This window comes from Cryptomeria japonica, chromosome 9 (genome assembly GCF_030272615.1).
Source record: "Cryptomeria japonica chromosome 9, Sugi_1.0, whole genome shotgun sequence".
In the NCBI taxonomy this organism is placed as follows: domain Eukaryota; kingdom Viridiplantae; phylum Streptophyta; class Pinopsida; order Cupressales; family Cupressaceae; genus Cryptomeria; species Cryptomeria japonica.
In genome coordinates, this window is record NC_081413.1 from 575,032,573 (window position 1) to 575,104,661 (window position 72,089).

Consider the following 72,089-nt stretch of genomic DNA (forward strand, 5'->3'; position numbering starts at 1 on the left):
AATCAGTATGATGAAAAGAATGCCACATGGGAAGATACTAGGGAAATGCAACAGTTGTTTCCTTTTTTATTTTAAACTAATCATGAACTATAGACTCTATTTGGATACATTCAATAAGTGCATCGGGATGATGCACAATTTAAGGGGGGGAGGATGTCACAACCATCTTTTATCACTTTTGATTTGATACAATTTCTATAATATCTTTTTTGGTTGAGCTATTCAAAATGGTTGAATAAATATTATAAAAGGATAGATAATGGACACACATACACACTTGGAGAATATAATTCAAAAGGCATTATTTATTTTTATTTTTATTTTTCCCATTCCCAATTATGGCACATGTTGTAGGAGAAATTAGAAGCTTCTAGAAGAATCTTCATTCTTTAATTCCCTTGCATGTAACTCCCGCATTAGGATATTAATCAATCTTGTATGGGTCCAATATTGGAAAAAGAATCTCATTCTCAATTAATTTCTCTAGATAGTGGAATTAAGGGGTTTTTCCTATATATTGTATACAAGGTTTCAAAAGAAGGAGTTGGTATTTCTTTGAAGAAAAGTTTTCTCAAATAGTTTGTTTTTAGTAGTCATATTTTTGATTTGGAGAATAGTTAAGTTTGTTTTGAAGAAATTTTTCCAAGCTTGCAAGGAAGGATCAAGGAAGGCTAGGCTTGAATATTTGGAGAGGATTCAACATCAAAAGGCTTCTCCAAGTTCCCTCCCTTTTTGTATTTGTTAATTCCTTATGTAAATTTTTATATTTTCAAAAGAAATATCTCCTCTTAGATTCTTTAGTTGATTATAACTTTCTGAAGGAAATCATTTCTTAATTATTAGATAGATTAATTAGAAAGGAAAATCTATTTTTCATTGAAGAAATACATTGATAAAAGTTTCTTTTCTTTTTAAAATGCAAATACAGATTTCTCTTTTATTTGTTAATCTATTTATTTAATCTATTTAAAAGGAAGAAATCAGATTCTAGTTTTTCTGTTTTTTTTGAAATCTAGAGAAAATCTGAATCTGACAAAAAAAAATCAAAAAAATCATGCTTTTCAACATCTCTATTTCTTTTTTTTTGAAAAACTCAAATTCTTTTATCTCTGTAAATAATTTCTCTCTCTATGCATAAAATCACTTGTATTGAGAAATCTCGCTATGTGAAATAATATATATCAAATATGAATTCTTTTCATTATTGTTCTGTTATTTATTTATTTTCAGAAATCTCTCTCTATGTGAATATTAATTTCCTGAAAATCTCTTCAAAAAATTTATGTTTATCTTAACATAAGGCAAATTTGTTGAATATGATCACTTTGAAATCAAAATTTACACATCTATCTATCTCAGAGGTAATTTAGCTCTCTGTTGTATTGTTGCCTCAAATTCAAGCATAGTGTATTTCCTTTGGTCCCCTGTGAGATCATTTGAAATAATTTTTCTCTATTATCTTCCATGCCTGTGAATAGATTCTTATTTTTTTATATAATAACATTGTTATATATATATCCCTCTTAGATTATTAAATAAACTGGAATAAGGCCACACACACACACACACACACACACACACACACATATATATATTATGCAATATTAAACTTACGCAAAAAAAATACATATAAATTAATACACAGTGGGTTCGAAGAAAAAATTATATTTTTGCATAAATATCAGTCAACGCAGGGGGGTGGAGTTATTACAACCACCGGGGAGTGGTTCCCTCCACTACTCCTACGGTCACTGTTACGGCAGTGACTATAGAGGGAGTGGAGGGGACCATGACTGTCCCCTCATCACTGCGGGCTTGTACCCGCAGGTCCACAGTGGTGATGGGACCCTTGGCCCCCACTCCCACTTGGCTATAAAAGCCACAACATAAATTTAAATTCTTGGCAAATGGGATTTTCTTAATTTTTTTTAATTTAAATTTAAATTTAATAAAATTGAACCTAGGTAAATTTATAATTAAATTATCTTTAGTAAATTTATAATTAATTTATCCTTCGTAAATTTATAATTGTAAATTAAATTATATCCAATTTTATAATTAGAATCTTTCTATCTATTTAAGATTTATTGGGTCACTTAGTTGGCATTTTAGATTCATTAAAAACAATTAATTCATATTATTATGATTTGAACTAAAAATTGTCAAATATCTAAACTAATTGCTATTTTGAACTAGTGACTCTATAATTATTCTCGTGGTAGAAATAAAACATTGCTTAATCTTGCATGTAAACTACATTATTTTTACATCATGCGAATTACTTATACATTATTTGCATTTATTGATGAGCGAGTTACACCTTCATCATCTTCATGCAAGTTACCTGTTTTAATTATCAATATGTGAGTTTCATAATTGTCATTATTATGCAAGTTATATTTCAAGTTTGCCATATTAAATAGTTTAGTTGTAGAAGGGTGGTATTTTTATCAAGTGGTACATGAATGCCATCGAGGTAGTTATTTCAATTAATTAAACTTTGCAATGTCTAATTATGTATGTTCATTTCATAATTGTTTCAAGCATGATGTTTTTCATAGCTTCTTAGTTAAGAAAACTAAATAAAAGAAGTCGGAAAACCAAAACCTAGCAGCATTCGGTATTTACGGTGCCTCTAGGTCACACTTACGGGTAATGTCGCCATGTTGAACTACTGCACTTAATGCCTAATAAAGCTGCATCAATGACGTTTGTGGCATCATCCTTATAAATCATTGGGGAGTAATAAGGGACACTTGGAAGTTAAAATCCAAGGGGCGGGTAATCCGCCTTGGATTGATAATCTAATAAGATAATCCTTAAATGATTTTAGATCCACTGAGTTAAACCATATTAAACCCCCTTTAGGGTTGATTGAGTGAAATGCTTTTATGAAATTGATTTAATCTCGAAGAGTTGTTGACAATTGGCAATTGGCTCAAAGGTGACGCTTATGATAGGTATTATGATCTAGCTGTTTTAGGCCACAAACAATAGGTCATCTTGAGCCTTTGTTTAAGTGCTACCACTGTGGGTAGCAACTGCAGAGAAACTGTCTGGGACATTGACCCTAGAAAGGGTTGCGTACCCACCAACCAGTTTACATGAAACCATAGATTATAAAATAGAACTACATACTTTACGCCTTGATCCCGTGCCGAAATGGGTATGTAGGCAGTCTAGGGACGAAGTTGTCCCTAATACTTAGGCGTTCGTGGATGGGGTCTAGGTTTTGGTAAGAAGAAGGATTGCGAAGAATCCTAATTCGAAAGATAAGTGTAATAAAAGAAAAAGTAATTCAATGCATACTCGGAAGGAATCCCGTATGGATTCGCTTGACTTCCCGAGGCTTTAAGCCAAATTCTGAGGCAAAATTCAAGCTTGCATTATGTTATTTTGATTTCTCCTAAGGACGACAACCTCGGTGCACTCCTATTAGAGGAGTGTAGTACTTAGTGAGTGACTCAGGACTCGGATGGTCCCGATGAGTTTAAGTCTCTAGCCAGAGCACCTCCTATCCCAATTGGATAGATGCCTACCTCGTATGGGTAGATGCCTATCCCATATTGGATAGATGAAACCTTTTGTTCTGTATGGATAGATGCCTAACCCATATGGTTAGATGCTCATCCTGGATGGATGAATGCCTAATCCAAATGGATGGATGCCCAAAGTATGTGATTGAATCAAATACAATGATTAAATTAAACCAAAAAAAAAAAAGTGTTCAAATTTTGTTGGGTTAAGTAAAGTGTGTTATTATACAAAAGAGGATTTATATTTTTTAATTTTGGTTACTCACTACCATACTAATATTGTTTAGAAGATTATTTAGTTTATGCATCCACCGGAAGTGGTTTGTTAAATGTTTTTAATATGTGGTAGCTACCCTTAACCAACATGACAAAGAATGGATCTTCTACAAGGAATATAACATAAGAATACTTAAATAAACTTAAGAAGATAATCATCTCATGTTATGAATTTTTTATTTTAATTTTCTCACAAATATTTGTTATAGTATGTGATGCTTTAGGCAAGGGAGTTGAACTAGATACAATGAAAAGGAGTAACTGTATATAAGTTAAGAGCATAAAGTTTAAAGATGTAGAATATAGTCAGTTGAACTAGATACAATGAAAAGGAGTAACTGTATATAAGTTAAGAGCATAAAGTTTAAAGATGTAGAATATAGTCAGTTGAACTAGATACAATGAAAATGAGTAACTGTATATAAGTTAAGAGCATAAAGTTTAAAGATGTAGAATATAGTCTCTCTGTATGGCAAGGAAGTATTTTCCATCATGTATGATTTGAAAATAAAAATCATTTGGTTTGTGGTAAATGTGTGGTGGAGAGAAATCACAAGGGATCAAAGTTATTTTTGAATCAACATGATTTGAGTGATGAACAACAAAAATGGGTAAGAAAAGCCTAAGATTATGTCTTGGATATAGAAGGGAAAAGAGATTTAGTTTTTGATGTTTTTTTACATAATGCATACTCTTGGTTCTATTTATGTCTTTTTGGTCATAGGAAGATTGTTATCATTGTAGAAAATTCTAAGTATACATATGTTGCCGACAAATTGGATGGATATGTGAGGGATCACATGTATGTGCTATCAGATAATCTCATTTGACTAGTACAAGGATAATACCTTGTAGTGCTTGATTCTAAAGTGAAAGAAAACTACTTTGGAATCTTTTCATGAAACAATCTAAACAAGAGATATTTTCATGTAGGAGGTTTTAGACACAGTAGGAAGTACATCATCTTACAAATGAGGTAACAATTTTTTTTCTTGTAATTTTATTACATCCATTACTTACTCGTTATCAATATTGGGAAAGTGTGTAAAATGACATTATCTTAAGTACTTTAAAGGTACATGATAAAGGTAGTATATATGTTGTGGATATGATCAATGAGTATGCCTTTTTACCATCTATTTTGATTCAAAACATATCATGTGGTTGATATATTCTTTAGGAAGGTATATAGTTTATGAGGATTGCCTAAATTTGTTATCAATGAAAGAAATACCATATTTGATGGTAGCTTTTAGAAAAAATAATCTCAATTGATAGGAACAATTGGTATAATTATTCTCAAGCATCATAGTTTGTAACTACTTGAGAACAATTTTTTTTGGGAAGGATGGATTTCAATTAATATTTTTTTTGGCTAAAGGAGTTTATAAAATAATTTATTTAATATTTGAGACGTGCGATTAATTAAGAGTTTAAAGCTATCTAATTGGATATGATTAAATAATAACAATTTTAATATTTTATTCTATGAATTGGCAATCCAAAAATAAGGTGTAGAGTTTCTTATGATGCAATTAGTAATTTCCAAGATCACGTTGAACCTAATTCTACAATATTTTATGATGGCTATAACAAATTTTATGACAAGTTGTCATAGTGGGAGTTACAATATGTTTGTAACCATTAATCTAATGGTGGTTATGCCAACTTTTTATGGGGGCTTGTTTTGGGGAGAAATGGTTAAAAATAGTATTATTTTATATATTTTTCCAAGATGGGGTTATTTGGATTTGGTCCTCTATTTATTTGCAATAAATTTCACAATTTAGGCATCTATTTAAATTATCTTATCAAAACTCCACCAAAATTTATCTAGACACTTGTGTTTAATAATTAATCTTCTACAGACAAAACTCCTTTGGTTGTAAGTATCAAAGGATGAAACTCCTTTGGTACATGAGAGTGATCTCATTCAAAGGTTGTATTAGAGCTTTAGGTGGTTGTAGATTCAATTTCTTTGATTATGTGTAATTGCATATTTTTCAAGTGAATTTGTGTGTAGTTTGTTTTTAGTTTTGGTGTGGCATTTTGGATTTTTGTGTGTTTGTATTTTTTTAATCATTTTTATACCATATAATATCACTTTGTTATTGTTTTTAGGGTATTTTGATCACCCCAAGTTGTTGAGGAACTTCATCCTTTAGTTTCGAATCAATTCATGGCAGTAGTGTAGTGTGAGTTGCAGTTCAGGTGTTTATTTCATTTGAATTATTTCCATATTTATTGCTATTGTTTATGTTAAATGTGTTTTCTATTGTAACAACATTTTTTTCATGTATTAAAATAATATATAATTTCCAAGAGTTTTATGCAAAAATTTGTCAAATCAAGTGCATAGATTTGTGAAGGAATTGTCAAATCTTTGTGGGTATTTCAGATTATTTTGGAAAATGATTTTATGAGGGATTGCAATATATCATTTTGACTCAAATTTGTTGTTTTTTCTTTATTTAAATAAATTAATGCTTGGGACATTACAAGTTGGATGTGAATAAAAATATCTAAAATTGGAGCTAAAAAATGTATTAGATCTATGCATTCAAACTAGTTACCCCCCTTCACAACCATTTTAAATCTATCAAAGACCACATGGAACCCACCCTTAGTTCTGGGGTCTCTAAGATCATGTACTCTTATGTTCTCACATTCAGTGGAGAGACTAGTTTCTCTTTCAAAACTAGACTCAAGGAATATTATGCTCATATTAAGCACTATTGGGTATTGAAGCTAGCTCTTACTAAGCACTACTTCAAATTTAAACATCATTTTTTATTAGAAAATTATTAAATCTTAACTAATGAATCAAAATTTTTCAAAAATAAACTCTTGAAAGCCATGGAAATTATCACCCACCCTTCCAACCTCAACAATGATGATTGGTCTCTGAGTCTCTCTTGAAAACCCTTGCTTGCCCATCTCAAGAACATAGTCATCTCTCCTCCCATTGATCTCTTCACATATTATCTATTGGACATTGTTGTTGCTAGGATATGTTGTTGTCATTGATTTGAACATATTCCTGTGTTTTGGTATTCCGGTATTGCGAAAGTTGAGTTGGTATTTGATCTCTTGTGCTTTTGTATGATCATATCTTTGGTTGCGGATTTGGGAGAGTGTTTGGGAAGTTTGTGTGTATCTTCAATTTAGGTGGTTCATGATTTGATGCTCCACAAGCTATCTTTCTAATCCCAGTTACTATTGTTAAGTGTTCTTGAGTATCAACGTGTTGATCAATGGAGATTTGATTAAGTGGTGTTGGTGCAACTATTGTGGATGGTTTTAATGTTCTTGTTGGTGTTTCCTAATCGTGTCCTATTTTTCTTGGTGGTCCACATTGATTCTTGTGCATGTTACTAAATATATTATGGGTCTAGTGATATTCTTCGTGTTATGTAACATTTTCGGTGTTGTAGTGTGTTGCAGTTGATCTTGGCAAGATTTCTAGTACTTTTGTGTGTTCGAGGATTTGATTTGGGTCAGTGCTATGTCCTCTTTGACATTGTATTGGTCCGATGTTCGATTTATGTATTGTCTGATGTAATTTTGTAATTAGGTGTTACTAAGCACTATTGGGTATTGAAGCCAACTCTTAATAAGCACTCCTTCAAATTTAAACACCATTTTTTATTAAAAAATTATTAAATCTTCACTAATGAATCAAACTTACTCAAAAGGAAACTCTTGAAAGCCATGGAAATTATCAACCACCCTTCCAACCTCAACAATGATAATTGGTCTCTGAGTCTCTCTTGAAAACACTTGCTTCCCCATCTCAAGAACATAGTCATCTCTCCTCCCATTGATCTCTTCACATACTATCCACTTTGTTGTTTCATTCCTCCACGTTTTACTCTTTATCATTCCTTGTATCACCATTCACTCCCCCTCATTGTTTTCTTTCTTAATTTATTTATTCTTCATATAGTTTATTCCCACTCCTTGACCTAGTCCTTCTATCTACTTTCATTTAACCATTTTTTCTTATCTTCTAGACTCCCTTATGTTATTTTTTTTCCTTTATAATATATTTTGTTAGTAGCAACAAAGAAGGAAGATTGAGAGGGGGGGGGAAGGTGAATTAGTCTTCATTGGATCAACAAACTTAATCACCAAAAATAAATATGATAAACTGCAGTAACAACAGAGATAAGCACAAAACACAACACCAATATTTTGACGTGGAAAATCCAGTTAAGGGAAAAATGACGGTGGGAACCTACCCACAGTAAGATGATACTCTATAGTAGTATGTGAAAATGTTACAATGGGGAATGCACATGCATTCAGGCACACTGCCTAGAGATCACTACTCAAAAGATAATGGCCCAGAAGGCTACAACCCTCAGTGAAGTCTCACTAACTTACAATAAGATTCAGGCTACAATCTAGAACAAATGAACTGAAAGAATAACATCTCCAAATACCTAATTATAGTTCCAGTTAAGCACAATTGTCTTCTCTTCAACACCAATCTCTCCTTAATCACAACACCAAAGTATAAATCAATTGTCTGCACATAAACCTTGTTAGACACAATATGCCATTGAGAGGGGGGCGAATAAGTGGTTTCCAATTTCTTCCCTTTTAACACTAAGAATGATTACCGGTTAACACTTTACAACTAAGTTAACCTACAAATAAGATAAAGAGATATTACATAATGAAATCAAACACATGGGCACATCTCATAACACCAGTATATATGAGGAAAACCTAATATGGGAAAAACCTTGGTGAGAAATGTTGCTGGAGTCTACTACTCCAATCTAGCCAAACAATGAGAATCTGATTACAATGTTTAGGGCACCAACCTAAGGAGCACCAACCCCTGATTTAGGGCACTAACCCAAGGAGCACCAACCCCTACTTTAGGGCACCAACCCAAGGAGCACCAACCCCTGCACCGAGCTCCAACTCAGTGATCTTCAATGAACATAATCAATTACAAAAGTAATAACCTTGTTGCAAATGAACTTTGTAACTCTTGTGCAAATCTCATCACCGGATCCTCTATCCAATTCACTATCGGTTCTCTGCTCACCTTCTTACTGCAACAACCTTATCTCCTGTTGCAACCCACTCTCTATTATACCTTTCTTTTTGTGACACCCTTGTCGGTTCTCCCTCTTCTCCTTCTCCGTCAGTTCTCCTCTCTATCGGTTCTTTGTTCTCACTATCACACTACTTCTTTCCACCACCGGTCTTGATGACTTAGTTAGATGTCTACCATCCGATTCTTGTTGGTTCTCAACTTGCCTTCTTTGCAATCTTCTATGACTCATCTCTGCTAGTTATGTCACCATCGGTTTACTCCTCTCTCAGACTCAATGGAAGACTACTGGTTGCCACACTGTTGTCGGTTGAACTCTTCAACCCTATTCTCTCTCACACTCAGTTTCTCCTCTGATACTCATTGAGGAATTGACTGATTTCTTCTCTCACATGCAGCAACACTTTCTCATTCAACAAAAACTTCAATGATTTAGACTTGCATATTTATAAACAAGTCTTCCTGCCAAAAACCAATTCAAACTTTAGGCAGTTAGGGTTTCTTCATAGACCTCGAGACAAGCCAAATCCAATTAGATCTTCATCCAGAGACCGACCGCCTGCAACAGATCAATTAGACCCCACCAAAAGCGCATCTTCCAATACACATTTGCGAAGTTTAGCAAAGACAACTCCTTCTTTAGTCTGCACTTGTCAAACACCTATGAAGTGATCATGCAAATAACTTCACCTACCCTGATCAGCACTTGGACACTTGGCCTCAATCATGAAGTTATCAAATCTAATTTTTTGTCCTCTGATCAGTCTTGAGCCGCACTCTTCTGTTCTTCGACCTATGAAACAAGCTATCGACATTGATGTAGACTAGTCACCACCTACCTCACTGACAACACTTTCACCGACTTGGGCATGCATGCCACTTCATATCGACATGGCCTCTTTTTTGGCATCTTCCTTTGCTGAGTTGGTTATGTCAGTATGGATAGAATCACTGACCAACCACACAACCAGGTTCATCTACTAGTTCATAGACTCTAGTGGTTATACCCTAACAGGTTTGCCTTCACCTTGGCACTCTGCTTCTCTTCTCATGGAGCACCTAAACTGGTCAGCACACATGCCAACCTGCCTCATGCACATCTTCATCAGATGGGAGGCTTCTACATCTACACTCTAACAACCTTACCAATGGATATACTTACTGATAAACACCTTGATGAAATCATGTCATCAATCTTCAACATGCTCCATCTGTCTGCTTCTTCTTAACCTTTCCTTAATAATCCAATAGACCAGTTCTCCTATCAATTGGTTTTTCAAAATGACAAACATATCCTTCAATCTTTGTACCAACAAATCATCATGTCTTCCTGACTGATCCGATGCACATCCTTGATCTCATGCACGTGAGGCAGCTTAGTGTTTCACCCGTTCATCTGGTGTGAGCCTTCAATCACCTGCCTTGTACTCTTTTGTCTTATCTCAGAGGACTATGATGCATTCCATGCATAATTGGAGATAAGCTCCACTTATCGGTGGGAGTGGATCCTTGTCATCTGCATCCTTCATTGCACCAATGTGACTTCCCTGTTGAGCATGCATACCTTCAAAAAGGCACATGTGAATCGGTTGGGCACATTCACTGTCAGTCATCTCTGCAAGTGGTGACTGCATCTTTATCTGGTGGGAGTCCTCCTATTTGACATCCACACAACATACTGATGGCCTGCACATACTTCACCTCTGGTGTTGATGTAATTTAGGTAACATTCCCCCTCTTCATTATAATCAACCAACCAACATCATTCTCTCTTGTTGGTTGGCCACAATGCATTTCTAACATGTCACTTACCAGTCTACAGTGCTTATGTCTTCAACACAAGTCAACACTAACTTGTGTACCGGTGACTCCAATGGCCATTATGCTAGATAACCTTCTCTTCCTTATCGGTAACACACCATTTTTGGTATTCATCAATACCAGTATTGCCCATCAATCTCCCATATCGATTGCCATCCTATACCGGTTGACATCAATGACAACTCAATGCCAACAAATCTCTTTGTGATAATGCACACATGACCATGACACCTAAATACATGAATATATCACCTCTATATATACAATTCATCAACCTTGATAACAAGGTCGACTAAATCCTCAACCCTTAATTATAAAATTACATCACACAATATAAAGATCGACCACCAGACCAATATAATGATTTACATAGCATAACATGGACATAATTCAAATTCACAAATGCTTAACTCTACCGGAAATCACACCAAGATCAACTGCAACACGCTACACCATCAGGAAAACTGCATAATACAAAAAATCGCACAAGGAAGAATACGGATCACAAAAAAAAAAAAGGATACGACTAGGAAATACCATCAAGCATGTTAGAGTCATTAGAAATAGCTACACCAACACCACTTATCAAATCTTCATATGTGAACGTCTAAAGGCTCAAGAACACAACCAATCAGCAACTGTAGCGAAGAAAGATAAATTTCAAAGCACCAAATCATGATCCATCTGAAATGAAGATACACAAGACCATTGCAAACAATATCCCAAAATCTCAGCACAAGATCTGATCACGTTGGAATATACCGGAGGATATATGGAACTCTGCAAAATAGTGATCAGCCAAAACAAAAATGCAAAACCAGATCAAAAGATCTTCCCAATCTGCATACACGGGAATATGTTGACATCAATGACAACAACATATCCTAATAGCAACAATGACCAGCAATCTCCAACATATTTATCATTTCTCTTTTATTATTTTTAAATCTTTTTTCTCTTATTATTTAGTTTAATTTATATCTAATTCTCTTTTCTTTTCATTATTGGTTTTATTAATTTTGTTACCATTATTTATTTATTTATTATTTATCCATCTTCACTAATTTATATCTTACTATTTTATATTTTATTTACTCATAATTTTGTTATTTCACTTTTATTAACCTTTTCGTTATTACTTTATTTCCTTGTGTTGTGCTTCTCGTCTCATGTGTTATACTTTAATTTGTTTGATTTTTTTAATATATTTTCTATCTTTTATTGTGTTCTAGGTTTTTATTGTTGGATTTTTCTCTTGCCTATTTGTTGGATCTTATGACCTTTTCTTACTTTTATTAAAGCTTTGTATACTTATTATTTCTAAATCTTGCAAAAATTGCAAGATAATTCATTTATTCTCTTGATAATGCATGATGTGGCAATGATCTAAAATATCAATGCAAAAATATTTAACATGTAACTTTATGTAAAAAATATTCACAAAAATAATTATGAGGTGTGGAAACATCTTTTAATATAAGATGATGCCCTATAAGAGATTATGTGACATTATAAGATGAGTATGTGATTCTATCATGTACAAGAACATGTAGTTACATGTAATATGGAGTTTCAAAGTTGATTAGAAAGTCATGGAGGAATTTTGACCAAATTATAAAATAAAAGAATGACATGTAAGAGCATGTTTTTGAGCTAATTATAAGACCAAAATGGAGTGCTCCCTTTGGTAGATGGAGTTATTATACAGGGTTTAGATTTTAATCTTGGACCCAAAGGTAAAGTTGGAGGTAGAGTGCAATCAAAGAGACTAAATTAAAGTGTGAGGGATTTATGTTATGATATGAATTAAAGAGTATGCATAGAACGATTGGACAACAAAGGGAAGAAAGTAGAAAACCAAATTAGAAATGTAACAAAAAAAATTACATTATGATAGTTATGTATATTATTTAAAAAAAAATATGTGTGGTGTCTATCTCCCCATGCAACCATTATCCTACAACTATTTTTATATAGATTATTGTATAAAGAAGGAGTAAAATCAAACACTACCTAGTATGTGTTAGTTTTCATTCCTATTGAAACTACCATAATTTATCACAACCATTGAAAACAAGATAAGTTATGTGATAATTGTAGAGATATGACTTGCATTTTATAATAAGGTGCTAACTAGTATTAAGATCCAAGTACAATAATTGTGAACAATATGAGGGAATACTTGATATTTTTGGTATGTTTAGGTGATCTAGATCAATCACCCATCCTTAAATAGAAATGATCCCCATAGTAGAAATGTGTAACAAAATATGTGGGAACACATTTGACACGTATACTCTTATGAACTAATTTCCAAAGGAATAAAATTGACCTACTTTAATGATCTACAATAGATGCATCTCTTGTTTCCTAGTCCATCTAACCTTGGAATTAATGCCTTTATTAAATTATACTAAATTTTCTCATTCTATATTGGTCTTATTCTATTGAAGTATCTCTTTTTAGCAAAGGTGGTTACAAAATGGTGTGAGAAGCCAAGTTTCAGATAAGTGAGTTCTTTTTGAAACTTTATTTTTTCCTAAATTAAACACCATTAAGTGTAATAGTTATGAGAATCTTGCTTTTGAGAAATAAAAGATTCATATTGTAGGCTTTTAGGATATTTTTTCCTTTCCTACCCCTTTGGTGTATGAATTTTGGGTACCATATCATTAAAAAAATCCCATCATCCTCATTGTACAACCCAAAATATTATTGATGGTCTCAAATGAACAATGATTAGATATATCAACAGTTTAAAATGCCTCTCAATACCTATAGCACCCCATTGACATGTTTTTTTAACAAAAAATACTACTAAAAGGGTTACGGTTTCAAGTTTACAACCATGTGAAGGTAATGCAATAGGTATGAGAAAGCTAAAAAAAATTTGACCTTTCTCGTGTTCTCATCCAAGCATCAAGATTAAATGTAAATACTATATATTTATATTTGTAAGATGCAACGAGGGTAGGTCATGGAACCAGTTTCTTGTATTTATGTGTCTAAAAGGAATATAGGGCATGAAATGATGAACACTAGCTCTCTAAATGGTGAATCATGTTTGTAAATTAGAAGAAGGGGTGTTCTAGTAAGGCTTACAAGTATACAATTCTATATCTTCATGATAGGTTTTAGTATCTCAAGATGGGATTGAGACCTATTTGTTCTTTCCCATTCATCAAATTTCTACCATTGTTGTAATAATACTTTTAAATTAATGCATAACAAGAATTTTGAAGTATTGTAAATTATTCTAGAATAATATTCTTTTATTGTGTGCGGTGTATTATTAATCTTTTAGGGATAACTAAGAATTCCCATTTGTTATTTTCCCTATTTCATGAGCCCCATGTTTTATTATATTGAAGACAATCCCCTTCCCTTGAGATAATTCCTTTCCTTGAAGACAAGATATTACTCTAGGGTTATGGATCGATGATTTTGAGCACCAACAAGGTACATTCTTTAGAGTTATAAATTATAAATATAGTAAATAGGTAGAATGTGATATTTAAGTAGATCAAATATTCTTTTATGCCTTCACAACCTAATGTTAATAAAGAAGTGGTGTAGATGATGCCAAAGACAATGAGAGTACAGTTTTGATTGAACTAGAGGTTCAACAATGAGCTAATTGGAGGAGATTTGAGACAATGAGTCAGATTATTTAGAGGAAGAAGAACAAGCTAATACTTCATTTTGTGAGAAAGTTGCTTGGCCAAGAGAGAAACAAGGAAGGTATAGACCACTTGATTTTTTTTGTATTTTTTATTCGAGTGCTACTAATCATGAGCCTGGAACTATAAAAAAGCATTAAGTTTGTAAATACAAAGCCCTACAAAAGGGCTATGGTTGAGGAGATGATTGCACTTGAGATTAAAGATATATTAGACTTGGAGATCCTTCCTAAGGTAGGAATCTTGTTAGGTGTAAATAGATTTTTAAGAAGTATAAAGCAAGTTTAGTGGTTAAGGGCTATACACAAGTAGATGGAATTAATTTTTGTGAGATATTCTCTCTTATTACAAAGCTTAAGTTTATCATTCTTTTTTTATTTATTGTTATTGTGTTTGACTTCTAGACATTAAGCATATATGCATACTAAAGGAGAGTTTCTTGCATGGAGACATGGAGAAGGAGATCAATAGAACAAAACCATAACACCTTGCGGTCAATGATAAGGATTACCTAGTTTGCTAGTTGAAGAAATATATTTATGGTCTAAACTAATCCCCCTAAATGTTGTATCATAAATTTATTTTTTCTTGAAATTGTGCTTTATTAGAGCTAAATTGCCACAACCCAAAAGCTTGGTTATTAGATATTTATAGTTAAACATATTTATGATATGAGATTTGTACAAATAATCATAATTAAAGGAGAAAATAGATTTTTTAAATAGGGATGTCCACAAATTTTATAGTGCAGTTTAAGATCTAAAATTTATCAAAGTTGGTGGTCTCGTGAATTTTATTTTGCATATTCAGTTCAATAGAATTGTAAATATAAAATAAGAAAAAAAATTGATATATAGTATGCTGAAATATTTTGTGAGAGAGTTCAATTCAATGCCCAAATACCCACTATTTAAAGTGCACAAAACTCCAACTAATTGTTCCAAAATTTTGATTTGAATTTTCTTACTTTCAAACTTATAAAATACACAAGGAAACCCTCCAAAAACAAACCTCTATTCTGTAAGCTCTATGAAATAATTGTGAGAAAATATAAACCAAACAAATAAAATTTACTATTGAAATATATAAATTATCATTTAAAGTATATGTACTATTAACATTGTTCTTTGGTGTGTGCACTACTCTCTGATTGATTTGTAAACAAATAGATTAAAAAATATATAGAGATATTTTTTCTTAGATGTTTTTCCTAGATTAATTAGTAAGAATATAAAAACTTCAATGACAAATGATAAAAAAACCTTTAGTGAAAAAAATAGTCCCACTTTAAATATACATGCTCAAAACCTACAAAACAAAAAATAGACTTTTATTAACAAAAAAAAATTAACCCTATAACATTTTTTATGTTCCCCATAAAAATGGTTCTTAAAACTCTTATAGAACTTACCATGTGTTGATAGCTTTATTAGAATTTTCTTAAACTTTTGAAATTCTCCTAGAAGGATCAAACTACTACTGGTAAGGGACAAGCACTACAATATTTCAAGAATGAATCTACACTTTATATTTCATTTAATTGATCTCCCTTAGTTAAAGCCTTTCTTAACAACTTAAGCTTTAATGTAAAAAATTGAATAAGGGAATGCTTTTTTTTAATTGAAAACAATGCAAGTATGAAAATAATTACAATGAGAGGGCAACAAAGAAGCTTCCATCAATATCAAAATCCGTTGTCCACTAAAACAATAACAAGAACAATTAAATATCCCACAACTAGCAACAATAGCAATTGTTCGAACATTATATAGAGTACAAATTCAAACAAGGTAGAATAGTAGCACAACAAACCAAGTTTGCAACTCAAAATAGACCTCTTAACATAATCATAGACAACAACATAACATACAAGGCTTATATTCAAAATTTAATGCATCTTTGCACTATGCTAAATATAAAAAGTCTTCTTTGTTTATCCTAAGAATCTGAAGTTTAATTTTGTCCAATAGCAATCTGGTTTTAGCTAGCTCCTTGGAGACCCCCTATTTTTTATAACAAAGTGAGACAACTTGAAACAATAAGTCCGAGTAAAACTTAAGAATTTATGTCCCTTAGTGAACTAACTAATTAGAGAAAACTACCAAACACCTACATTTCCAAATATTAAGTAAAATAAATTATCCTATAGTATTTGCTTCCACATTATTATACATGCCAAGATCCAAAATAACTTTCTAGCCCAAACAATGCTCAAAGATAGCAGGGAAGTAGTTGAAGACATCCTTTCATTTCATTTTAGAAAACAAACACTCCCCAAAAATATGTTTTAAGATCTCCTTATATTGACAAAATGGACATTTGATTGGTTGAACGATCGTACATTTCAACCTATCCCCAACAAATAGTTTAAAATGTAGTGTAGTACCCCTTCTCGATCATACTCTTTTTGTACTTATGTTTGACTTTAGTTGACCGTTCAGTGGATAGATTACTGCTATACTTTATTAAGATTTTATGTGATGTTATTTCATGCTTTAACTAGATATGTGGTGTACGCTTTCATGCAGTATTTCAGTACTTTAGATTAATGTCATTTTTATGGATTATTGTCATGGACTGACACTTTTACTTTATATGTGCGATGTGTTATTTATATGTTGTGTGTTTACAAGTGTATGGGATGCGAGGGGATGATTTTCCTTCACTCACTCCGGTGAGACAGGGAACATCATGATTCTCCTTCATCGGTGTGCGTGTAGTGTCTGTTTATATATTTGTCTATATGCATGTGTGGTTCGTTGATATAGGACATTGCAGGTACAAGTACCAGGTAGGCACAGGGTATCGACTCCACCTGGTTTCACAAGTCTGAGCGTACCTTATTTTTCTGATGGGAGTGGAGGAGATAGTGGTTGGACCCTAACTTGACCCGTGGTCACACTCATGTGAGTGTTGTCAGTCGGTCATCTTTCCCGTTTGACCGATACGCAAGTCATGGTGCTTTAGTATTTTCATTTTGTGAGTCATCGTTTGATTATTCCTCGTTTTGCATGCTTCCAATTATATGAATAGTTATTAAAATTGAGTGAATGATATTATTTGTGTTGGCATAGTTAGTTATTTAAATATGCTCTTGAGTTTATCGATTTAATTAAATAAATGAGTTGCTAGATTTAAAAGGTTAAATTTGCTTAATATATTGTGTCATAGTTGTATTAAATATTGGGAAAAGAAATTAGTAAATGATTTGCTATTTAAATTTTAATGCTATGTTGAGTTAAAGTCTCATAGAAAATAGAAAATGTAAAATAAATAAAAGCATTTCCCTTTTTACCTTTCTATTTAACTTTTGGATTTTATTTGTTGAAAAAGAATTATTTCACGGAAAAGGGTAAATCAGAATTCTTTACTTTTTAAATAGCTTTATTCTGATTGGTTGGGAAAATTTTCCAACCTAAAAGTTTAGGTTGAAATATTTTTGGATATATGGCCTATGAGTTCATGGGAAGGGAAGGAATTATTTTTTAATGCAAATTTGAAAATCCATTGGGAAAAAGGAACCTGGATTGGGAAATTTGGTTGCAAGGTTGAAGCTCTTCCACAAATTACTTTCTGGATTGCTTTGCAGGTTGGATAGTTTCTTCTTTTGTTTTAATAAAAAAAATTTGAATGACGCTCTTTCTTCCTGTGTGTTTGTTTTGAGATTTTGAAATATTGTTGGAAGTTTGTTTGGTGTATGGAGTAGTTTGCTATGGGATTCAATGAAATTTCTTTTTAAATTTGTTTTATTGAAAGTTTCTCCAATCTCCTCTTTGGCTGTGTGTTTTCTATTTCATGCATAAAATTTAGTTTGTGATCATTTCCTCCATTTGTGTAGTATGGATGAAATTGATTTTCTGAGTTTTTTACAAGTTTTGATTTATGCAAATGTGGGGGTTATGCTGGCAAAATTTTGCCAATTTTGCCCTCTTTGTGTTATCCAAAGAAAATTCTTCCAGAGTGTTTGGAAAAAATGAAGAGATTGATCTAAATCTTTCCTCTATTTCTGTTAATTACCATTTATATTTTGCCCAAATTTTAATTTGGGATTTGTCATTCCTTTTGGTTTTTAGAGAATTTTGTTTGAGGAAAGAAAGATTTTTTTTAAAAAAATTTATTTGTTGCTCTCTGTTTTGTCACAGAGATTTAAAAAATAAAAATAAAAAATTTTACCAATAGATTTGTAGTCTTTTGTATAGTTTAAAAAAAAATTAAAAAAAAATTATATTGTTAAATTTGGGTTGCGTGGCGGGGAGCTGGGCTCGACCCAGCCACACACCCAACAGTCGTGCTGCTACCACATGGTAGCAGTTCAATGCTGCTACCGCATGTATGTGTATGTGGTAACAACGGTGGGCCATGGGCCCCACCGTAACTCTTGCCTTGGTTTATTATTATTATTATTTTATCATTTATTAAAGTTTTTTTTAATTATTTTTTTTAATATAAAAAGTAAAAATAAATTAATAATGATATTATAATATGGTGCTTTGTGTTATATTCGTGGTTAATGATTAATAATAATATAAATTTAGTATTTTATTAATTATTAATAGTTAATAATTATTATTATATATATTTTATATATATTAGTTTTTATTAATTTATTAATAGTTTAATAAAATGGTTTAATTTAAAAATTAATGATGCCTTTAGAATACATGTGTTATTCTTTTGGGGTGTTTGTTCATTGCAATTTTGTGGTTCAAGTTAAAAGAGGTAAATGAATTAATTATGATTAGTTAAATTTCTAGTCCTATCAGTGCAATGAAGACTTGAATTTCTCGTAATTTTCATGGTGATGTTTTATTTAATTTAAACGATGAAATTGCAATTATATATGATGTTATTTTCAAAGATTGACTATGTTGGGACTTAGTGAATTTAGTTTTTCTTGCAAGGGGTTTAATTGGTTGTTATCCCTCGTTCTTGTTAGTTGTCCTGTTGTGACGTATTTTGTATCTCTTGACCAAGTAATGTATTATGACCTCGTTGTCTTAACCATGCAGTGCTTATTCCTTATGGTTAACCAGGGGTTAGTATGCCTTTGCTTTTGGCCACTTGTTTTTGGATAGTGGTGTTATGGCCGTCTGTTCACCATAGGGTCCTCGTAGAGTGACCATGTTCATTTAGTGTCCTATGAGAGAGTGGTTTTCAAGTGGGGGCCGCACCCGAAGTGGTTGGCAGGATAACCCCTCGAAAGTCAGTTAATAAGTGATAACCTAATAATTGATTGGGGTTGGGTAGTTTTAATATTAATTAAGATATTGTACCCTACGCATGGTTGAGTGCTAGTATAGGCTCAAGATGTAGTGGGAAGGCTTGGAATGACAAACTGACCACCTTGTCTTCATGAAGGGTTGGTAGGGTCCGCATGAGACTTAGATGGAACTGGGGGTTCGGGAAAGGTTACCAAGATAACCTAGGATGGGGGTCGGGACCTATGGAGGCCTACCTAGGGTAACCATCATAAGCTATGTGATGACACTCTCTCTTTAGGGTCACTAGTGTATTGTGAGGTCGAGTCACATGGAGCATTGTGGAGTCATATTGTACTATCGTCCTTGTCTTGTTTATGCTTTCTTGAGGGTCCTCTGCTCTCTCCTATCATGGTGGGGTGATTCCATTTTGGGATCACATGATCGGGTGGTAGTGCCACTTCCCATCAGATATTCTTGTTCGTACCTCCATGCGAGGATTGGCTTCGCAGGTGTTCCTGTGGTTCGTGACTCATGCTCTATCTCATGTTGGAGATTATTATTCTTTGGAGACCTATGTGGTCAATTGTATCAATGAATTTATGTAACGTTGTATTTGATAAAGTTGTTAACTTTGAATGTATTATTGGAAGCCATGTATTTTTTGGTCAATGTAATCCTAAGTTTTGGATGTTATTTATCAGCTTTCTATATGATTTGTGTAAATGCTTAATTTAAGAGAAAATTATATTGTTACTCTTTCAATCTTTAAATGGTGTAATTTGTTATTGTATATGGTTTATTATGTTCATTGAGTAATGATGGATAATTGGATTAATCATAATTGTGGAATTTAACTTTTAGTTTAATTCTTTGTTGGTAACCCTTTAGGAATTTTGGTGTTAGTCTTCCGCTTGTGTCATTATTGTGCAATGTAGTAATTAATAAACTTAATGTGATTTATACTTTTAAAAAAGAAATTATTTCACCCTTAGTTGCCTAGATGTGTGGTTTTTTATTTGGGGTTCCTTGCGGGGCATTACATGTAGTAATTTCCAAGCCAACATTTGAGCATTAGCATCAACTCGAGACCTCCATATTTGGTTACTCAGCTTCATCCAAGTCTTTTCGTGAAGCCTACATCTCCATTTTCTATTCAATCTTGGCTTTAAAGCCATGTTTGGTATGATGTTTAAATAAATTTCCCTAAGAGGAAACCAATAGAAAGGGAACTTGGATAGCCACAACCAGTCCTTGCAGAAATTACATGGTAAAGGAATGCAAAGTTTCATAACAAGATCCACTAGAACCAAAGATATCACAAAAATAAAAAACCCTTTAAAGTTGTTGTTTAGCTATAAAAAGCTTTTAGACCTTGTTGGATATTGTTTGTCATTGCTTCTTCTAGGATATGATATTGTCATTGATGTAAACATATTCTTGTGTATTGCTTCGGTGTCTGCAGATTGGGAAGATCTTATGATCTAGTTTGCAGTGTTGTTTTGCTTATCAGAGTTCGGTATTTCCTCTGGTATATTTTGGTGTGATCAGATCTTGTGCTGTGATTTTGGGATATTTTTTAGGATGGTCTTGTGTATCTTCATTTCAGATGGGTCATGATTTGGTGATCCACAAGTTATCTTCCTTCGTGACAGTTGCTGATTGGTTATGTTCTTGAGCTTCAAGATGTTGACAGATGAAGATTTTATAAGTGGTGTTGGTGCAGCTATTTTTGATGATTTTAACATACTTGCTAGTGTTTCCTAGTCATTTCATATTTGTTTTGTCGATCCACATTGATTTTTGTGAGAGTTCTTGATGATTTCTATCAACCGGTAATGATTTTCATGTTATGCAGTTTTCCTAGTGGTGTAGCGTGTTGCGGTTGATCTTGGTGTGATTTCTGGTGGAGTTGTTCATTTGGGAATTTGAATTAGGTTCATGTTATGTCATGTAAATCATTTTATTGGTCTGATGGTCGATCTTTATATCATGTGATGTAATTTTGTAATTATGAGATGAGGGTTTAGCCAACCTTGTTATCAAGGTTGATGAATTGTATATATAAGTGATATATTCATGTAATTTAGGTGTCAATGTTGTGTCTGCATTATCAAAGAGTGGTGTATGTGCAAACAAGAGATTTATCCTTCGGTTTTGAGATTGAGGAGAGATTGGTGTTGCAGAGAAAACAATTGGGCTTAACCAAAACTATAATCAGGCATTTGGAGATGTTATTCTTTCAGTTCATTTCTTCTGGATTGTAGTTTGAATCTTGTTGTAAGTCAGTGAGACTTCTCTAAGGGTTGTAGCTTTTCAGGCCATATTTGAGCAGTGAGCCCTAGGCAGTGTGCCTGAATGCATGTGCATTTCCCATTGTAATATTTTCACATACTATTGCAGAGTATCATCTTATTGTGGGTAGGTTCCCACCATGGTTTTTCCCTTAACCAAGTTTTCCATGTCAAAATCTTGGTGTTGTGTGTTGTGCCTTCAATTTGCTTATCTGTCTTATTACTGCAGTTTATCAAATCTATTTTTGTAATTAAATTTGTTGACCCGGTGAAGACTGATTCACCCCCCCTCTCAGTCTTCCTTCTTGGTTGCTGCTAACATTTGGTATCAGAGCTAGATCCTCTAGTAGAAGCTTAATCACTTGAGGAGATTTGGGATGGCAACTCAATGTGTTATCTTAAAGAAGGACAATCTAAGATTCGATGGGAGTAATTATGCTATATGGAAGAATCAGATGGAAGTGCACTTGAAATGTCTTAGAGAAGATTATTGGAAGATTACAAAGAATTCCTATATTGTTCCTCTGAATGGATCGACTACTCCTGATGAAATCAAGGAAGCTGAACTTAATATTAGAGCGAAGGAAGCATTTCTTAGTGCCCTGACTGATTCTGAGATGATAAATGTAATGGGACTTCAGACCGCACATGAGATCTAGGAGAAGCTTGAGATTCTATATGAAGGTGATAAACAAGTGAAAGTTGCTAAGCTGTAGAGTTTGAAAGGAAAATATGAGATGTTGAATATGGGAGATTATGAGAACATACACTCTTTCATGGCTAAGGTGAATGACCTTGTCCTAGGTATCAGATGTGCTGGTGGAACCATTGAGGAAGATGAAATTATTGCTAAGGTCTTGAGCTCTTTGCCTCCTTCTTAGAAACATAAGGTTGCTTCTACTCATGAGATCTAGAGTGTGACTATAGTGGTAAGAGATATGCTAGTTGGAAAGTTTGCTGCATTTGAGATGAGATAATTTGGAGAGTCACATGGAAAGTCTAAGACAACATTCAGAGAATCATCATCTATATTTGGTTTAGAAGAAGTATGATCTTGATGAGTGCAGAATATCTAGATATGAAAGACAAAGGAGAGAGATGGAAGAGAAAGAAAGAGAGCTAGATGAGCTTGAAGCACTGATTTCCTGAAGATTGCCTAAAGGAGCTGGTAAGTATGATGGAAAGTTGCCTTTGAAATGTTTCTCTTGTAATAAGATAGGACATTTTTCTTCTAGATGTTCGAAGAGAATGGCTAAGTATGTCAGGCATGATAAGTTAGATAAGCATGATATGAATGATAGATATGAAAAAGCATGAGAAGTATGATAAACCCTACAAGCCTAACCAAAAGTATAGGAATCAAAAGAACTATTATTATGATGTTGATGAGGGTGTTACAGATGAAGAATCAAAAGGAGATGAAGTTGTGTTTATTGTAATTAAAGAAGATGGACCTGTACCTATTGATTCCAGAAGTTGTGCTATTGAGGAAAAAGATTTTGCTGCTAAAGTTGAAGAGAAAGATGAATGGATAATTGACAGCGGTTGTTCACATCATATGAATGGTGATAAAAGAAAATTTGTGAGTATGGAAAGGTATGATGGTGGAATAGTCATATTTGGAGATGACAAAGCCTGTGTAATCCATGGGAGAGATTCTATTTCTTTTGATGATAAGCATAACATTGACGATGTCTTGTATGTTGAAGGTTTGAAGCATAATCTTTTGAGTATTGGACATATGGTTAATAAGGGTTATGATCTACAATTCAAGGATGAAAAATGCAAGATCCTAAATGCCTCTAGTATAGAGATTGCATCTGGAACTAAGACTGAAGGTAACATTATTCATTTGAATGTCGGTGATAAAAGTTGTTTGATTTCTTAGATAGACGAGAGTTGGTTGTGGCATAGGAGAATATGTCATGTTAGTTTTGATTCAATGATTAAGATCTGTTCTACACAAGCTATTAGAGATCTGCCTAAGATTGTTAAGCCTGCTAATCCGGTATGTAAGGAATGTCAATTGGGTAAGCAAATAAGGATTTATTTCAAGATAAAACAATATACATCTGATGGATTGCTAGATCTAGTGCATACTGACCTATGTGGACCTACAAATGTTAGAAGTGTGTAGGGTGATAGATATTTTATGCTGCTAACTAATTATTATTCCAAGATGATGTGGGTTGTCTTTTTGAAGGAGAAATCAGAAGCATTGGACAAATTCAAGATATTCAAAGAAAAGGTTGAGACTGATTCTGGATTGAAGGTGAAGTGTCTGAAATCTGATAGAGGTGGAGAATTCTATTTCAGTGAGTTCAATTAATTCTGTGAGAAGAATGGGATTAGAAGACAAATATTTGCTCCTAGAACCCCTTAGCATAATGGATTTGTTGAAAGGAAGAACATAACTGTCTTGGATGCTGTAAGGACTATGCTTCTTGGAGGGAATGTTATGAAGATCTACTGGAGAGAAGCCATTAGCACTGATGTTTACACATTCAACAGAGTTCATATCAAAGGTGATACTAGTAAGACTCCTTATGAGCTTTGGTTTGGTCATGTTCCTACTGTGAGATATTTCAAAGTATTTGGTAGCAAATGTTATATCAAGAGAGATGATGATATAGGAAAGTTTGATTCTAGAAGTGATGAAGGAAATGTCTTGGGATATTCAACAAAGAGAGAATCCTATCAGTGCTATAATAAGAGACTGATAAAGATAGTAGAAAGTGCAAATGTGAAGGTGGATGAGAACCTTGGGAAAGAGGTTAGAACATGTGGTTATGATGATGAACAACATGTTGTTTTAGCTCCTATTTAGACTGAAGAGCATAAGCGGAATGATCCGGTAGAGACACTTAACTCGGATGTTGTTGTTTTCGGTGAAGAGGTATAAGAACCCTAGAATCAAAATAAATAGAAGACTCTCAGGTATGTAAGACTAAATCATTCTGAAAAATCAGATTATTGGTGATAAGAATAAAGGTGTGATTACAAGAAGAAGGTTAGCTACTAAAGAAGTATGTTTGATTTCTAAAGTTGAACCTAAAGATGTTGCTAAAGCCTGTAAAGATGAAAATTAGATGAGAGCTATGGAAGAAGAATTAGATCAGATTGAAAAGAATAACAAATGGGAGATTGTGCCTAGACCTAAGAATAAGAATGTTATTGGTACTTAATGGGTATTCAAGAACAAATTGAATGAAGCTAATGAAGTTGTTAGAAATAAAGCTAGATTTGTTTCCAAAGGATATTCTTGGAAAGAAGTAATTGATTATGAGGAGACTTTTGCTCTGGTGGCCAGACTTGAAGTTGTTAGACTGTTGCTTGCATATGCTGCTTATAAATATTTCAAGGTATATCATATGGATGTCAAATCTGCCTTTTTGAATGGTGAGCTAGAGGAAGAAGTCTACATTGAGCAACCTAATGGATTTTCATTATCAGATGATGGAGACATGGTATGCAAGTTGAAGAAATCTCTTTATGGATTGGAGCAAGCCCTTAGAGCCTGGTATGCTAGATTAGATAAGTATTTGTTGAAATTGGGATTTAGTAAAGGTGTTGCTGACAGTAATTTGTACTTTAAGATAGAAAATGATAGCATCCTAATTATTGAAGTCTTTGTTGATGATATTATCTTTGGAGGAGACAGTGACTTGAATATGAAGTTTGTCGGTGATATGCAGAAAGAATTTGAGATGTCTATGATTGGCGAGATGAAATTTTTCTTAGGTTTGTAGATTTCACAGACTGGAAAAGGTATATTTATATCTCAAACTAAGTATGTGAAGGAATTGCTAAAGATGTTTGGGTTAGATGAATCCAAACTGATTGGAACTCCTATGGTGATTGGTTGTAAATTGTCTAAGAATGATGAATCTCTGAAAGCTAATCAGAGTTTGTACAAATCTATCGTTAGTGGACTGCTATATCTTACTCAAACTAGGTTAGACATTATTCATGTTGTGTGTATGGTTGCTAGATATCAAGTTGATCTGAAAGAGAGTCATGTCATTGTTGTTAAGATGATATTCAGATACCTAAAGGAAACTGTGGATTATGATTTGTGGTATCCAAGGAATGATGATTTCATGCTATGTGACTAAACTGATGGAGATTGGGCTGGTGATGTTGATGACCGGAAGAGCACTACCAATGGAGCATTCTTTTTGGGAAAGAAATTGATTTCATGGTATAGTAAGAAACAAGATTCAGTGTCCTTATCTACCGCTGAAGCCGAGTAAATTGTTGCTACTAGTAATTGCACTCAGGTAGCTTGGATGAAGCAAATGTTGAAGGATATCATAGTTATTTATGATGAGCCTACTGTTATATACTATGATAATTCCAATGCTATTAACATATCAAATAATTCGGTGCAACATGTTGGTATTTTGGTTATGTTGATATGGTTTTTTCATTGATGTCAACACCTTTAACACTTATCAACTCTGGCACTTTGGAGAATTGGCAATGCTCACCGGCAAGCAAGTGACTTAATGCACTATAAAGCGGAAAAATCGAACCCTAGTCATTCTCCCCTCCCCAACTCCAAAGAGAGAGAAGGGAGAGTCACTAGGGTTGATGGTTTTCACTTAGGAGAGACTTTACATTCAAAAGAGGGGTTGAAACCCACAAGATCCAATCCCACACAATGCAGGATTGGATTCTAAATAAGTTTCAAGGGTTAAGACATCAAGGATACCCTCTTTTGTAAAGAATGTAGATAGGATGATTGAACTAGGAATGCATGTAAAATAGGAAAGATTCGCTTATAAATGGAGATAGGGATATGGGATGAAGCTACGGACCTGGAATTAGCAGTAAAATGTCGAGACGGTTCTGTTCTGCAAATTTGAACGAAAGCTGACGGGACGATGGCACCCGACGTGCACACGGTCCTCCGAAAAATCGACGAAATGAAGGTGGATCTGTTCGTCTCTGCACAAGGATTCCAGATCTTCAATTACAGCCGCGTACCTGCAACCTACACACAGAAAAGAGAGGATGATTGGGGGGTTAGGGATTAGGGGTTTGCCTTTAGCTCAAACCCCAGTTTTGGAATTAACCAAGAAATGAGAATGCTGTAAATGTAAATGTTTGTAATGTAAACAAGTACTGATACCTTGTTGTAAGAATGTTTGTATTCTTACATGCGAAGGTGTAATGTATGTTGTAAGTGATCTCCTCTTCAATGGTTGAATCCTTGTCTTGAATGCAACACCTAGCCTTGAATGGAGACTTAAAATGCTCAATTGCTTGAAGGAATGCTTGAATGCTTGAATGTTTGAATGTTGCTTCCACGTCTTGCTCTTGCTTATTTTCTTCCTCCCTTCCTTTCTAGGAGAGGAAAAGTAGTTTATATACTTGTCCATTAGGGCTGATAGACTGATTTTCCTGACCTTAGGCCAACCAGGAAACATTATTTCCCGAATTGCAAACTTAAAGACCCGATGCCCAAAAGAGACCAGGCCCAAAATAGGGCCAGGGACCAGGGCGCTAGGCACCATGGTCTTGGGGGACCAGGGCGCTGGGCGCCCTAGTCCTGAAGGACCAGGGCACTGGGCGCCATGGTCCCACCTCTAGGGATAGCAGGGTGCAAGGAGGATCAGGCCAGGGTGCTGAAAAATGCAGTTTTTGATGTCATGAACAAGTTTTGGGGTCTCCATTCAGGTTCCGTGTTGCATCGCCATTGTGAAGACCCAAATGCAGTCGAAATTGCAAGTGTCACAATTTAAGGACGCTACATTTAGCCCCCACTTTAGCAGGAGTATAAGCGTACGCTCATACTTCCGGTAAAGTACAAGGAAACAACATTGAAAAAATTTCACCACGTCAAGGAGGCAAGATACACCAAGCCCCCAGTGGACTAAGGATCTTACGACTTCAATTGACAAAGTAAAAGGGAAGATCATGAGGGAGAACCATGACTGTCAGTAGTAAGGTTCCCTCACTATGAGTCATGAGTAGTAAGTATCTTGAAGAGATATGGACGGGATGTATGCCCCCCTACGTTAAAGCGATCGCACACGCGTCACCGGGGGTGATTGCTTTAAGGTAGTGATACATATAAGAAATGAGAAAGGAGCACGTTATCACAAGGATTTAGCCCCCAAGTGTGAGATAAGCCCAAGGATAATAGACACAAAACACAAAGCACAAGGTGACTTCGCTTTCCTCAGAGTCAGTATGCTGTATGATAATTCATGTATATCATATGTATGTATGCATAATTGTTCTTCATTCCCCAATCAAGGAAGGTCACCTAGAAGAAGGGAACACATGTGTCTTTTGAGTCAACATGAGAGAGACCAAAAGAGATCTCAATGCTTTGCATTATCCTCAAGTAGACAACACTAAGGACAACAAATAGAAGAATGAGAATAACACATAGAAGAAGTAACAAAAGAGATCAAGAGAGGAGGAGAGAGTCTGCTATGCTAATGAACTAGTCTAGCATGTCATCTACCGCCCGATCTTGCTGATCAATATTTCGAGAAGGTAGGAAACACGCTAGAGGAGGAACATCCAACACAGCAGATGGAGCTATCACAAGATCCAAACAAGGGCTATGTTCATGTTCTGAGCCACGTTGTTCTTGTCTAGGAGCTAGGATAAGTGCTTTAGAAAATGCGTTAGATAAATGGTTATCAACATCAACATATTCATATTCACTATCAGAATGAACAGGAGTAACATTTTCATCATGAATAACATTTTCATCTATATCATCATCAAGATTTATAAAAATAGGATCTTTAACTCGCACAGGATCAAGACCATCATGCATCTTATGTTTAGGAGATTTCGGCTCAATCTTCGGCTGAGGAGAAAATGGAATAATACTAGCTGAAGGTGTTTTTGGAGATTGCAAAGTTTGAGAAGCAGCTACCTGAGCTCGAAGACGACGCTTTCGTCGACGTTCACGTGCAGAACGATTTCGTCTAGTCTTAGTAGGAAGCTAAGGAGATTGAGGAGGAGGAATGTTCTCATCCTTATCACTTGGGTGTTTAGGTTGTGGTCTCTTAGGTTGGATAATAGGAGAAGAGGAAGGTCTCTTCTCTCTATAAGAGGAAGGAGGAGGAACTGCTCCATATAAGGGAGGAATATTTGGTTTAGGAAGGAGACCAAGTCCATCATGACGAGGAGGTATAGGTCTACTTTTAGGAAGTTTATTAGATATAGGCATAGTCACATTCATAGGGATGGATTGGGAATCTTCTTGAGGAAAGACATTAGTTTTATCTTTGAAAGGATGAACTTCCTTCTCAAGAACGATAGGAATGTCAAGTTTGGGTGTTCTAGGTTCACTTAGAGATAGGATCATATCTTTTTTCCACTTTTGATAAGATTTGAAAAGATGATCACTCCGCAGTGGAAGAGATTGGAATTGTTTAGGCCAAAAATAATCAATAGGAACGCTAGAAGTTCTTTCAGCTGGTTTAAAGAGGCTATGATTGATAGTAACAACTTCACCATTATGGGGAAATTTCAAACACTTGTGAATAGGAGAAGCAATAGCTTTCATGGAAGATAGCCAAGGATAGCCTAGCTTCACACGAAATTGTTCGGATGATGGAATAATAGCAAAGCTCATTTCAAGGGATTTGTTATGGACCTCAATAGGTAATGTAATAGAACCAATTGCAGGAGAAGAAAATGCATCAAATAGTTTCACAACCACATTTGTTTCATCATAGATCACTTGATTCAATTGCAAAGTAAAAAGAAATTCTTCAGTAATGATATTAACCATACAAGAAGGATCAATAAGCACTCCACGACAAGGTGTATTCTTGACTTTTGCAACTATATATAAAGGACCATCAGGTGCCCTGATAGTTTCACTGGAATCAAAGGTGATGGAAGGTTCTTTAGGGATTTTCTATTGTTCCACAAAGTTAATCACATTCGGAGTCATAGACACGAGATCATCAGGTGAGACAGAGGAGTCAGTAGTATCAATCGCATTAGAGGTATGAGAAGGTAATGGATCAGTAAAAATCTTAAGATTTTGGTTAGGAGGAGCTATAGATGTGTTGCCTTTATCATTCACACCAGAAATAGAGATAGTATTAGACGTGTTAGATTGTGATAGATGTGTTGCTGTAAAGAAGAGACAGTTTGTGCAAGATTGTTAATGGTTGCTTCAGTCGAAGAGTTCATATTAGACGTGTTAGATTGTGATGGAGGTGTTATGTTATTGAAAGAAGGTAGAGAGTAAGGTGGTGGAACACTATGATAGTTAGTCATAGGAGATGATTGGAAAGGAGGAACACTACAAGGAAGAATGGAATGATTAAACGAATTGCCCCCTTGCGTCATGTTTATTTGTGGAGATATAATAGGAACACTCATTGAAGGAATGAATGAAGAAGTCGGATTGAATGAAGGAAGAGGGTTGATTGAAGAAGAGGGATTGCCCCCATGACTGGTGATCATAGGTGGAATGTCTTGTATTGAAGTAGTCATTATGTTTGATGTAAAAGTAGGTATACTAGCAAGAGAAGTTGTCAAAGGAATAGAATGATTAACTTGAGTAGGAGGTTGTGTATAACCTAAGGTTTCGCCACAACTTTTCATCGGCATCACATTCGAATCCACAATATGTGCAATACCACGCAAAATATCAATTCCATTCTTATCATTTTGAACCATACGTTTTAGACCCTCAATTAATGAAAGAGCTTGACTATCAGGGTATTCTTGAGACATCCATTGTCGAAAATCATCAAATTGGTTATCCAATTTCAAAAGTTGTTCTACAGAAACCTCATGGAGAGCTTCTTCATCATTAAGAGGATTAGAGGAATTACCCATGTCCTCGTTAAAAGGGCCATTCAAATTAGGTTCCATCTCCTCGGTAATTACACCTTGGAAAGACTTAATTCTAAGGCTTCGTCTAACGGGAATAGTGTAAGTAGGGCTTATTGTTGTAAAACTCATGCACTAAAGAAAGAGAGAAGATTTTGAATTTTAGAGGTAGCAAATTTCAATAAAATCAGCCAATCTCCTAGATTTAAGCTGTTAAATACAATCAGGACAATCTCCCGAAATTTTGGAAAAAATGTCCAGGACCGTGGCGAACGGAGTGCACACGGTCCTCGCAACTTTTTTCGAAATTTTCAGGGATGAAAGTTATGATGATTTTAAAGCTAATCTGAAAAAATTGAGTGATTTTACGATCTGTAGATAGGCCAAATTAAAGTTGCAATCTCAAAATTGAACCCTACCAAAATTGTTGAAAAATGTAAAATTTGAATTTTGAAAAAGAGGGGGAAAATGAAATTTTGAATTTTATGATTTTAGAGGGAATGCTGAAAGCAATGCAGGCTTTGAAATTTAAAATTGGACTCAATTTCATGCAAAATTTGAATTTGAAAGTGGAAATCAAAGTTGTTGTAATTAAACACCTAATTTCAAAAGTCACAAACTGCAAAAATTTGAATAAAACACTGAAATTTCGAATGAATGCCAACACACTTTTCAGATTTAGGACAGTAAGAAGCACAATTTTGACAGGAGTTTTAGTTTCAATGATTTTTTGAATGATTAGAAGCCTCAATCTAAGCAATCGCTAGACCAACTTTGACTTTAATTTTGAAAGTGTTAAATTTGATAAAGTCAGCCAAAATTCTGGATTTTAGCAGAAAAATACAGTAAGATCTAGCTCCCAAAATTTTGGAAAAAATGTCGGGGACGATGGCGCTCGGGGTGCACACGGTCCTCGCAACTTTTTTCCAAATTTTCAGGGATGAAAGATATTGTGATTTTATTGCAGAATCCAAAGTTACAGCCAATTTGGAGGTGTTTTGATTAGTGAAATTATCAGTCAAAGGTTGAATCAAGGTCTTAAAAATTAGGGTTTTGACATTTAACCACTTAATTTTCAGAATTAAAGCACAAATATGAATTGACAATTTGCAATAGAAGGGTAGATCTGAAACAAGTATTAACAATTAAACATTTCACAAGCTTAATTACTAAAAAGAAAATTTTAGGGTTTTTATGCAATTAACCTCTAAAATTTGCAAAAGATCAAACATAGAAATGTAATTAAGGAAACAAAATTTTCAGATCTAACCATGAATAATCAGAATGAGGATGTTCACGTTGGGTTCACCAAAATGTAAAGCGGAAAAATCGAACCCTAGTCGTTCTCCCCTCCCCAACTCCAAAGAGAGAGAAGGGAGAGTCACTAGGGTTGATGGTTTTCACTTAGGAGAGACTTTACATTCAAAAGAGGGGTTGAAACCCACAAGATCCAATCCCACACAATGCAAGATTGGATTCTAAATAAGTTTCAAGGGTTAAGACATCAAGGATACCCTCTTTTGTAAAGAATGTAGATAGGATGATTGAACTAGGAATGCATGTAAAATAGGAAAGATTCACTTATAAATGGAGACAGGGATATGGGATGAAGTTGCAGACCTGGAATTAGCAGTAAAATGTCGAGACGGTGCTGTTCTGCAAATTTGAGTGAAATTTGACAGGACGATGGCGCCCGGCGTGCACACGGTCCTTCGAAAAATCCGCGAAACGAAGGTGGATTAGTTCGTCTCTGCACAAGGATTCCAGATCTTCAATTACAGCCGCGTACCTGCAACCTACACACAGAAAAGAGAGGACGATTGGGGGGTTAGGGATTAGGGGTTTGCCTTTAGCTCAAACCCCGGTTTTGGAATTAACCAAGAAATGAGAATGATGTAAATGTAAATGTTTGTAATGTAAACAAGTACTGATACCTTGTTGTAAGAATGTTTGTATTCTTACATGCGAAGGTGTAATGTATGTTGTATGTAATGTGTTGTAAGTGATCTCCTCTTCAATGGTTGAATCCTTGTCTTGAATGCAACGTCTAGCCTTGAATGGAGACTTAAAATGCTCAATTGCTTGAAGGAATGCTTGAATGCTTGAATGTTTGAATGTTGCTTCCGCGTCTTGCTCTTGCTTATTTTCTTCCTCCCTTCCTTTCTAGGAGAGGAAAAGTAGTTTATATACTTGTCCATTAGGGCTGATAGACTGATTTTCCCGACCTTAGGCTGACCAAGAAACATTATTTCCCGAATTGCAAACTTAAAGACCCAATGCCCAAAAGAGACCGGACCCAAAATAGGGCCAGGGACCAGGGCGCTAGGCGCCATGGTCCTGGGGGACCAGGGCGCTGGGCGCCCTAGTCCTGAAGGACCAGGGCGCTGGGTGCCATGGTCCCACCTCCAGGGACAGCAGGGTGCAAGGAGGATCAGGCCAGGGTGCTGAAAAATGCAGTTTTTGATGTCATGAACAAGTTTCGGGGTCTCCATTCAGGTTCCGTGTTGCATCGCCATCATGAAGACCCAAATGCAGTTGAAATTGCAAGTGTTGCAATTTTAGGATGCTACATGCACAGTCACCAGTATCTGATACACTGACAGGATATATTGTTCACCGACACTTGGAATGACATGGAAAACATCTGGTTATGTCGAAGACATCGTTTGGACACTTTGTCTTGGAGATTTGTTCATTGGATTATTTGTATTTGCATATTTGTTGTTACTGGCAAATAGGTCTAGAATAAGCATCGGTAGGCTTATCTATTCCAGATCAGCATGGCATGCTTTGGAGATGATTTTGTTGTTATTGTAAATGCATTAAGCCGACATTTTGAATTGGATATTGCATCGGTTATTGATTTACTTGTAATTGATTTTATTGTAATATCTTTTAGAGCCGACCTACTAAAATTGGTCTTAGGTTATGGTATATATGTAAGATCTTATTTGTAAGATCGTTAAGTGATTGGGAAAAGGAATTGTAAGAAGGTATATGCGAGAATAAGCAGAGCTATACACACATACATCATTTGAAGGTGAAGCAAGGTTTTGTGAAGGCAATCAGAACTACATCGGTACTAAATCCAGCATACAAAGATGCTATTTTGAGTAGTACATCATTATTGGATTTAACCATCCAATTGAGTCAGTGTGACTCCTATTTGTGTTTGAGCAGTGAGCTCTAGGCGCTTGGCCTTTCTGCATGTGCAGACCCCATTTGTATAAACATACTATCTACAGTAGTATCATCTGATTGTGGGTAAGGTTTCCCACAGTGGTTTTACCCCTTATAGGGTTTCCACGTACAAATATTGGTGTTATGTGTTGTGGATGTTATTGTCTTTCTATTTCATGCATTAATCTTCTTCGGTACTGCAATTAACTGATAAATTGTCTACCGATATAAAGTTTGGTTTACTGGTATTAAGCATTAAGGTTGGTTAAGTTGTTTTTGGTTTGAATTTATTTGACAACTAATTCCCCCCTCCCCCCCTCCTCTCAGTTGTCTTCAGGATCTAACAATTGGTATCAGAGCTTAGTCCTCTTTTTGTAGAAGTTTAACAGCTTGAGGAGATCCAATGTCTACTAACTATTTCAGGAAGGACAGTCCTAAATTTGATGGAACCAACTATGGAATATGGAAGATTAGAATGGAGACACATCTAAATTGCATTGGAAAGGACATCTTGGATGTTACAAAGAATGGCTATACTACTCCTACTCAAAGCTATCTTAATCCACCTACCTTAGGAAAAGATGAAGAAAATGATTGCACAGCAGGGGAAGCACTTTTGAGCGCATTATCAGATCAGAAAATCATGGGATTATCAGATAGGTCTACTACTAAAGCTATTTGGGATCATTTGGAAACATTGAATGAAGGAGATTCCACAGTCAAAATTGCAAAACTTAAAAAGCTTCTGGGTCAGGTATGAAAATTTGAAAATGGAAGAAGATGAAAGGATTTCTACTTTTATGGAAAGAGTTAATGAAATTGTTTTGGGTATTAAATATTGTGGAGGAACCTTAAGTGAAGATGAGATTGTTTCAAAATTTTTAAGAGAATTGCCACCACCATATAAAATGAAAGTTACTACTATAAATGAGTTGAGAACAATGCCTAATATATAAGTAACTAGGGATACATTGATTGGAAAACTTTCAGCTTTTGAAATTGAGGAATTTGGTCCTCTTGCTACTGTAAAGACAAATTTATCTTTTAAGGCATCAACATCATCTGCACCATCATTTGACAAATCTGATTGGAAATCCTTTTATGCAAGAGAACTTGAGGAAAGCAAGAGAGAAAATGAAGAAATTGAAGCACTATTTGCAAGGAAAATGCCTAAAGTTCCAGTTGGAAGTAAGTATGAAGGTAAAGCACCCTTTAAATGTTTTAACTGTAATAAGATTGGTCATATGGCTTCAAGATGCCCTGATAGACATGTTAGACTAAGAGAAGAAGCTAGAAGAACATACAAGCCTAACCCTAAATATCAGAGATACATATTTAAGAAGAAAAAAGATAAATCTTGTTATCTTGCTGATGAAGGAGTCACTGATGATTTTGATGAGGATTTGACAGACAATGGATGGGTTTTTGTTGCTATAATAGAAGATCAACCAACACCTACTGTTCAACCGGTAGAGCGGGCTCTGGCAGCTAAAGTTGAAGTTAAGGATGAATGGATCATTGATTCAGGATGTTCACATCATATGACTGGTGATAAAGGTAAATTCTTGAACTTTTAGGAGTATAATGGAGGTCTGGTAAGATTTGGAGATGATAAAGCTTGTTTGATCAAAGGAAAAGGCACTATATCTCTTGATGGTAAGCATAATACTGACAATGTTTACTATGTAGAAGGTTTAAAGCATAATCTTTTGAGTTTTGGTCAATTAGTTGAAAAAGGATTTTAGTTACAATTCAAGAATGGAAAATGTAAAATTATGAACATAATTGGTTTGGAAATTGCAACCGGTAATCAAACTAGAGGTAATATCTTTCATTTGAATAACAATGAAAAGACATGCTTGATTGCACATATTGATGAAAGTTGCTTATGGCATAAGAAACTCTGTCATGTAAATTTTGATTGCATGGTAAAAATCAATACTACTAAGGCAGTTAGGGACTTACCTAAGATTTTTAAACCTCACAATCCGGTATGTAAGGAATGTCAATTTGGAAAACAAGTTAGAGCATCTTTTAAAACTATTCCAGAAAAATCCAATAATGCTCTTGACTTAATTCACACTGATTTATGTGGTTTAGCTATAACTAAAAGCTTACAAGGTGATAGATATTTCATGCTAATCATTGATGACTATTCTAGAATGTGTTGGGTTACTTTTCTGAGAGAAAAATCAGAAGCACTTGGGAAATTCAAACTATTCAAGGCAATGGTAGAAAATGAAGCCGATAAGAAAATCAAATGTCTAAGATCAGATCAGGGAGGTGAATTCACATCTAAGGAATTTAATACATTCTATGAAGTGAATGGAATCAAAAGACAGTTATCAGCACCCTAGACACCACAACAGAATGGAGTTGTAGAAAGGAAAAACAAAACTATCTTGGATGCAGCTAGAAGTATGTTATCAGAAGCAAATCTACCACATGTATATTGGAGAAAGGCAGTAAGCACAACGGTCTATACATTCAAAAAAGTTCACATCAAAGGTGAAACTGGTAAGACCCCTCATGAACTATGGTTTGGTATTACTCCTACTCTTAAATATTTCAGAATATTTGGAAGTAAATGCTATATTAGAAGAGATGAGTATATTGGCAAATTTGATCCTAGAAGTGATGAAGGAATATTTCTTGGTTATTCATCTAAGAGAAAATCATATAGATGTTTTAACAAGAGATTGCAGAAAATTGTTGAGAGTACAATTGTAAAGATTGATGAACAATTTAGAGGAAATTCAAGGTCTATAGACTCTAAACCAGCAATAGAGATATTGACAAATGAACCCACCAGTATAGAATGAAGATCTAGTTATCCCGGCATCATCATCTGAAAATTCCACTATAACTGAGGAACAACAGCAAACAAAGACACCCCGATATGTAAGATTGAATCATTCAGAAAATTAAATAATTGGGAACAAGTATCAAGGAGTTATGACAAGAGGAAGACTGGAAAATGAAGAGGTATGTCTTATTTCTCAAATTGAACCATCATCAATTAATGAGGCATGTGAAGATAAGTACTGGATTAAAGCTATGGAAGAGGAACTAGAACAAATTGAGAAAAATAACACATGGACATTAGTTCCCCGACCTAAAGACAAAAATGTGATTGGAACAAAATGGGTATTCAGAAACAAACTTAATGAAGATGGTAAGGTAATCAGAAATAAAGCAAGAATAGTGTGTAAGGGATATTCTCAGAAAGAAGGAATTGATTATAATGAAACCTTTGCACTGGTAGTTAGAATTGAGGTAGTCAGATTATTCTTGGCTTTTGCAGCACACAAGAACTACAAAGTATATCAAATGGATATTAAATGTGCATTTTTGAATGGAGATCTTGAAGAAGAAGTTTACATTGAGCAACCTGATGGATTTTCTTTGACAGCTAACAAAGATATGGTTTGCAGGTTAAGGAAAGCTTTGTATGGGTTGAAGCAAGCTCCAAGAGCTTGGTATGCTAGAGTGGATAAATATCTTTTGAAGATTGGATTTTCTAAAGGTAATGCTGACAACAACTTATACTATAAAGTGACTAATGATGACATCTTGGTTATAGAAGTTTTTATTGATGACATAATATTTGGAGGAGAAGATGGATTATGTAAAGACTTTTCTATTGAAATGCAACATGAATTTGAAATGTCTATGATTGGAGAGATAAAATTATTTTTAGGATTGCAGATTTCACATATTGATAAAGGTATATTCTTGAGACAATCCAAGTACTTGAAGGAGTTACTAAAGAAATTTGGGATGGAGAACTCTAAACCGGTAAGCACACCTATGACTACAAATGACAAATTATCACTAAGGGATGAATCTACACCTGTTAATCCAACTAGGTACAAATCTATGATAGGAGGCCCACTGTATTTGACACAAACAAGACCTGATATTATGAATGCAATATGTATTGTTTAAAGATTTTAGAGTAATCCTAGAGAAAATCATGAATCGATAGTAAAAAGGATTTTTTGGTACTTACAAGGCACTACAAATCTTGGTTTATGGTATCCTAGAGATGAAAACTTTGAATTATGTGCATACACAAATGCAAATTGGGTAGGAGATGTGGATGACAGAAAAAGCACCACCGGTGGAGCATTTTTTCTTGGAAGCAGATTAATTTCTTGGTTGAGTAAGAAACAAAGTTGCACATCTTTATCAACAACAAAATCAGAATATGTTGCAGAAGAAACTAACTGTACACAGGTATTATGGCTTAAGAAAATGTTGAAGGACATAAAGGTAAAATGCAAGGAACCTATAACTATTTATTGTGATAACACTACAACAATTGATATATCTAAGAATCCGGTATTACATTCTAAAACTAAACATGTTTCTATCAAATTGAATTTTCTGAAAGAGAATGTTGAAGCAAAAGAAGTAAAACTGGTTTATGTGAATACTAAAGAACAGATTGCAGATATTTTCACTAAGCCTTTGCCTAAGGAGACTTTTGAATATCTCAGAGATCATCTTGGGGTCATACCCCCATTGGTAGAGACCTAGACAGTTGATGTTTGTCATCAACTGATAGAATTAATAGAGAAATCTTTTACTCTAGCTTTGATGAGGAGAGCTACTTCTCAGGGGGAGTAGTTGGTATATTGAATTGGTTGGTATTTTGTATTTGAACCTGACTTTTGTATTGGCTTTAGCATTTGATGTCAAAGGGGGAGATATTGATATGGAAAAACACAAGGAAAATACATGTTACTCTCAAGGGGAAATATTGTTACTTTGGGAGAGATTTATTACTCTCTGTATCTGAATTTTGATTTTTGGTTATGATCTCTTTTGGGAGATTGTTGGTTTTTGGTATTTGGCCAAAACAGAAATGATTTAATGTATTGAGATGATTTTGTTATTATTGTAAATGCATTAAGCCGACATGTTGAATCAGATATTGCATCAGGTATTGATTTACTTGTAATTGATTTTATTGTAATATCTTTTAGAGCCGACCTACTAAAATTGGTCTTAGGTTATGGTATATATGTAAGATCTTATTTGTAAGATCGATAAGTGATTGGAAAAAGGAATTGTAAGAAGGTATATGCGATAATAAGCAGAGCTATACACTTGGACATCATTTGAAGGTGAAGCAAGGTTTTGTGAAGGCAATCAGATCTACACCGGTACTGAATCCAACATACAAAGATGCTATTTTGAGCAGTACATCATTATTGGATTTAACCATCCAATTGTAGTCAGTGTGACTCCTATTTGTGTTTGAGCAGTAAGATCTAGGTGCTTGGCCTTTCTGCATGTGCAGACCCCATTTGTATACACATACTATTTGCAGTAGTATCATCTAATTGTGGGTAAAGTTTCCCACCGTGGTTTTTCCCCTTATAGGGTTTCCATGTACAAATATTGGTGTTATGTGTTGTGGATGTTATTGTCTTTCTGTTTCATGCATTAATCTTTTTTGGTACTGCAATTAACTGATAAACTATCTACCGGTATAAAGTTTGGTTTACTGATATTAAGCATTAAGGTTGGTTAAGTTGTTTTTGGTTTGAATTTATTTGACAACTAATTCACCCCCCCCACTCTCAGTTGTCTCTGAGACCTAACACAACATTAAAAAAAAAAGCATGTGTCAATCAAATATCATTACTTGAGAGAGAAAGTCAGTGAAGAGAAAGTGAAGCTGGAGTATGTATCTACAAAGGAATAAATGGCTGATATTTTCACTAAGCCTTTGCCTGTAGATACATTTTTCTATTTGAGAGACAAGGTAGGGGTATCCACCCTTCCTGATGAGAACTAGATGCATTGATTTGCATCAATCTGGTGGACTTCATAGTCTTATCCTTTTATCCGGATTGGTGAGTTGGTGTTGCTCCTCTAGTGGAGTAGTCTATGTTTTAAGGAGAGAGATTCTTGAGATTTATGTTTCTGTTTTGGGGAGAGTAAGTTTGATTATCTATTTTGAGATCTTTGGAATTATTGTCAAAGGGGGAGAGAGATCATGTGAAAAACTACTTTATATGTCTTAATCTTAGTGGAAGATTGTTGGAGATATCTTCTTGCTTTGCATTGATTGTTTTTCACATTCATATGTTGCCATCAATGCCAAAGGGGGAGATTGTTGGATATTGTTGGTCATTGTTGCTGCTAGGATATGTTTTTGTCATTGATGTCAACATATTCTTGTGTATTGCTTCGATGTGTGGAGATTGGGAAGATCTTATGATCCAGTTTGCAATGTTGTTTTTCTTATCAGAGTACGATATTTCCTCCGATGTATTCTGATGTGATTAAATATTTTGATGAGATTTTGGGATATTGTTTGGTATGGTCTTGTGCATCTTTATTTCAAGTGGATCGTGATTTGGTGCTCCACAAGTTATCTTTCTTTGTGATAGTTATTGATTGGTTATGTTCTTAAGCTTTCAAATGTTGACAGATGAAGATTTGATAAGTGTTGTTGGTGCAGCTATTTTTTATGATTCTAATGTGCTTGCTGGTGTTTCCTAGTTGTGTCTTATTTGTCTTGTCGATCTACATTAATCGTTGTGCTAGTTTTTGATGGTTTCTATCAACCAATAATTATTTTTGTGTTATGTTATTTTCCTGGTGGTCTAGCATGTTGCGATTAATCTTGGCATCATTTCTGGTGGAGTTGCGCATTTGGAAATTTGAATTAGGTCCATGTTATGTCATGTACATCATTGTGTTGGTCTAGTGGTCGATCTTTGTATCATGTGATGTAATTTTGTAATTGTGAGATGATGGTTTAGCCAACCTTGTTATCAAGGTTGATGAATTGTATATATAGGTGATATATTCATGTAATTTAGGTGTCGATGTTGTGTCTGCATTATCAAAGAGTGTTGTATGTGTGAACAAGAGATTTATCCTTTGTTGTTGAGATTGAGGAGAGATTAGTGTTTCAGAGCAGACAATTGTGCTTAATCGGAACAGTAATCAGGAATTTGGAGATGCTATTCTTTCAGTTCATTTCTTTCCGATTGTAGTTCGAATCTTGTCGTAAGTCGGTGAGACTTCCTTGAGGGTTGTAGCCTTTTGGGCCATTATATTTGAGCAGTGAGATCTAGGCAGTGTTCCTGAATGCATGTGCATTCCCCATTGTAATTTTTTCACATAGTACTGCAGAGCATCATCTCATTGTGGCTAAGTTCCCATTGTGGTTTTTCCCTTAATTGGGTTTTCCACGTCAAAATCTTGGTGTTGTGTGTTGTGCCTTCAATTTCCTTATCTATCTTATAACTATAGTTTATCAGATCTATTTTTATAGTTAAAACTGTTGATTCGGTGAAGACTAATTCAACCCCCCCCCCCCTCAGTCTTCCTTCTTGGTTGCTACTAACATAACTTTCCCAACAGAACTAACCAAAGGAATTAAAATCCCATATGTCACCAATGTGGTTAACTCCTTTTCTGAAAAGGTAATAAGATTGTCTGGGAAAGGCAATAGCAAGGGGCTAATTATGGTATTGAATAAAACTGAACCTATGTTGCAAGGAACAATCTTTCCAATTTAAAAACTTGCAAAATATTTGCTAAGCTTTCTAACTGCACTAAAGAGGGAAAGACATTCTCAAACAAAAATGTGGATCAAGAAGGAGGTTATCAACCCATCTAACATCATACCATTTCTTCTTAACATCAACAAGCTTAATACGATGTCAAACCAAACATTTCCAAGGTTCATCTCTTGAAACAACCTTGATAATCCATTTAGCAACAAGACAAATACCTTGTGTCTTGGTATCTAAAAGGACCATACCACCTTTTCCCTTGGGTTGAATACAATGTAGTCAAGAAGTAGCTTTGAAACCAACTTTTCTATCCTAGTTAAACCACAAAAATTGATGAATGATTTTATTCAAGTCCTCATATTGCTTCTTGGAAGACATCCAATAGGATGAAAAGTAAACATGAGAGGCAATAATTATATGGTTCATGACTTGAACTTTGTGAGCTAAAGGCACGAAATTATTTCCTCAATTCAAGAGTTTGTTTTTTAGCTTTGAAATAAACCAGCCTCACATATAAAAAAAGGGAGACACCCAGGCCAAAGGGAATGCCTAAGTAATGAAAGATATGTCCATTCTTAACATATTTCCACTCTTTAGGAATACAGTGTGGCACCAGATTAGGCTATAAAAAAGAATTCCTTTTGTGATGAGCAATCTTTGAGCCTGAAACTAATCAATATAAATTCAAAACCTCAAGAAAATTATTTATTTCTTGCTCAAAATTTTGAAGAAATAGCATATTGTCATCAGCAAAATGAGAACTAAGAACAACCATATTGTTAGGGAGGGAAATGTCATTGATCGAGTTCATTTGCAATATATATCTAACTGCATCCACAAACAAAACATAGAGAAATGGAGGTAAAGGACAACCCTATCTGATTGAGTGTTGAAGAGTGATACAAGAGAATCTAGGGTGTAGGAGCAATCTTGCATCACCCAAAAAATGAAATGTTGTATTTTCCTTTTGTTTTGTGGCTTATCTTTAGCTCTATGGGACCCATTAGGTTGGTTGTCCTATATAAGATGTATCAAAGCTAAAAAAAAGCCAAAAATAGTCATGCGTTATTTTAAGGACTTTTGCTCATTTTTTGTCACATGGACATGAAAATTGGACCCAAGGAGTAAAATTGAAAAATAAGATGATTGGTGAAAGAATCATCTCAATATCATGAATGGTTTGAAAGATATCAAATTTTGCATCCTAAGCAATATCTCCAATGAAGTGTAAAACTCAAAATTGAAAACCTTAGAGGCCCCAAAAAGGTTTGAAACCTAGACACATAGATCTTTGATTATTAGATGTTGTAGATCTCTCTGCAAGCCTTCCAATGATATATTATAATAGTGAATCGAACACCCAAGTCAAAAGTTATGGCTCTCAGAAGTTGTGCCACCAAAACTCAAGTTTCAATGAAATTCTACCTCAGAGGGGAAAATGAACCGATGGACTGTTGGGCACCAAAAGGGGAAAAGTTACACTTTCTAAGAACATTCTAAGGTGGTTATAGGTGCTATATATAGGGGTGATCGATGGCTACAAAGGACTGTTCTAGTAGTGCCAATTGTGACTTTGGTTTGTAGATTATTCTAATGAGAATGCCCATGCAGTTGTTGCATATTATTTTCTAAATGTTATAATTTTATTTCATTGAGATAATAGAAAGCAAGTGTTTCCTTTATCACATTTTCTGTTTTTATGTCTATTGTTATTATGTGTTGGGTTATAAGAGGAGTACCCTTCATCAAAGAGGGAAACAAACAAAGAGAGTTGTTAATTACCAACTGAGCATTAGCATCGTGAAATAACATCTGCATATTCTTACACATTTTGAGTCCCATAGCATCCCAAATTGTACTCCCTTACAAATTTTTCCGCATTTGGGCCCTCACCTTGGCATTCATGCTCTGAGGTCTGGATGAGACCTATTTTTTCTCACGCTATGCAAATTTATCACCATTTTCAATGCACACATCATCCTGCCCCTTAATTGAGGTCTTTGATTAGGTAGGACCAAGGTGTGGCACCCTAGTACCCTCAAGACCAGAGCACCCAAGTCCTGGTCCTCCCAATTAGGACCCAAATTTGGGCTCCTTAATGGTCATAAAATGTGAGTGGGAATTCCAAATTTGTGTCGGCTCATGTCAGAAAATTAAATTGTTTTTCGATGGGAAAGTATAAAAGGAGGTCTACCCCTCTCATTTTGATATAAATTTGAATCCAACAATCATATTGATCAATCAATTCAACCAATCAAGCATTCAAGTTCCAGCAAGCAAGCAACCAGTCTTCTTTCAAGCATTGGAGCAGAGATAAACTCAAGATTCAAGAATTGGAGTTAACATTCATGTTCTATGTTATTGAAGACTCCATGAAACCCTAATTCTACATGGAGACAAACAAAACTTCACAAGGAGGTATAGCATTTGTGTTTCAGTCATTATTCAACATCTCCCTCAAAAGGAGAACATTTCCTTTACTATAATTCAATCAAATTTCATTTCTATTTCATGGTCAATTCCAAAATCAACATTTGACCTAAGGAAAACCCCTATTCCCAACCCATTTACCTTCTATAATGTGTGTAGTAGGTACAGAGTTGTGATCTTTAAAATAATTTTTATTTATAAAGACGAATCATTCCCCCATTAGAGTACAAAAAGAGCGAAGAACCAAAGAAACCACCACACTGGTCTCGACAAATCAGGAGCTCCTTCTAGTAATAGATCCAAATCCTCTTACAATTATTAGATCCGGGTTCCTAGCTCGATTCAATGACTGTAGCTTACTGGTCATGCATTTTTACATCAATTCGCACATTTACCCTAATTTCAACATTTTCACAATTCAACTCAAAAGAGGGTAGTTCAATCCAATCCTAATGAATCCAATAGCATTCTCACCCCTAATCCTTACTAATTTGTGGCTAGATCTATTGGGTTTACCCCCTCTTTTTAATGTAATGGTACCTAAGTCATAAATTAGCAATTTCTTCCTCTTATGATGGAAACCCTAAATTTTCACCTTCCAAGAACAATGTTGAGTAAGATTGGGATGCAGATGACTTGCTTGATTAGCTTCATTTGTGTCGTATATCCTCTCTCTCTCCTCTCTTTCTTGTTCATAACTTTCTTCTATGTGTTTCTCAATTCTTCTATTTGTTGTCCTTAGTGTTGTCCACTTGAGAATGATGGAAGTGTTGAGATCTCTTTTGGTCTCTCCCATGTTTACTCAAAAGACACATGTTCCCTTCTTCCATTGTGGTCCTACTTTATTTGGGGGATGGGGACAATTTAATGAAAATACATACATTATATACATTATTTATCATAAGAGAATACTAGCCCCAAAGTTAAGTAGAACCCTTATTTATTTTGTGAGCATTATCCTTTGATTTGTTCTCTTTTTGGGGGTACATCATTGTGATAATGTGCTTGTCTTTTGGATGAATGTATACTACCTTAAAGAAATTGCTTCCGATCAGGTGTGCACAATCACTTTAAAATGGGGGCATACACTCCACTCAATATTTCTCTATCTTGATACTCAAGTTACTTTGCAAACTTGACCTTTTGCTTGGTAATTTTTGGAAATTTTTTCTTTTCATGAGTGATAGTAAGTGAACCTTACTAGGCTAGTATTCATGACTCTCTCTCTCTCTCTCTCTCTCTCTCTCTCTCTCTCTCTCTCTCTCTCTCTTATGATGTTCCTTTTATCTTGATCTTGAAGTTGTGAGATACCTAAAGTCCATTGGGGGCTTGGTGTGTCTTGCCTCCTTAGCATCTTGATAAAAAAAAACTAATGTGAACCTTTGTAATTTATCAAGAGTACCTTTAGTCTCATACTCCCACTAAAGTGGGGGCTAAATTTAGCATCCTAAATTGTACTCCCTTTCAATTTTGTCTGCATTTGGGCCCTCACCATGGCATTCATACTTTGAGGCTTGAATGGGACCTATTTTTTTTCATGCTATACAAATTTTTCACCATTTTTATTGCACACATCATCCTACCCCTTAATTGTGGTCTCTGATTGGGTAGGACTAGGGCATAGTGCCCTAGTCCCCTTAGGACCAGAGGGCCCAGTGCCCTGGTCCTCCCAATTAGGACCCAAATTTGGGCCCCTTAATAGTCATAAAATGAGCAGGAATTCCAGCTTTGTGTCGGTTCATGTCAAAAAATTAAATTGTTTTTCGGTGGGCAAGTATAAAAGGAGGTCTACCCCTCTCATTTTGATATACATTCGAACCGACAATCATATTGATCAATCAATTCAAGCAATAAAGCATTCAAGTTCAATCAATCAAGCAATCAATCTTCTTTCAAGTATTGGAGTAGAGATAAATTCAAGATTAAAGCATTGGATTTGACATTCACGTTCTATGTTATTGGAGACTTCATGAAACCCTAATTCCATATGGAGACAAACAAAACTTCACAAGGGGGTATAAAATTTGTTTTAGTCATTATTCAACATCTGCCTCAAAAGGAGAACATTTCCTTTACCACAATTCAATCAAATTTCATTTCTATTTCATGGTTAATTCCAAAACCAGGCTTTGACCTAAGGCAAACCTCTATTCCCAACCTATTTCCCTTCTCTATTGTGCGCAGGAGCAAGTACGAAGATGCAATCTTCAAACTAAGCTTTATTTATAGAGATGAATCATTCCCCCATTAGAGTGCATGATGCAGTCAAGGGAGGGAGATCCAATGAAGGACAACCCAACCTTGCAACTAAACACATAAACCATGCAATGCATATCGGTAACTGGTAACAAAGTGCCAGAAACAACATAAATTATCATAAGAAAGAATACTTTGATCTAGTCTGTCTGAACTAGATGGCTGAACTAGTCTATCTGAATCTCTTCGTAGCCCTACTATGAATAGGCTGGGAGGCCACAACACATAAGACATAATTCGTAAACAATATGAATGAATCTTATTACAATCTAAAAAAAGGATACATGCCACATGCTGGATCATAGTCTAGGATATAAAAAATGCTTATAATGCAATCACAAGATCTGTAGATCATCCTCATATCCAATCGGCCTCTGGTAACAATCTGCCATGTCTCTCCTAATCTGGACCTCAACCTTCCTGCCTCAATCCTACCAGATCAAAACCTTGCTGGTTCTACATCTTCGCTCAATCTCCAAGCTCTATCTTCGATATTATAACTTCTCTAATGTGACTTCTATCTTCAAATGATTCACTATCTTCCATATATATATATATATCCCCCACAAATAATTACAACTTAATCAAGTCAGCCCAAAGACCAACCGGTTTAGGAAATGTGCAACGGTAACATGTCGGCTCAATCACTTAAGAACAATCTCCAAAACATAAAATGATGCACAGACCTCCGAGAATACCGGCCAAGGCCCACAAAAATACCACCAACGATCTGCAAGTAACATAGGTCAATCATAACCCGAAATCATCCTTGCTCAACACACAACTAGGCTAGATAAGAACACACCAATTGGGAGAAAAACAGAATCTACAACTTACCGAGAACAAAGCCAAAAGCTATGAAACTTGAATAAAACAATGACCATGAACACAAGGGAATAAACCCAAAACCATAATGATAAATACTCAAACATGAAAAAATGCCCTGCTCACAAGCAACTCCAATGAAAACTTCTCAACCGGTAAGAATTATACCAGTTCTCCCACATCAGACTCTCGGGGTTAATTGAAAAGTGAGTCCCATCACTTGCTCTAGTTCGACGATCGGTCAATAGGTACTTGCAACTGCCTCAGGGGATTCAACAATCTAACCACATCTTTCGGTTGCCTCTCCACATCGATCTACTAGTACAAACTACAGCCTGCTTCAATCAATGATTTGTTCAAGTCTCCACCCACTAACTGCCTCAAGATCAAGCTCTATGATTGACAGTCTGCCTGCAAACCTTTTTGTGCCTCACATTCAGTGATTTGGACAATTCCACAAGTTGCCTCAATCTTCTCTCCAACCAACCGGTGCACAAATAGCACTCTGTCCAACAACAGGTTCACAAACCAGCTCTGATACCATTTGACACAGTTAAGGGAGGAAGATTAAATGAAGGACAACCTAACCTTGCAGCTAAACACATAAACCATGCAAAGCATATTGGTAACCGGTAACAAAGTGCCAAAAACAATAGAAACAACAACCAGTAACAACATAGAAGACATAACTGGTAAACAATATGAATGAATCTTATTACAATCTGAAAAATGATACATGCCACATGCTGGATCATAGTCCAAGATACAAGCAATGCTTATAATACAATCACAAGATCTATAGATCATATTCATATCCAATCAGCCTTCAATAACAGTCTATCGGGTCTCTTCTAATCCGGACCTCGACGTTTCGGCCTCAGTCCTACCGGATAAGAACCCTGCCGGTTCTACATCTTAGCTCAATCTCCAAGCTCTATCTTCAATCTTATAACTTCTCTGATGTGACTTATATCTTAAAATGATTCACCAACTTCCATATATATATACCGCCCACAAATAATTATAACTTAATCAAATCGGCCCAAAGACCAACCAGTTTAGGAAACGTGCAACGGTAACATGTCAACTCAATCACTTAAGAAGAATCTCCAAAACATAAAATGATGCACAAACCTCCAGGAATACTGGCCAAGGCCCAAAGAAATACCTCCAATGATCTGCAAGTCATAGAGATCAACCACAACCCAAAATCATCCTCACTCAACACACAGCCAGGCTAACCAGTAAGAACACACCAATCGTGACAATATCGGGATCCACAACTTATCGAGAACAAAGCCAAAAGCTATGAAACTTGAATACAACAATGACCATGAACACAGGGGAATAAACCCAAAACCATAATTCTAAACACTCAAACATGAATAAATGCCTTGCTCACAAGCAACTCCACTGAAAACTGCTCAACCAGTAAGAACTAGACCGATGCTCCTACATCAGTGCAAAAGGTGCGGAGGACCTGAGCGACCACCACACCGGTCCCAACAAATAAGGAGCTCCTTCTGGGAACATATTTGAATCCTCTTACAATCCTCAAATCCAGGTTTGTATCTCAATCTAACAACTATAGATTACTTTTCATGCATTTTTACATCAATTTTAACAAAGTTACCCTAATTTCCACATTTTCACAATTCAACTCAAAAGAGGGCAGTTCAATCCAATCCCAAGGGATCCAATAAAATTATCACCCCTAATCCATACTTATTTGTAGCTAGATCTATTGGGTTACACCCCTCTTTTTAATGTAATGGTACCTAAGTCATAAATTAGTGGTTTCTTCCTCTTATGGTGGAAACCCTAATTTTTCACCTTTACAAATCCAAAACCCAACCACTTCATCATTTTAAGGATAAGCCTCCATCACATTTGATCATTAACTTTATCAAAATCAAGCTTGTCATGCAAAGCATCTTGGCAAGATTGTTGGGCCCACTCACTCAATTACCAAGCTAACATAAGGTTATCAAGAATGAATCTTCTACCAGTGAAACCTATTTGTTTAATCTATCTCTTTCACAAACTAGTTTTATCCTTGTAGCTAATTCTTTAGCTATGATCTTATAAGAAGTGTTAAACAAGGTAATATGATGCCAACTTGAGATAGTGTATTCATTTATTTTTGGAAGAAGCTTCACAAGGCCTTTGTTAATATTAAGCCCTAGGGATCCTTGATAAAAATCCTCTAAATATAAAAGATAAAAGTCCTCTTTTATGTGTTGCCACATGGTTTGAAAAAAATCCACTGAGAGCCCATCAATTCTAGAAATTTTATGAGGAGCCATAGAGAACACAACATGTTCAAGGTCTTCAATAGATAGCTCACGATATAAGAAATGACTATACTCACAACACACCTTCCTAGGGATATAGTCTTTAATAATGTACTCCAATACTAATTGAGCATCCTACCAATAAGACTCTTCTCTAAAGAAATGCTCATAAATCTTTTGAAAAAATAGTTTTATCTGATCAGGATTCGTGTGCACCTATCCATATTCATCTTGAACAACTCCGATATGCTCTTTCTTTGATATAATGTAACTTGGCACAAATTTTAGCTCCTTGGCCTTTATAAATGTTGAGCTTATGAAGTTGAGTCTCAATCATGGCTTTATAAGCGAATGTTTTTAGGATGTAGTAAAACACCATTATTGTGGATGGAAGATTCTAGATTATTGAGATGCTTCCACAATATCTTTATATTAATTTGTGACAACAAACATGTTAAAGGCTTATAAAGGAATTCTTTGTGCTCAAACTAAACTATAACAGGTTAAATTCTTAAATATTAAACATGAAATTTTGATTAATAAAGATAGAATAATTATCTACTATTTTATAATAGAAATTAGAATAAAATTACTCTTAGTTATTTCATCATTATTTAAATAAAATGAATCTATAGAGATTTATACATTTAAAAATTAAACATTTTATTAATTGAATTCATTAATTATGATATAATTCAAATAATTTTATTTATTTTTAAATAAAAGGCATAGGTCTGTAACTATATCATAAAAAAGGATCAGTTACATCTATGCAAAAACCATATCAACAATATATGGAGAGGGCAGAGGATTCTACCGCTAAGTATCATAGATAGATACAAATATCTGGCATATATTTTCTTGCTAAGTATAAAATAGATGGATACAAATATCTAAACAAAATTTGAGCAAAATTATAAAGGGTGAGATAACAAATAAGATTAAACCATAAAAGTGAGCCAAGAGATACCAAAACTAGTTGAACAAGTAGCTGAAGTGGTTATCCCTGCACATGAGAAGCACCATCTTCAATCTCCATTTCGGTAGAGCTAGTATGTCAAATAATTATTGATTTGCAATAAAATTTTCAATATATTAAAAAGTATGTAAGAAAACTTCTTACTACATCTTTTTGAATTAATTTATAATTGTATTATCATTGATATTATTTTTAAAGATGTTTTATGAAGTATTTAATAAATCATTTAAGGAGTTGAAGATAAATTTACTATTCTATAATGTTAAATGTTGGAATTTGAATTTTTTTTGTTTTTGCCAATAGATAAAGTTTTCGTCATTCATGTTTATCTATTTAGAGAAGGTATAATAAGATAATTTAATGCATAGTCCACAGCTAGATCATTATTAATAAGTTGGTGTCAATTTGCATACAAGACAAGACAATTCATAGCAGTGAATCAACAAACATATTTATATATTATAGATAAGCGAACAAATTATCATTGGTTTGTAATGAAGGATAGTAGGATAAATCTTTAGAGAGTATTGTAGGTATAGGCCAAATATCCTTTTATTAAAATGTTAAGGTCTAATATCATTTAAGAATTTTATTAATGTTTGTAGATCAATTCATTTTATGATTAAAAAAAATGATCTAACAACTATCATTTGAATACATGATCTGACTTTTTTAGTAGGTTTGTCATCACATCACATTTATTGCATATTTTTATTGAGTTTATTATGGCCTCGATCAACCTCAACTTGACATTTGATGTTGGTATTGGAGCTTTAGCATCTGGCGATCATGGAACCCCTGAACAAACAACCCAGGAAATTTGTTCCCAAGGTCTTTCACAAGGTACGTCTGTTGGGTCCCCTGATGTTGTTTTGGCTATTCAAGATTCTAATAGTGCATGCCATTGGCTTGAACAATTAATTTTCAATAGGTATTTTGTGGGGTGGGTTCCACTCAATATCATGCTATATGAATGGGTTGCAAAGACTTGGGCCCCTCATGGGGTCCATCTTGATGGTATCCAAAACCTTACAAAAGGTTTTATTGTGTTTCATTTTGCTGAATCAAACCATGTTCAAGCTATTCTTTAGCATGGGCCTTGGTACGTCTAATCATCCTTGCTCGTGTTTCAACCTTGGTCAGGAGACTTTTCTGTCTCCAATGGCAAGAAGATCAAGGTCAGGTAGTTTGGATTAAGTTTGCCAATCTCCCTTTGCCTTGTTGGCCTTTTTTGCAAACCATTGCCCAATCTATTAGCATCATAGTTTGTGTCGAGCCTAACAATTTTTACCATGCCCAACCTCAAAAGAGGGTCTCTGTTGAGGTAGATTTATCTCATGACCTCAAAGAGACTATTGATATTTAGATAGGAAGTCTTTGTCACTCACAATGAGTGCTCTATCTAAATTTTCTCAATACTTATTTTCATGGAACTAGTCTTTTGAGTACAAGATCAAGGATTTCCCTTTGGCTGCACTATGGGTGTAGGCTCCTCCCAAGGATTTTGAGCCTTCACGCCCTTCAGAGGCTCCTAAAGCCGAGGAAGGATGGACAATAGTTGCTTATAGAGGGAAAAATTCTTTATTAGCCTCAACTTTATAGAAGCAACAAATCTCTGCTACCCTACAACTATAGCCTCAATCTTTGCCTCAACTGTAGGTGCAACTTTCTATTTCAAACCCTTCTTCCAAGGGGAAGGAGTCTCCTACTCTCATGACTAGAGATGGTTTTGTTCATTCCTCTTGGGATCAAACTCCTTAACATACCTTGGTGTTATCCACTCAGATTGAATCTCTCTACCACTCTCATAACCCTTCTAATCACATGAAGGTGGGAGATGGAGCTCCCATAAAATGTAGGGTTTCCTATCCTAGTTTCAAGGTGGCATCATATTTTTTGTAGAATAACTTCTCCTTTCTTAGGGATGAGGATACCATGCATAAATTTGAATCATGAATTATCTATCATGGAACATTCGAGGTCTCACTGCCCTTACCAGGAAGTATTCTGTGTAGGATAATTGATAGAAATATCTTTGTTTAGATGTCTTTTGTCTTCAAGAAATCAAAATTGTTTCCTTTATGCTTGATGCTACATGTAGAGTTATTTGGCTAGCCAGCTTGGTCTTTGCTTTCAGTCACAAGGCAAGATGAGGAAGTGTTGTCACTCTCCTTGTGCCATGTTGGTAATCTTCTACACTGACTCATGGGTCAAATCCCACTTAGCGACTAGTCCTAATCCTTATGTCTATGAATAATCATTCCTTTGGGATCATTAATGTTTATGCTCTCAATGATGTTGTTGAAAGATCTTTATTGTGGCGGTGAATTGCTAATTTATTGCCACTTCCTACTTGGGTGTTGTACGATGAATTCAATATGGTTGAGGTTGCCTCTAACAAGGTAGGTTTAATTCTCTTTTGATGGACAACTGGTGAAAGGGAGGTGTGATTTTACATGCGCAATAAATTGGGTCTTTTTGACCCCAATATAGGTCATCGTTGTCCTCAAGGCATTTGACATACATGGAGTAATTTTTGAGCCGGTATTTACAAAAAATTTATTCAAGTGATCGTGACACATGATGATGACACAATATTTTTTCTCTTTTGGAGACTGTCAAGATCTCCTAGTTTTACCTCTCGTAGAGGTTACCCTGTTAGACCACTATCCCATCAAGTTCAACATTTAATGGAAAAGGGGGTCCGTACGTCCATTCAAGAATCATTTTTTTAAAAATAATTCCTTGCTAAGATCTCTCTTTTTTACCTCTCCCAGAAGTTACCTTGTTAAACCACTATCCCATCAAGTTCAACATTAAATGGCAAATGGGGTGCATACATCCATTCAAGACTCAATTTTTAAAAACTAATTCCTTGCTAAGTCACCAACTCACAATGTCCACATTTAGTGGGTTTGGAATTTCGAATGTTGTCCTACTCATCAAGTGGGTTGGATTGCTTGGTGGAATGATGTTATTCAAGCAGTGGCTCATTTTCTTCGAACTTATGGTAGATAACTAGCTATATATCATCGACACTCATATGAGGCTACCACCTTGGATCTCTACCATGCCATAGTGGCTCTTGCATCCAATCTCTTTTTTCCCACCTTGAAAGTTAGGGTTGATCAAATATACCATCAAAACCATATTGTTGATATACCTCCCTCTTGTGGTGCCCAAATTAAGTCTTGACTTCAATAGCTTAAGGTTGGGGATCAAGCTTCCAAGGAATTTATCTTGGCTCTTCATGGTTATCATTCCTCCCCTTAAATCAAGAGAATTAAGGAAGGGAAAATGATTTTTTTGAGCTATTAAAAATTCTCTAAGCATTTGTGTACCATTATGAGAAGGTATTTACTGCTTAAGATGCTTCATGTGAGCGTGATAGGGCTCTGCAAGATTGTCTCAAAGTTGTTCCCTATCAACTTGATGAAGCCCAAAGGGATTTTTGTGATAAATTACTCACCATTGAGAACCTCAAGGAAGCTACCTTCTATATGGCTGATGATAAGGCTCCTAGGTGTAATGTCTTTTTGTCGCTAGTAAAATGGAGATGGTAGTATTAAACATAAACAACAAATGCATTCATTCCATTTAATAATGCATCAAGAAAGATTAAGCATTTAAAAACATGAATGGGAAACATGATTAAACAAATGTAAATTCCCTCATGATGCTCCCAATGCCGTGACTCTTCCTTGTCCTCCTCGTCTTCATGAACCTCCTTTCTCCAAGATTGATGAATGTAGAGTGGGAGATTGGATGGAGGGTGAAATGTGGATTTCTCACATTTGGATAACAAAATAAGGATGGGTGGATAATGATTTTGACATGATAAGGGTGTTAGGATAATGGATATGATTTATATTCTCACAATGACAACATAAGGATGCTAATGAAATGGATATGCAATCAAATGAGCAACATAAAACTATGATGAAAAATGGATCATTTGAGATGAGTGAATGGTTCAATTTAGAGACTTTAGAGATTCAAAATGGATGATCAACATTAAAAGGATGATGAAGGGCTAAGATTAAAGGAGAGGAGAAGAAGTGGACAAGGCACATAGCCTTTTGACATGTGGACCAAGTGTCAATCCTTAGGAAGAACACTTGGCAAGGGGAAGAGGGCAAGTTGTACTCACACATGTGTGAGCACATCTTGGGAAGAACACTTGTCATGGGTAAGAGGGTAAGGTTTTCTCACAAATGTGTAAGAAAATATTGGGAAGACCATGAGGCTGACAAGTGGAAACACTTTTAGAAAATTTTAAGGCTATAGGAAGGGGGGATATCACATATGGACTAAATGAGAAAGGTGTAGGGTGGCTCCGTGGGGAAGAGAGTTCTCACACATGTGTGAGCACCCCTTGGTCAAAGGTGAGGTGGATAGATGAAATGACTTGTGCATGCAATTCATGTATGATGAGAGTCACATGTGGACTTGGGTAGGTGTGTAGTATTTAAAAAATGAATAAATACTAACATGGATTAGGCTTTGGGTTAATTAGCTTAATGACAGGTTTTAAAAGGTGGGTTTTTAGGAATCACAAAATTAGTTTAATTAATTATGAATTAATTTAACTAATTGGGATTAACAGGGACACTGGAATATTCCCTAAGGTTGAGTTTGATTTATTGAAATGAATCAAACTTTAGAGGAAATGAGATATATATAATTAATAAATTAATTATATGGATGAAAAGGAGGGTAATTAATTAAATCTAATTTAATTAATTTAGGGATACTAGAGGGCTAATGTGATTAAATAAAATTAATTATGTGATGCAAATAATTAATTGAATATTAATTTAATTAATTTTATGTGTCTACACTTTTCTTACAAATTCTACAAAGCTCTTTGGCCTTGCATGGGACCTGATTTGCACAAGGTCTATTTGGAAGCCTTTCATTCTCTATCCCTTGGTCAATTAATCAATAAATGAAACATAAATTTCATACCTAAAGCTGGCGACCCTGAAGACATCTACAACTGGAGTCCAATTGTCTTGCTAAATGTCTCTTATAAGATCATTTTCAAGGCTTTAGCATTGAAAATTTTTCATCTTCTCCTACAGATTGACCGCCCTGAATAGACTTCTTTCATTAAATCTAGATTTATTCTAAACAACATCATTATAGTGTGGAAAGGCATGGAATGGGATCACCGGTTTGAGCAGAGTGCCCTCTTTATTAAGATAGACTTTGCTTAATCCTATGATAGAATTGAATGGCTTTTCATTATTGCCATGTTGAAAGCTCTTGGTTTTGGCCTTTGGTTTATTGAGTTCATGAAAATTATTTTTGGCGATGCTTTTTCTTGCATCACCATTGATGATCATCAATCGTTAGCTTTTAAGATTCTTAGATCTATTTGACAGTGTTTTTGATTAAGGAAAATCAAGTTTTAAGGGACCTAAAACCCACTTACATAACGAAGAGATAAGAAAAAGAGAAACTAGGAAGAATAGATCAAAGAGAGAAAGGGTGCAAAAGAACAACAGAAAAAATAGTAGCCAAGGAAAAGAACAACACAAGGCCAACGAGAAACTAGCATCCTAAAACTAGATTACATGTCAGATGAAAATCTTTATAGTCTCTTCCACATCCTTAACCAGCATCATCATCGCATTAGCTGCCTCTTTCAGTTCGATTCCCAAAGATATTGAGAGGGGGGGGGGGAGGGGGGTGAATCAGTATCTAACCGATATAGATTTTCTGACCTTATTAAATAAATTGCATTCCAAAACAATGTATCGGTAAACAAGAATTAATGCAGTAAATATGAACAATAAGAACAACATAGAAAGCACACCATAACACAAGATTTTTAACGAGGAAACCCGGTGTGGGAAAAACCTTGGTAGGATTTGTGACCCACAATATTCACTCACTGGCCAATGAATGGATATTACTTACAATAGGGGCCTGCACATGCAGGAAGACCAACTGCCTAAAGCTCACTGCTTAATTACAAAAGGAAGTCTCATTGACTTACAAAATGGATTATGGAAATCCAATATAATGTACTACTTTAGTTCATCATCTTCTATGCCAGGTTCAGTACTGGTTTAAGCTCATATAATAACCATAAACCTTACTCCAAAATTTGCCTTAATATTTGCATATTACTTCTGCAATAATCTTCCCATGTCCGCATCTTTAAATGATCTAAAAGATCTCATACTTATATATGAGTCTTATTACAATACGCCTTGTTGGCTTACAAAAAGATATTACAATTAAATACAATATGCAATAATTAAAATCTTGTTGGCTCGGGTGCCAGTAATCATCTTTACCACTGCCGGTGAACTATCTACTGGTGTCGATGCCTGCTGGTGCCATAGGAGTGCAAGGTTGCCATCAATGACAATAACTTCAATCACCTACAATTTCTCATTGGAGTGTGCAATGCCAACTTCCTGCATCTATTGATTGTCTTTGGTCTTCAACTCCAACTCACTAATAGTTTGCATGGTTCTGCGTCTAGAGGAGTGTTCAACAAAACTAGAGGTCGGCTCGTCATCAATGATCATCGTATCTTTATTCTGCTTGTTCTTCTCCAGATAGACAACCAAAGCATTCATGTTTTGAGAAGACACCTTCAACACTGCCACACTATGCTCCATGAATTTCTTCAAGGCATTCTTAGTTTTTTTAATTCAGTTGTTTATCAAATCATTATCAACCTCAACCTTTTATTTGATACTTCTCACCACATCTTCAAGAAGCTCCAAATATCCCTTAATCATGTCTTTTTCTGGCCAGTCCGGAATTTCATCTTCATCCTCAGCATCACTAGTATCCTCCACATCATCCTCTTTACCTTTAATGTTGGTATCCTTAATCAAGTTCTCAATTTTATAATCCAGGTCTCTCTGTTTATTCTGAATACTGGAGATGTTATCAATCACCCATTTCTGAAAATTGAACATTTCCAGGGTACTATTTCTAGCAGCATTCAGAATGGAGTCTGCGTTCTCTATAACCGGAGCAAAGTCCACAAACTTAGGGTTTCCCTCCTCCATGCTATGCTGAACATCATTCTTGCTATCCGAGACATAAGTTTCTGGCTCTTCAACATCCTCTTTTCTCTACTCATCCCCTTCCTTGCCCTCAACCTCCTTCTCCTGCTCATTATCTGCCTCTTCTTCCACCTCCTTCCCATGTTCCTGCTCAGAATCAACATTCTCTTCCATATCTTCTTTAGCTTCATCGCTAACCCTCAATTTCTTATACTGAGGAAGATTAGAAGAATCTTCATCAGAATCAGAGCCATCATAACCCTCAGAAATGTGGGCATTCTCCACAAAGGGATCATCCCTATTAGCCCAATCTTTACCTTTCAAATGCTCATAAATCAACAAAATAAGGCCTTGGTGAGAAATGGGGTAGGATTTAGGTTTCTTGGCATGGTCAGCCAGGCTATTGTTAAGGGAAGAAGCCAAATAGAAGGGCAACAAAATCTTCGAGCCATGGCAACAATGGTTAAGGATGACAAAGTAGTAATTGTAAACTTTTGAAAACCTTCCATCAACCGTAAGTTATTCCATTAAAACTTTCAACATTTTCTGCCAAAAAGATTTTACCTGGTTAGGGAGGTAGTAGGACGCATTGTCCTTCTTAGCAAGCTGAGCCCTTTCTCCTTCATTTTTAGGGAAATTCTTGGTAGCTTCCACCAAGAACTTGTGGTCTCTGTATAATTTGATGCCTTCCTTCTGCAATCCAGTAACCTCAACCACCAAATCTTCATCCACCTTCCAAGTCTAGCCAAACAGATTAACTTCATTATTGTTACATCCCTTGGCAAAACCATGTGAAACAAACTTCTTACTCCTGTACAATTTCTCCATGTAATCAGTGAATCCATATTTGTGCAACCTTCACCATATTTTCCTTTTGCTTTTCCAACTATCACAGCTGGAAGGCTCATTGTGATTAAGATTTCCCCCCATAATGTAATGGTTGTTCAAGTAGAAACCCTCAACAGAGCACGAAATAACCAAATGCTGAAGAAACAAGACGCTGGAATCAAAAAACAAGGTGATTTTCTTGTTGTTCAAGTAGTCTTTTAAGACATTCAATATAAACCAACACTTAATATGATTAGGCCCATCACACCGGTTCTCATTATCATGATGCCTTAAACAAATAATCAACTGACACTCCACATCACTCAAATATATTTCATTGACATCGGAACCCAAAAAGGTAATAATGAAATTAACATGTACCATGGACTCTATCAAATAATAATTTCTCATGGACTCCATTCTTACATAAAACTTCTCCGATATACTTAGTATCCTCCTCTAAAATGACCCCCTCATTAGCTAATAAATCAGCTACCTTGTTACATTCCCTAAAGGTATGGGTAATAATCACACTATCATAGGCATCTAACAACTTTTTAGCATTATCAGTGATATTATGAATTTCCCAAGAGGGGGAACTAATACCTTTAATAGCCTGAATAATATTGAGAGAGTCCCCCTCCAACCATATTTTTTTAAAATTAAAAATCTGAGCAAGCTGGAGACATTTTAACATTGTCAGAGCTTCTGCCACATGATTGTTTTGAACTCCAAAGGGAGATTCAATTACAGAAACACAAAAACCATAAGAATTTATGATGACTCCTCCCCCTCCAGCCTTCCCAAGATTACCTTTAGCTGCACCATCAAAATTCACCTTAACCCAATCATGAAGAGGGAACTGCCAAACAACATTATCTCTCCTGCTCTTCATATCAGATTTGTAGACCTTATGTATCAACTTTCATTCAGTTAGGATGCTTTTCTCATTATCAATCATGTTAATATAGCTCCACTGCTTGTTGTTTTTGTGAATGGTATTGATGTTTTCTTTAATAGCCCTTCAAATATTTTCAAAAACCACCTGAGAAGAACACTTAGCCTCCTTGAAAATTCTATTGTTTCTCTCCTTCTAGATATGCCAACAGGTCATAGGAAGGACAAAGGACCAGAGGGTATTATTGATAGGAAGTTTGATAGGGAAGATCCATTGCTAGATGACTTCCTTAAGACTATTGTGCATTACCCAATCAACTTTCCATTGCAACCAAACTTTACTCCAGATTTCCTAGGTAAAAGAACAATGAATAAACAAATGATCCACAGATTCAACCTCTTTCTGACATAACTCACACCTATTAGGAAACATGAATCCTCCTCGGGCCAGGTTATCAATGGTAAGAATCTTGTTGTGAGTTGCAAGCCAAAAAAACATGTTAACTTTAGGAGTGAGGAATCTATTCCAATTTTTAGTCCATATTGGGTTTCAGGCCTGAGTAACAATTTTTTTATAAGCAGAGGCAACAGTAAAATTACCCCTAGGATTTATCTTCAATAAGAACACATCATCAGAATCTTTACTAATATAAAATGACAACAAATCCTGTTGGATCAACAAAAATCCAGTATAAACTGCATCAAGTCTGACCCATTTATTCTCCTTCGAATAATTACAAACCCTAGAACCATACCTCCTTTTGCATTCTTCAATGAATTGGCTACAATCCTAGTTAAAAAGAGGCTCATCTTTAATCCATACATCCTCCCAAAATCTAATTTTATCACCTTTGCCAAGGACCCATCTAGCTCCAGCTTTAGCAACTTTTATAGATTTGATCATACTATTGCATATAAAAGATCCATCAGGGATATCTTTAGAATAGAGGAGAATGAATTGGCTCGTTATGTATGTATTTATCAAACCACACCCTACTCCAATCTTTCTTAATACCATATGCCCTCCAAATCTGTTTAGCAAGCAAGGCTTTGTTGAAAGGTTTGAGAGCTTTAATACCTAACCCCCCATTGCTTTTAGGATTACAGACTTTATCCCAGGCAACCAATGCAATCCTTTTCTTATCTTCTACACCAGACCAAAGAAATCTTTTCTGAATTCTTTCTAAAGCTTCAACAAATTTGATCGGTATACTAAACAACTAAGAGCATAAACAAGCAAATTTTGAAGAGTAGCTTGAAGAAGATGAATCTTACCAGCCTGTGATAGCATAGATCCTTTCCAACCTGCCAATTTTTTGTTGAGTTTGTCAATTAACAAATTCCAAAAAGAGTTTGGAGGAGCCAAACCAAGAGGGAGACCCAAATAAGTAGAGGGGAGCAGCTCCACCTTATAGCCAATTATGCTAGCAATCCTCTGTTGCCTCAATAATGTGGTATTGATGAAGTAAATAGAAGATTTCTCCCAATTAACCCATTGTCCAGTAGCCAGGGAATAAGATCTAAGAGCACCTTTGAAGGCAGCAGCTTCACTAACATAAGAATATCCCAACAAAATTGTATCATCAACAAACTGTTGATGTGTATAGGAGACATTAGCAAAAGAGGGTTGCAACCCTTTGATGGATTTATTCATTTTCAAATTTTGAATCAGTCTGCCCAAACATTCTGCTTGATATTGAAAAGAATAGGTGAAATAGGGTCTCCTTGCCCTAGAAGATTTAAAAAATATGGACGGAGGTCCATTAATAAGAATAGAAAAATTTGGTGTAGATATCAATTCTCTAGTAATTTTAATAACCTTCTCATCAAATCCAAAGGCCTCCATGACCCTGAAAAGAACCTGACATTCCACTCTATCATAGGCTTTTTCTAGATCCAACTTTATGAGAAATCCCTCTTTGTTAGCAGAATTAAGAGAGTGGATATTCTCATGCACAAGAATAATAAAATCCAAAATCTGCCTACCTGGGACAAATCCTTTTTGCTCCTTAGAGATAACAAAGGGGAGAACAACCAACAATATAGAAGTCAAGACTTTTGAAATAATATTGTAAAAAGAATTACAAAGACTTATTGGCCTAAAATTTCCCATAAAATCAACTCCAACCACCTTAGGAATTAGAGCAATAAAAGTAGAGTTGATTTCTTTAAGAATTCCTCTAGATCCAAAGAAATCTTTGACAACATTACCCATGTCTTCCCCAAAAATATGCCAATATTCCTGAAAGAAAAACATAGGAAAGCCATCGGGGCCCGGAGCCTTATCCCCTTGAAAGGAGAAAACAACTTTTTTAATTTCATCGGCTATAGAGATAGCAGATAATATCTTATTCTGATGAGGTCCAATAATCTTAGGAATGTTATCAACCAGGTCTTGTTGCTTAAAAATATCAATATCCTTACTACCGGTCAGGAGGTTAGAGAAGAACCTAACAACTTCATCACCAATGTCATCATCTTTGAGAAGAATTTTGTCATCAACAATTAATCTAGAGATTCTGCTAGCAGCTTTATGCTTCATAGATATATGAAATAATTTAGTGTTTCTATCACGAGCTTCCAACCAAATAGCCCTAGATCTTTGCCTCCAATAGATTTATTCTATTGATATTGTGTTGTGTAATTTGATGAGAGCTTCATCTTCTTTAGCCTTGGGGAACATCTTATAACCATCTTTCTGAATTGAGTTTTGAATATGTTCTAATTCCTCCTTCAGCTTCCTCTTGGATTCAAAAACATCTCCAAAAACCTTTTCGTTCCAGATCTTAATGTTATCTTTGGTGTTTCTTAATTTTTTAGCAACTTTGAACATGGCAGAACCATTCATATTAATGTTCCACCATTTGGCAATGAAATTTTCCAAGGAAGGGTGTGAAATCCATATTTTCTCAAACTAGAATGGAAAACAACGTTTGCCCTTAATAGAATCAGCAACAAAAGAAATGGGATAATGATCCGATCCTATTATGTTAATAACAGACAAAGAGCATCTATACTTAAGGACCCAGTCAGGAGTGATAAGGGATTTATCAAGCCTTACCTAAATAAGATCTCCTCCATCCCTTCAGTTAGACCAAGTGTAGGAAGCTCCAAAAAGATCAACATCAATCAAGGCATTGGCATTGATGAAGTCCATAAGGTCAATCCTGCTATCCAGTTGAGCTTGAGTTCCTCCAAATTTGTCAATTTATTGCAAAGGGGTGTTGAAATATCCCATCAACATCCAGTTGTCCTAAGAAAAAAACCCCCTTTTTTGCTGAATTATGTCCAAAAACTTATTCCTAGCAGCTTTAGAATTTGGAGCATAAATGTTGGTAACCACCCATTCCTGTCCATCAACAATACATTTAACTCTCATAGAAATGATATTACCATATTCATCAATTAGATCTCCATTAATATTTTTCTTATTCCAAATAATGGCCACCCCACCTAATGCACCATTCGAACTACTACCACAAACATCCCCCTGTTTAAAAAAAATTTATTTTCAACTTTTTCCTTACTCATTTTAGTTTCCTGAACCAGGATGAAGTTCGGCTTATGATCTCTGATAAAATTCCTTAATACATCATGTTTATGGAGACCATTTAGGCCTTGTATGTTCCAGGAAATTACCTTCATTTGGAAACCTGGGAGCAGGATTCCTGAATGGTTCGCTTCCTTCCATCAACTATGTTTTGTTTACTCTCTTGGTCCTTGTGCCACTTCATGGTTTTAAGCCCCTACGGGGATTTGGAAAGACCAATATCCGCCTTAGACCTGGTTCTAGTTTTAACCCCATTACAACAACTTGTCTTCTTGTTTTTCTTTTTTTCCACTCCTATTATCTCTTCATCATCTTCATCTTTATATGCAGATTGCTTATTATTCCAAGGTTCTCTTATTCTTTGAGAAGAGGTGGGTGATTCAGTGCCAACACTTTGAAATAGAGAGTTAAGGTTAATCTGAGGCGATCCAAACTTGGTCTTTTTTTCAAAGATAACTTCTGGACCTTCAAAGTCCTTTGGACACACTTTATTACTTTAATTTTCTGTATCTTTCAGAGCCTCATGTTGTGATTCATTTATGTCACCAATCTCACCCTCTTCAAGAATTTCTTCTATGCTTACATTCTCTTCCTCCTGAATCTATAAAACTTCAAATCCATTGACTATTTTGACCTCAAATACATTATCTTCATCCTTTCTAACTTCCTTCTGAAGAGTATCCTTGGAAGGACTAGCTTTCCTATCATCCTTTGTTATATCTTTTGGGTTACTAGGAAGTCCACTTCCTCCTTCTACTATACCATCCTCATTTTTATTAATCTTCTCTTTCCAAATCTGTTTAACATGATTGTTATGCTTCTAAGAATTCTTGGGGTTACTTGGGCAAGCCTTTCCCCAATGTCCAGCTTTCTTACAAGAGAAACACACAAAGGGGAGGGACTCAAACTCTATAGCTTGTTCCCACTTCCCTAGTTTGGAATTTATTTCAATAGAGCTAGGAAGGTCCATATTCTATGAAATATTAACACATATCCTCGCATACACCAACCTCTTTCATGTTGTTGTCATAGAATATATAGCCACAAGTTCCCCGAAGGAGTTAGCAATGCCTGAGAAAACATCCTCCTGCCAGAATTCAAGCGGCAAACCAGGCAACCGCACCTAGACTGGAGTAGACTCAAAAAAGGAGTCATTGAGCTCCATATTTGGAGACCATTTTCTTAAGGATAAAGAAGATTTCCCAAACATCTAGGGTCCACCACTCAGAGCCATTTACAAATCTTTCCCACAAGAGAAGGAAAATACAAAGAAACCCCCTGACAGGGCTGAAACATCAACTTGTCCTTTCAACCTCCATTTTCTCTTAACAAAAGACCTAACAACTTCAATATTAGGTCTTGGTCCAACAAATTTTCCCACTAGAGAAAAATCCATTAGATAAATATTGTGGTCTATAACCACATCTGGTACTACAATAGCTAGTCTGCCTATTTTTCTATCAGAAATATCTTCCATATAGGGAAAAGATGATTTACCAGTGGGTTTCTTTGTGTTAGGGGTCCCACAGATACTGAGAGGGGGGGTGAATCAGTATGTAACCGGTAATAAGATTTTCTTAAGTTAAAACATGCAGAACATAATATAACAGTGTACCGGTATGCAAGAAATAATGCAATAAACAGAATCAAGAACATCCACATGAAAAGTACACCATAACACAAGATGTTTAACGAGGAAACCTGGTGTGGGAAAAACCTTGGTGGGATTTATGACCCACAATATTCACTCACTAGCCAATAAGAGAATATTACTTACAATAGGGGCCTGCACATGCAGGAAGGCCAACTGCCTAGAGCTCACTGCTCAATGGGAAGTCACACTGACTTACAATAAGGATTATACTAATCCAATGACTTATACTACTTTACAATAGCATCTCCAATGCTAGATTCAGTACTGGTTCTTGCTCTGTTCTTTACATATACCCTTGACCTATAATTCACATATTAGGTCTGCTTAATAATTTTCTTTTTGCCCTTTTTCATCACCTTTTTAAATGACTACAATGATCTCTTTTATATACAAGAGTCATTTTACAATTTGCCAAGTCGGCTTACAATAATAAACAAAATATTAAATAACAAAATTCCTGTCGGCCTCTGTGCCGGTATACATATTTTCTTCTGTGCTGGTGCCGGTGTAGAGTGATCTATTGATGCCAGTGCACTGTCTTGCCTGTGTAATGCTTTGCCAGTATAATGTCTTGCCGGTGCCATAGGATTGCAAGGTTTCCATCAATGACAAAACCTTCAATCACATACAATGTCTCATTGGAGTGTCCATATGCCAACAATCTCCCCCTTTGGCATTGATGGCAACACTCATGAGAAATTTCAAAAAGTATCCAAAATGTGTAGTCCAAAAAAAGTTACCAAAAATGTTTGCCAAAAATATGAGAGCTCCCCTTGAGCATATGATTCCTGTATTTTGAACTTTCTCATCCCACTACTCCCCCTTTGGCATCAATGACAAAGGTTGTCAAGATGTCAATAGAGTTTGTAGTTTCATCTATCCATATCCTCAACCTTGTAGTTGGGTAGTTATTATCTGAAAAAGATCTCCCAAAATTAAGTTTATACTATCCATAAACTTTTTACTATCTTTTATTGTTGTTTCAGTCCTCTTTACTATACCGGTGAGATGTTGCAAATGCTCTGCAGGTGATATGCTACCTTGTGTTAGTGCCTCTGAAATTTCCTTCCGCAAACATGCTAAATAGTCCAATCTTGACTCAGTTTAGATCTCAAATGCTTTGCCTTGTTTATTATTCTCTCTTTTTCTCTTTCCAATTTGAGCAATTCTTCCTCAAAATTTGCTATCTTCTCTTCAAAAACTGACAATGAATCCGGTGAGTTGACAAAATTGTCTGCAAGCTTATTTATCTCATCCCGTGTCTTGCTTATTTTCTTGTCAATATCTACAGTCAAAAAGTTTGTTTTACATGTATCTTTATACAGATTTTTGTATTCTTTCAACAAACTACATAGTTCTGGTAGAATTGTGTCAAAATTTCTATTACACTTCTTTATTTCCTCATCAAAGAATTTATGTTTCTCTTTTTCTACCTTGTCCTTTACTGATTCTTCCTTTATTTTCTCAATGTTTTCAGAAATATATTTACACAATGTGTCCATTTGTCCTAAAGAATATTTATTATCTATATTACAGTTTGGAGCTATTGCCTTCAAAATTGGTATTGAATCATCAATTGCTTTATAAGCCTGTGAACTACAGTCAATTATTTTCTTAATGGAGTCTAATAATACCTCAGTCACATTTGTTGACTTGAATGCTGATGATGACCCAACAATCTGAGTACCGATGGAAGTAAACATGCTTGTATTGACCTCTGGTAGGTTAGTTTGTGTCTGCATTTCTTTTAGCACTAGTTTTCCCACTTCACTACTCACCGGTGGCACTGTTTCCTTATGAACCTATTCCGGAGCCTTTAGCTCTATTGGTTTCTCTGTATGTTGTGTTGTCTCTGTCTGTACCTTAGACTCTGCCTTTTTCTCTGTATCCTCTACCGGTTTCTCTGTTTCCCCTACTACCGAAGGCTCTTTAGCCATATCTGACTTGTTAGTTGTATCTTTATCAACTATTATGTTGATCTTTTGGGTATCAACATTTACAGTATACAAAACTTCAGTATTAGGATTGCTATCTTTTGCATCCATACTTTCTGTTGCCGGTTTATCTTCAGTAGTTGTAATTTTCATAGGTGGGGGTAGGTTGTCTTTAACTTTTATGCTTGGTGGTCCATGGTGCAGGAGCACCTAGGCCTCATTTTCAACACAAGTTTGAGAGTAAGTTTGATTTTTATTAGCTTTGAGTTGGAAAGGTTGATTAAGTTGTTTTTGTGTTGTTTTAAGTTGTTTGGATGAGTTTTGAACTCATTGTGTGGTTTTGGTTTCCTATTTTCATCTTTTGCTCAAAATTGCCAGTTTTGGAGTTGCCTGGCAAAATGTTGTAAAAAGTGAGTTTTTAATGTGTTTTTGTTTTGAAAATGCCTAGACATGTTTTGTGTTTGGTTTGTAGGTGTGAGTAGTGTTCTTAGGTGTTTTGTAGGCTTTGAGATCAACCTTACACCTTCTAGGCATCAAAAGTTGTCATTTAGGCATCAAAATGTCAAATTTAGTGTTCTTGGACATGTACCTGTCCATACAAGAGGCTAACCAACTTGGAGTGGTATTTATTCTCCTGTTGGAACTATTGTAAGGGTTGATCAATCGGAGTTATTAATCATTTTGAAAGTTTGCACTCATTTTACCTTGTTTTTCCCTAGTATCTGACTTCATGTGAACAACAGTCCGTACACCTGTTGTACTTGTCCGTACTGTTCTTGCATTTTCAGTTTTTACTATGTTCTCTTAAACTTCTCCCTTTGGTGGCATTCAATTTCATCAAGTTTTGAGTTTGTAGCAAAATTAGTTTGATTTGACAGTTTCACTGCCTTGTCTGGGAATTTGGCAAGGATGCTTGACCAACTTGGCTTCTTGAAGTCCTAAAATGTTCATGGCTTCTCAAGAACTAGTTGGTCAATTTGTAAATTATGTAAATACATGTTTTGGTTTCAAGAGTGCAGGTGCAAGGAGTTTTGTGGCCATGGAGCCCTAGGCAAGTGTGCCATTTGGCTAGGGTCTTATAGAAATTTGATGCTTTGCTCTTCCATAGCAATTGCATTCATTTGGTGGATTGTCCTGCCTTGATGTCCAAGTGATATGTGCAAGCAAAGAGACTTTCTAAGCCATGACAAGGAGGGTTACATGTTTTAGTTTTGTGAATTATAAACCAAAACAGTGAGTCACTGTTTGGTAGTAGTTTTTCCTTCTTTTGTTTGCTCTCCGCCATTTATTGGTGTGTGTAAACCTTGTATAATCTTTGTTTGGTTGAAAACAAGAACGAGTGGTGTAAAACCCACCCATGGGTATTGTGAATGCCAAGATCAATCAATGATCTCTTTAGGAAAAATTTTAAACGCCCAGTAGGCTGTCACAGTCATCTAGGACTGATTTTTTACACTTGTTTTGAGGTTGTATATGTAATCTCCCTCTTTAAAATGGTAGGTATGAAGGACACTAAGCATAAAAAGGTAGAGTATTGTTAAGAAAGCACAAAATAGACCTTGGAAAGGAGTTCTAACAGTGTGAAGTGCAGGTCCAAAGTGAAAAGGCAGTGAGAGGGCAAAATGCAGTCATAATTAACTAGACAGTGAACTATTTTTTGTTTTGTAATTGCCTAATGCCTTTTGTGCAGGGCTAATATGACTCCTTCTTGTCACTAATTATGTTCATGTTCACTTGCTTCAAATTGTAATTGGAATTCATGCAAAAGTTGTGTTTGTAGAAGGCAAGAATGAAAAGTTGTCAAATGTTGCATTTTCCTTATGTGCATTTTGTAAAAATCTTGTTCTCCATCCTTTGAGGTTTAAATCTTCTTGATTGTGGCCTAGTTAGTCAGTAGCATGGTAGAACTAAGTGTTCTTGTGTCATATGGGGGGTCTCAAGCTTAAAATTTGATTTTTGCCAACAAACCCTACCAAAACCCTCTTTTTATGCCCATTTTTGGGATAGTCACGGAGAAGGCCTTAGGGACCCCTAAACTTGGAAAATCTTTAAGAACTCCCAAAATGGTGTCCGAATATCAACTTTGTTTTTTTGGAAGTCCATCGTTGGAGCAGGGTGAGCACAAAACCCCAAAAGGAGGGCTAATTCCTAGTAGCCCGATTTATGCCTAAAATTAGGTTTTTTGACAAATTGGGTACACAAATGGGGAATGTAAAACCTAAAACCCATCAAGTCCAGTTAAGACAAGTTGTCCTTGCATACATTTAACATATTTGGTATGGTAGACTCCATAAGTTGGTTTTGTAGCACTCGAGAGGGAGACAAAAACAATGGATTTGAAGCCCTTGAGCAACCGTGAAGAGTTGAACTTAGGGAGGTGGATCAAGGAGAGTTGCTTGGTTGTTATTAAACCTCTTGCACTCTAATTTTTGGTGATTCCACTTTGAAACCAGCAAGGAACTTTCACTTAGTAGAATTACTAGCCAATTGGGCAACACCCTTGCACTACCTCCCTATCAGTCTACCAACTTTGCCTTTCCCCTTGTCCCTATCCTTCTGATATACTTTTATAGGCTTAGGTTTCTTGTATTCTTCTTGTTTTTCCTTGTCAACCAGGAATATGTCCCAACCATCTTCTGTTTCCTCTATTACTTCAGTAACTCTTCCTGCCATTAGTGAAATGTGCCGGTGTGCAGTAGAGAATACTGACTGGTTCGCCTGAGCAATCAAATCATCAATTTCCTTGAGAGAGTTTACTGGATATGCAACAAGTAGTTTCTCCATTTTTATTTTCTTATCTAATTTTATCACTGCTTGTCTTCTAGCCTCAAGTCTTTTGTACAAATCATTAGGAATTTCATTTGCTAATTCCATCAAAAATTTTTTGTACATGTCCATATGCAGTATCACACCTTCCTCTCAACTTGCTCTTTCTCATTAGCAGATAGAGTGTCATAAATTTTCTCTATGTTTTTTAGTTTTCCTTCCTCTGTGATTTCATTTAACAATATATCAAGAGGTGTCAAGTCACTGTTTGTCCTTTTCTTTTTCTTTGGTGTCAACTTTTTCTTGGGTGTGGCCTTTCTATTCAGAGATCTCATTGCTTGTTGCTTTTTCCTTGTCCTTCTAGGTGAAGGAGTGGTTGCCGGTGAGGGATCTCTTTTTCTAACAACTCTTTTAAAAGTTGCTGGCATGTCTCCTTTCGAAGAAGTACCTACAGGTGATAGGTGAGTTTCAGGTTGTGGGGCTGCCAACTCATCCTCTGTTATACTGGTTTTCTTTAGTACATCTTCCTTAATGGCCTTTGCTTGCCTGGATCCTTTCCTCACAAATGCCTCAACCTTCTTTACTCTTTTCTTTGATTGTATTTGGCTTTCTATGGTCTTAGCACTACCAAATACTTCTTCCTTAGGTTCATTTGAGGCTTCCAGAAGTGCTTTAGCATAAGTTTCAACTATGTGATCATCTGTCTCATAGCCCATCTCGGTTACCCAAATTGTCCTTGGGATGATTGCTTCCATCCAGATTTCATCTTTCTCAATAACAAAGCATATATCATCTTTGTATTTGTCTACTATTTTCTAGGATAACCTTATTCTTTGCTTCATTTTGGTGTTCAATGCTTGGAAAAAGTCATGAATATTGTTCTCCTTGTTTTCACCCATCGTATTGAATAGTTTTGTCAATTGTTTTCCTACCGATATGTCATATCCAAGTTCTTTATAACCTATACCGGGAACCTATTTTGTTATGTGTAGCATTAGACATACCAACAAATTTCCAAATCTAAAAGTTCCTTTCTTGTCCTTTTTTATTCTTCTAAGGTTGTCTATTAGTTCATCCTTTAACCATTCACAGATGTCAATTTTTGCATTGTCTGTTACCATATCATAAGCACTCTTAATGCATAGAATTGAAACTAAGTTAAGTCTGTTAGCATGAGTGGCTTTGTAACCTAATATCATACTTATGAATCTCACATTGATATCTTTTACATCATCAACCCTTAGAGATCTCTTATCGAATGTTGCACCTGTTAGTTTTGCAACTAGGTCATTTGGAATCTTCTTGGTTTTGTCTGGTCTCTTACCGATGGTCGGTAACCCTGTGAAAACTTTCACAACTTCCTTGGTGATCTTATGGATTGTATCTAGCCAGAAAAATTCTCCATGAACTCTGCTTAACACTATCCTAATCACATCCTTTGGAAATTCAGGAATGCTAAGGATTTTTGTGAATCCTAGGGTTTCACTAACCTTGTGTTCAGCTTTAACATTGCCGGTATCATCACATATTATGGTTTTATACATGGTTTTGATTTCCTCATCTCCTAACTCTTCAATGTTGTAGTGGGTGTTCATTGTAGGGTCTTCAGCATATACAACACCTTTAGGGATTTGAGAAAAAGCACCTAAGGTATCCTCCTTTGTTATCTCGGGGACTAACTGAAATACGGGCCTAGGTCTTTTGATTACTTCAACAACAGTAGGGTTAGCTATGTATTCAATTGCAGAGGTGGATGCCATGATTAAATACCTTTTACTACCTTGGATGGATGATTGCTTGGAGTGTGCTTGCTTCTTGCTCGAAATGCTTTAGCTCAGAATCTTCGTGCTCTCTGAAAATTTGAAATCACAGTGAAATGAAATGGATCCAAAACCTTATTTTATAATGTCTTTTTGCCATCTACCACATTAATTGCATGCCGGTTAAGTATTCACTTAACATTGTCTGCCGGTAATAAGTAATTTTCAACTTCTTATCTCTAACCGAGGGAATAATTAGCACATGTATCATTAGATTGCCAAACTCTCAAGGAAATTTTCTTCAATTAGATGAAGAACTTCCTGTCAGTGGAGCACTTCTCTATCCTACCGGTGAAGCATCACTTTGTCCTATTGGTGGAGCAATGATTGGTTCTACCGGTGGAGAAGCATTCCCAATATTTAGATCTGCTTTTCTAATCCATTGCTTTGAGAATTCTTGCTTAACCTCTTCAACTTTTTCCTTACCTTTCAAGCTAGCACTTTTGTTGTCTATCGGTGTACCTTTACTTCTAAAAAATTTAGCAATATGCCCAATCTTGTTACATGCATAACAAGTTACATTATTCTTTTGAATATCTTTCCCATAAGCTATGCTGGTTTGTGTTCTGCATTGATTTGATAAATGTCCAAATCTTCCACAAACATAACATCTCACATTCATTCTGCAGTTTTTAGAGTTATGACCAACTTTGTTGCATTTTGAACATTGACCAGTGGGTGTATTGATATTCTGATAATTCCTTGATCTCCATTCATTTGCTCTATGACCATACTTATTATAGTTAAAGTATCTTCCATTGAATTTATAAGCATTAGGTTGCCTTACCGATTTGTTGTGATCTTGAGTATTTGTAGTACCGGAGCTTTCACCAACTTCAAGGCCAATTCCAGAAGTGTCACCTTTAGGTTTTTGATTCTTCAGTAAGGTACCAAGTTCCTCTAAGCTTTTCTTGAATTTTTCTTTGTGTTGATTTGTAGTTTCCAGTTCCCTTTCCAAGATTTCTTTTTGTCTCATCAGTTCATTTGAGTCATTCTGAGTATGCATCAGGTCTGTCTTCAACATGTCATTTTCATAGCTAAGTCTTGTGTTCTCATTTGCTGCATCAGTTAGTCTTCTGGTCAATTCTTCTTCATTATTCTTTCTATCCTCAATCTCTTTGCAAAATCTCATAGTCATATCTTGCATTTCATTTTTTGTTGTCATGATCTCTTGTTTCAACTTGCTTATCATATCATTACGTGATTCCTTTTCATCATTCTCATTTTTCATTTTTTTAGAGAGTTCTCTTCTCTTATTTCTTGCAATAGTAAAATTTTCTTGAAGTGCCTGAATGATATCCTGAGCTGCTCTCAAATCATCTTCTAATTTGATATTTTTCAATTTTTCTGCATCATAGTCTGTAAGAGCTCCTTTAAGTTGCTTCATCAGATTTTCCAT